Consider the following 72,089-nt stretch of genomic DNA (forward strand, 5'->3'; position numbering starts at 1 on the left):
GTACTCTACCTACAGCTATAACCCTATACAATCTACATGAATCTAACCTCCATCCTTCCAGATCTCATATTCCTGCTTTATTAACATACATCACCAATACAACTTTACACTTTTCCCTTGCTTACACAATTGCCTTTCCCCAACACTAATACTTTCCTCTAAAGTGAACTTAACCAACAACAAGTAACTAGAATAAGAAGAAAAAAGTGACAAAGAGAAGATATAACACCTGTGCAAAAATAACAACTAATTAACCTCCAAGAGCAGACAAAGAAGCTAAGGAACTGATTAAATTCGTCAAAATAAAGAGATGACCAGAAAGCAACAAAAATCTACGAACCAAACCAATAATCAGGAAAACATGGCTGAATCCAATCAACAAACCAATAATCACGAAGGGGAGCAAAACTTGGCACAAGCAATGAAAGATCTCAGAACATTTATCACCGACAAATTTGATGCAGTAATGAAAGAGGTTAACAACATGAAGACATCACTTGGAGGGGAAATTGCAGACATACGCAAAAACATAACAGATATGATGGGAATGAACACCACAGTTCAAGAAATCAAAAATACACTTGCAGCAAATATCAGCAGACTAGAAGAGACAGAGCAGAGAATTAGTGATGTGGAAGACAGTACATCAGAAATCAAACAGATAGTAGAAGGGGTCAATAAGAAGATAGAAAAAATCCAATTAGGATTTAGGGACCTGAATGACAATGCAAAACACTCAAACATACGTATTATAGGCATTCCAGAAGGTGAAGAGAAGGGAAAGGGGTCAGAAAGAGTGTTGCAGGAAATAATGGCTGAAAACTTCCCAAATCTACTGAAAGAGACAGATGTACATATCCAAGAAGCACAGCGCACTCCACAAGTCATAAACCCCAACAGGCCCACCCCAAGACATATACTTGTCAAATTATCCAATGCTCAAGACAAAGAGAAAATCCTAAAAGCAGCAAGAGAAAAGAAAACCATCACATACAAGGGAAGCTCAATTAGATTAAGTGCTGATTTCTCTTCTGAAACCATGGAGGCAAGAAGACAGTGGTATGATATAGTCAAGGTACTAAAGGAAAAAAATTTCCAACCAAGAATACTCTATCCAGCTAAACTAGCATTCAAACATGATGGAGAGTTCAAAATATTCGCAGACAAACAGAAACTGAAAGAGTATACCAACAAGAAACCTCCCCTTCAAGAAATTCTAAAGGGAGTTCTGCAGGAAGAAAGGAAAAAACAGGAAAGGCAAAGTTGGAGGAGAGTATAAGACCAACAACAACAACAAAAAAGACAAAAAAAAATATACAAACAAAATATGACAAACACAAATCCAATCAAAATATGGCTAACACAAATAAATCCTTGATAGTAATAACACTGAATGTCAATGGATTAAACTCACCTATCAAAAGATTCAGACTGGGACACTGGATAAGGAAATATGACCCATCCATATGCTGTCTACAAGAGACACATCTTAGACCCAGAGACGCATGGAGATTGAAAGTGAAAGGCTGGAAAACAATCATACAAGCTAACAATAACCAAAAAAAGGCAGGAGTAGCTATATTTATATCAGACAAAATAGACTTTAAATGTGAAACAATTGTGAGAGACAAAGAAGGATACTACATTTTAGTCAAAGGGAAAATCTGTCAAGAAGATCGAACAATCATAAATATCTATGCCCCTAACAAGGGTGCCTCTAAATACGTCAGGCAAACACTGGAAAAACTAAGTGAAAGAATAGATACATCTACAATTATAGTGGGGGATTTTAATACACCACTATCAATTCTGGACAGAACATCTCAAAAGAGAATCACCAAAGACACAAAACATCTGAATAGTATATTAGAGGAGCTCGATCTAATAGACATATATAGATCGCTACACCCAAACACAGCAGGATATACATTTTTCTCAAGCGCACATGGATCATTCTCCAAGATAGATCATATGCTAGGCCACAAAGAAAGGCTGAACGAATTCAGAAAGATTGAAATCATACAAAACATTATCTCTGATCACAGTGGAGTCAAGCTGGAGATTTGCAAGGGAAAGAAGCCCAGATTTCACACCACGATTTGGAAATTAAACAACACACTCTTAGAAAAACAGTGGGTCAAAGAGGAAATCTCAAAAGAAATCAATGACTACCTTGAAACAAATGATAATGATAACACAACATACCAAAATTTATGGGATGCAGCAAAAGCAGTACTGAGAGGGAAGTTTATAGCCATAAATTCATATATCAAAAAAGAAGAAAGAGCAAAAATTGAAGAACTAACTGCACATTTGAAGGAATTAGAAAAACAACAACAAAGTAACCCAACAGGAAGAAGAAGGAAGGAAATAACAAAGATAAGAGCAGAACTAAATGAAATAGAAAATAAGAAAGCACTTGAACAGATAAACAAGACCAAGAGCTGGTTTTTTGAGAAGATTAACAAAATTGACAAACCTTTAGCAACACTAACAAAGAAAAAAAGAGAGAAGATGCAAATACACAAAATAAGAAATGAGAAAGGCGATATCACCACTGACCCCACAGAAATAAAGACTATCATAAGAGGATATTTTGAAAAACTATATTCCAACAAAAATGACAATCTAGAGGAAATGGACAAATTCCTAGAAACACATAAACAGCCCATATTGACAAAAGAAGAAATTGATGATCTTAACAAATCAATCACAAGCAGAGAGATAGAATCAGTTATTAAAAATCTCCCAACTAAGAAGAGCCCAGGGCCAGATGGCTTCACAGGTGAATTCTATAAAACATTCCGTAAAGAACTGACACCAATCCTGCTGAAACTATTCCAAACCATCAAAACAGAAAGAACATTACCCAACTCCTTCTATGATGCCAACATTACCCTAGTACCAAAGCCAAACAAAGACATCACAAGAAAGGAAAATTACAGACCAATTTCTCTAATGAACCTAGACGCAAAAATACTTAACAAAATACTTGCTAATCGTATTCAACAACACATTAAACGAATTATACACCACGACCAAGTGGGATTCATCCCAGGTATGCAAGGATGGTTCAACATAAGAAAATCAATCAACGTAATACACCATATAAACAGATTGAAGGAAAAAAATCACATGATTATATCTATGATGCAGAAAAAGCATTTGACAAAATACAGCACCCTTTCTTGATAAAAACACTCCAAATGATTGGAATACAAGGAAATTTTTTGAACATGATAAAGAGTATATATGAAAAACCTAAAGCCAATATTGTTTACAATGGAGAAATCCTAGACTCCTTCCCTCTAAACTCAGGAACAAGACAAGGATGCCCACTGTCGCCGCTCCTATTTAACATTGTCTTAGAAGTACTTGCTCGAGCACTGAGGCAAGAACCAGAAATAAAAGGCATTCAAATTGGAAAGGAAGAAGTCAAAATTTCATTATTTGCAGATGACATGATCCTATACATAGAAAACCCTGAGAGATCTACAACGAAGATTCTAGAACTCATAAATGAGTTTAGTAAAGTCGCAGGTTATAAGATCAATGCGCAAAAATCAGTAGCATTTCTGTACACCAATAATGAGCAAGATCAGGAGGAAATCAAGAAACAAATACCATTCACAATAGTAAATAAAAAAATCAAATACTTAGGAATAAATTTAACTAAAGAGGTAAAGAACTTATACACTGAGAACTATACAAGATTGTTCAAGGAAATCAAAGAAGACCTAAATAAATGGAAGACTATTCCTTGTTCATGGATAGGAAGACTGAACATTATTAAGATGTCTATCCTACCAAAATTGATCTACACATTCAATGCAATCCCAATAAAAATCAATGCAGCCATCTTTAAGGAACTAGAAAAACTAACTATGAAATTTATTTGGAAAGGAAAGAGACCCCGAATAGCCAAAGACATACTGAAAAAGAAAAACGAAATTGGAGGAATCACACTACCTGACTTCAAAACATACTATAAAGCTACGGTGGTGAAAACAGCATGGTATTGGCATAAGGAGAGACATATAGACCAATAGAATCGAATTGAAAGCTCTGATATAGAACCTCACATATACAACCACATAATATTCGATAAAGCCACCAAACCCTCTCAACTGGGAGAGAGTGGCCTATTCAACAAATGGTGTCTGGAGAACTGGATAGCCATATGTAGAAGAATGAAAGAGGATTACCATCTCACACCTTATACAAAGATCAACTCAAGATGGATCAAAGACCTAAATATAAAAGCCAAGACCATAAAAACCTTAGAAAGCAGTGTAGGGAAACATCTACAGGACCTTGTAATAGGTAATGGATTTATGAATATCTCACCAAAAGCACGAGCAGCAAAAGAACTAATAGATAAATGGGACTTCCTCAAAATTAAAGCCTTCTGCACCTCAAAGGAGTTTGTCAAGAAAGTAAAAAGGGAGCCCACACAGTGGGAGAAAATATTTGGCAATCATATATCTGATAAGAAACTTATAACTTGCATATATAAAGAACTCCTACATCTTGAAAATAAAAAGATAAACAATCCATTTAAAAAATGGGAAAAAGACTTAAACAGACACTTCTCCGAAGAAGAAATACAAATGGCAAGAAAGCACATGAAAAAATGTTCCAAATCTCTAGCTATCAGGGAAATGCAAATCAAAACCACAATGAGATACCATCTTACACCCATAAGATTGGCAGCTATGAAAAAAACAGAAGAATACAAGTGCTGGAGAGGATGTGAAGGAAGGGGAACACTCATACACTGCTGGTGGGAATGCAGAAGGATCCAACCATTCTGGAGAACAGTATGGCGGTTTCTCAAAAAACTAGCCATAGATTTGCCATATGACCCAGCAATACCACTGCTGGGAATATACCCAGCAGAACTGAAAACAAGAACACAAACCAATATATGTACACCAATGTTCATAGCAGCATTGTTCACTATTGCCAAAAGTTGGAATCAACCCAAATGCCCATCAACAGACGAGTGGATCAATAAAATGTGGTATATACACACAATGGAATACTACTCGGCTGTAAGAACAAACACTCTACAAACACATGTGATAACATGGATGAATCTTGAGAACCTTATGTTGAGTGAAGCAACCCAGACATTGAAGGACAAATACTACATGACCTCAATGATATGAAGTAAACAAGCTGCCCTAGATAGCAAGAGACTGAACGATAGGCTTGCAGGAAATCGGAGGGTGGAGGAAGGATATGAGCCGATGTCTGCAGGGGTGGAATTTAAGACGAGATGGTGGTAAGTATGAACACAAAGAAGAGATAAAAGGGGGGCAAAGGGTTGCCTTTGCTTGGGGCTTTGCGGGTTTGAGGGTGGCTGGGGAGGGACGGGTGGGTAACGTTGCCCAAAAGTGGGGGGAGGGAGGGGTAGCATACGAACCAGGAGAGGGTCAGGTGTTGGTGGAGAGTAAAATGCCGAGAAAATCATATCAAAATATAATAAAGAGGGTTACCTGTTTAGAATGCTCGGAGGGGAGGGTCTGATGCAGGACGGGCTCCTGGGGAATGTCTAAATGCTCATTCTGCCAGAGTGGGTGACACCATGGGGTAGAAACCCAAGTAGTGAGAGTGGGGGTGGACCCACATCCTGGGGAGGACTAATGCCATCCAATAGAGGGAACTGTATCCCTCGAGAGAAAGGGTGGCTCCCAGGGCATTGGGGCAGTTGAGCAAGTTAGGCCCTGAACACTATTCCATCTATCTCTGGAAGTGGCTCCTCAGGAAACGGAGGTTGGCTATCACTGAGGGCACCAAGGTGGAAGGGAAAAAGGACGTTAAATGTGTGGAACCAAAGTAAATGGGGGGTAAGAGAGGAGTTTCTTGAGAGTACACAAGGATGGATATAAAACATGTAATATTACACCATAACATATAGGAGATGACAGACTGATAATATAAACCATAATGTAAAACATAGGATAACTAAAAATGTAAAGAACTGTGTATCCTAAAGTATGCACCATAATGTAAACACAGATGTCACCTTGTTAGAAAGCTAATGTCTCAGACTCTGTACATCACTTTAAGTAAATATGATATGAATAGGGCGTAAGAGTATCACTGTGGAAGGGAAAAGGTTTTCTGGTGGATGTGTGGGAGTGCTGTATATTATATATATACATTGCTGTGGTCTAGGACTCCTGTGAAGAAAAGCTGAATAATTAGGGGGGGGGAAAAAAAAAAAAAGAAAAAAATAGGATGTGGAATTTTTTCAAGTCAACATTCTTTATCTAAGTTCTTTATCTAACTTTATCCAAGTTCTTTATCTATCCTTTAAACTCATCGCTATATGCCATTCCCTAGTAAGGGACCATGACATTATATTGGGCTTCAAATTTCGGGGAGTTCTGGATCACAGAGTGTTTCAACAATGGCAATGGAGGGATACTGGTATGGGATACCAATGACAGATGATATATGACTGACAGGGAGCTGTACAGAACATATGTCCAGGGTGCATGGTAATGTTTGGATATACTCATAGTGGCAACAATTAAAAACCACAGTAGGGGGGGTACTGGGTTCCTGGCCAGTGGTGCTCCGTCGTGGTCCCTAGGGGAGCAGCGACAGTCTCCCAGGTACAGTGGTGGGGACCGGGAGGGAGTGAGGGTTCAACAGTGAGCCCCTGATACTAATGACTATGCTTGTGAGCTGATAAACCCAAAATAATAACAAGGCCTAGAGCAACTTTGTGCCTGGGAATTTCCTTCTGTCAGCCTTCATGTTACTCAAATGTGGCCAGTCTCGAAGCCAAACTCAGCATGTAAATGCAATGCCTTCCCCCCAGCGTGGGACATGACACCCGGGGATGAGCCTCCCTGGCAACGAGGGACCACTATCAACTACCAACTGATGATGCAACTGGAAAATGACCTTATACGGAAGGTTCAATGCGGATCAGCAGAATATCCATGTCTACATAAAATACCATGACTTTAAAATGCTGTTTGACCTAAAGTAAGGGGGAAATGGAAAGGAGAAATGAGTTTATATGGCTACGAGTTTCTAAAAAAGAGTCTGGAGGCTGGCAGAAGGTTTGCCCTCATGCACAACTGAGCAGAGTCAGAGAGACAGATAAAGCAGATACAACCCCCAGATATTGGTTCCTTTGAGGGCTAAAGAGACCCATGGGAGTTATGGTCATGGCCGATGGGGTTAACTACCAGGGCAGATGGCCCCTCTTTGGAAATGGTGTTTATGTGTGATGAATCTGGACTCAGATGGGATCTCCCTTCATAAGACTTTCATGCTAATGTGCTGGAGGTGCAGTTAATGTTGGGGTTTAAGATATATTTAGGGGATTTGAATCTGTGGACTGACAATGTGATAGCTAGATCCTGAGCCTCAACAGACTCCAGCACCTACAATCTGATTTATTGGACTTACCACACTCAGCTAAGATGGAGGTGAAGAAGGACAACCACCACACCATGGAGCCTAGAGTGATTACAACTGAAAATGGGAGGATTGCATCCAGCATCCAGGTGGAATCTGAGCCTCCTCTTGACATAAAGGTGCAATGGACACAACCAATCCAGTGTCCACATAGAAGAGGTGGCATTGGATTGGGAAAAGTGGATATAATGGACAAAGGGTATGGGGAAAGGCAGGAAGAGACGAGAGGTGGAGGCGTCTTCGGGACATGGAGCTGCCCTGGATGGTGCTTCAGAGGTAATCACCGGACATTGTAAATCCTCACAGGGCCTACATGATGGAATAGAGGAGAGTGTGGGCCATGATGTGAACCAATGTATATGGGGTGCAGAGGTGCCCAGGGATGTACTTGCCAGGTCCAGTGGATGTGTCATGATGATGGGAACGAGTGTTGTTGGGGGGGGGAGAGGGGGGGTGGGGGGGTGGGGTTGAATGGGACCTCACATATATATTTTTAATGTAATATTATTACAAAGTCAATAAAAAATAAAAAAATTAAAAAAAAATAAAATAAAAAAAATAAACAGTCTCGGTATGATCACAGATTTTCCACTTTCTAGCTGTGTGATTTAAGTTATTAGTTACTATGCCTTCTGTTTCAATTTTAAAATTGGGGAAACTAGAGTTTAAGATAAACTGAGTTTAATATTTATAAATAGCAGTGCAAAAATAAAAATCCTAGAGAACTCGTTATACAAGCACAAAAAGAAGCAATGACAAGCTATCTATTGCCATATTGCTTGTAGCAAAGGACAATTGGAAATGACTTACATATCCTATGAAAGTTAAGTGGTGTAGAAACCTATGATGTGTGCAAAGGATACTCAATTATAATACAGTCAAAAAGAAATGACTAGATGTGTACAAAATAACAAGGTTGTAAACTAATTTGCAAACAGATGTATAGCATAATGTACTTCTAATGTAATTTCTAAGTCTTCACTACGTATTATTTAGAGATACATATAAATGCAGTGACAATATAAAAAAAAATGGGAAGAGTCTATGTAAATTTCATATGACAACAGATCACCACTGTGGATGAAGGCAAGTGAGAAGCATTGAACAAATTCTCTTTTGTTTTCTTTCAGTTAAAGAACTAAAGTAAATCTCATCTTTCAAAAAATTCTGAGTGGTAGGTATTTGTCCCTCTTTAAAAATAATTGCTGCAGGAGTGTACTTCTTTTAAACATTTTTATAAGTTAAAAACATGAAATGCTTTTTACTGAAATTTCATCCTATTCTCCTTGAATTCTAGGACATTCCGTTACAAAGTAAAATATTTTCACATAAGTCAATTCTTATGAAAAAGGGTACCAAAAAAGTTCAAGTTGTATAAAAATAAATGATAATAAATTCATCTTGTCTATCGCTCCTCTGGATAGCACATCTATAAAAGGTGTCTGCATAACTGGTACTTTAGAAAACTCTGAGTGCAGAACTACCTAAACGCACATCACACCTGCAGTCAAAATTGGGCACTCATTACTTTTTATTGAACTGTAAAACTAAAATGAGGTTTTAAGTAGGACTGGAAATGTAGGCACAAAGGCTAAATGTAAACATCCAAAGAGACGTAGGGTTGTAGGACAATTAATTTAAATTGTTGCATGCCTATGAATAGGTGATACATGCTGTAAAATTTACACATGCACATATCACGCACATGAACATGCTGGGGACTGAATCACATCCCCCACAAAAGGCAAGTTCAGGTCCCAACCCCTGGTCCTGAGGGTGTAAACCCATTTGTAAATAGGACCTTGGAAGATGCCCCCACTGAATGAGGGGGATCCTTCATCCAATATGGTGGAAGTTCTTAACCAGTAAAGGAAATTGGACTGGGGAGAGAGAGCCACTGGGAGAAGCCAACGGAAACCAGGAGAGAATGGAGAAGGTATCACCCTGTGCTGGGGAAGCTGAGAGGCCAGCGCCAAAGCATAATCATCGGGGAGAAAGCATTGCCTTGCTGGCACCTCGATTTTGGAGTTTGCCTAGCCTCAAAAGTGAGAGCCAATAAACTCCTACTGTTTAATCCATCCCATTGCATGGAATTTAGCAGCTGGGTAACTAAGACAGTGATTTATACATACCCACATGCATACATGTATAAATATATTATTTTTAATTTTAATTATTTTAATATATTTCTATTTCATCAAATTGATTGTTACAGCATCTCTACACTGACAAAATCATGCCAAGAATTCAAAAAGAAGTATGGTGTGAAGCATCCATCGTACAGTATATTAAAAGTGAATCGGCGTGCACTTTGACAAGCTTAGATTCTTTTTTAGAAGTTACAGCAAGTGCTGGAATTCTTATTCTGATGCAGGGTGTTTATTTTCTGAACCAGTCTCTATGAAGCGAGCTTCCGCGTTCTCTTCTCACCTTATTTCTCATGAGCTTAACCTGAACTGGACTCTGCTGGCAGAGATGCAAAATGATTCAATACTATTAATGGTGCCGCACAGAAGAGATTGTAGAGACATGTTCAGTTACGCTAGAAACTTCCTTTGGGAACTAAAAACCTTTAGGAAAGCAGTAATTGGCAGGTACTGTGACAAGAAATGCGCTGCGATCCCGCGGGAAGTCAGATCATCATCTCTGCATTGACACTTTCATCAAGCCTATACTCCTAAAGGAAAAAAATAATCCAGAAGTTGGTGCCCCACATGGATAGAATTTCATACAACCATATGTTTTACTCTTGCCTTTGGCATGAATGCAACTGTGCAATTGTTGAACAGATTTATTAGCCTAGATTCCAGCCTCTACTTCAAATATTCGTACAAGACGGCCATATTTCTATTGGACCAAAGTGACAGAAGCAGAAAATGTCCAGCTTCTCAAGGTAGAGGACATGAAGCATTCATGCCAGTCACAATAATTATGGGTAGTTGCACAAGTTTCCTTTAAAGATTACAATTTTTGAATAGCAAACCTATCGCCATTAGAAATAAGACATTTTATGTATTTAGTCCCTCCCTTGCCCAATGACCATCAAGAAGACATACTTAGTGGAACATATTGAAGCTAGCTGAGTGAACTGATTTCTCTCTTCTAAAACCTGAAAATGTTAGCACAAGTGTGGGAATGTATTGTCAAGTATTATGCAAATGTTTAATGTTCAAGAAACCTGGAGAGATCTTTTAAAAAGCATCACTGGGTGCTAGAAGAGCATCTGTGTGTTTGAGCTAATGAGGAAAAGTCAGTGGGCCCTTTTCCCCTAGCACGGGAGGTAGCAAACTGTCCAAACCCAACCTGCAACCTGTTTTTATAAATTAAGTTTCATTGAAACACAGCTGCACCCATTGTTTACGGATGACCTAAGGCCTCTTTGGTGTGACAATGGCAGAATTAAGTAATTGCAATGGAATCTGTATGACTCACAAAGCTGAAAATATTCACCATTTGGCCCCTTAAAGGAAAAATTTGCAAACTTCTGCAGTGCTGTTAACAGAACTAACCTACAAATTTTTCCCATTCTTCCACAATCTCCATTCTCACATGGCTATTTTTTTTATTTGCTATTTAACGTTGTCCTGAGTAAAGGAAACTTGAAATATTTAGTTCACATGCTTTTTACTATTGGTCATTTTATTGTGCCATGCCAGTTTTAAATTCAAATATCAGAGCAATTGATTTGTATGCAGAATCTTGGAAATTGCACAATCTGGATTTTGTATTGTGGGCATGCACACGTATTTCAGTCTTATCAGGACAGTAGAAGCACTACACAAAACTAACTCAACGGATCTTAATTTCTTGAGAAGCCCATATGCTAACAACACTTTCTACCTTTCGTTTGTGGATAAGAAAAGGAGAGAAATGAAAATGAACTAGGGTTTTAGCTTTTCTAGCTGTTGAAGTAAACCCATACAATGGATGGGCATAAACAGTGAGAACTTACTGGCTTATAGTTTTAAGTGTCGGACAAGTCCAAAGTCAAGGTGTTGTGTCAAAGCAATGCTTTCTCCCAGAAGACTAGCATTCTGGGTCTGGTTGCAGGTGATCTTTGACCTGAGCTTTAGGTCACACGGCAATGCATATGGCGGCCTCTACTGGCAACTCCTTTCTCTCCCAGTTTCCACTGTCAGCTACTGGCTATTCCCCTCTCTATGGTCTTCATTAAAAAGATTAAGACCCATTCTGATTCAGCTAGGTCATACCCTAACTGACGTGGCCTCACCAAAAGGTTCTATTTATAAGGGTTCACACCCTTATTAATTTTAAGATTAATTTTAAGAACATGGTTTTCTGGGGTATGTGGCTCCAAGCCACCATGCCTTCTCCTTCCCTTTCTTTCTTCATCATTTTCAGCACAAAGAGATGCCTGGTAGAAGTTTCTGGAATGAGGAGGATATGATGGGGTTCTTTGGCTGCTCATGCTTCTTAGAATGCACTGCCCTCATCCTGTGTTTGCAGCAAGTCTGATTTGAAACGAAGAACCTTTTGGAGTTTTTTTTAGCCCTCCTACCTATTCGCCTATAGGTAAAACATGCTTACCAGGTACTTATGTTCTCTCTGAATTCCCTGGCTTCATGAGACCAGTGGAATTCTGAGCTCTAGGGGCGTTACTAAGTGAGATGCTAATGGTACAAAGGAACAACAGTAGCCACGCATAAGCCACGTATTCCTGCTTATGGGCAGGCTTCATCATCCCGCTGGACTTCTCTTACAAGACACAAATTCAAAAATAACCTACAGGGGAGTGGAAATGGCTCAACTGATAGAGCATCCACCTACCAATATGGAGGATCCAGAGTTTTGATCCCCAGGGCCTCCTGACCCATGTGGTGAGCTGGCCCACATGCAGTGCTGATGCACGCAAGGAGTGCCATGCCACGCAGGGACGCCCCCATGTAGAGGAGCCCCGTGCTCAAGGTGTGCGCCCTGTAAGGAGAGCTGCCCCATGGGAAAAAAGTGCAGCCCATCCAGGAGTGGTGCCACATACATGAAGAACTAATGCAGCAAGATGACGCAACAAAAAAGAGACACAGTTTCCCAGGGCCGCCTGACGATGCAAGTGGACGCAGAACACACAGCGAATGGACACAGAGAGCAGACAATGGGAGGGGGAAAGGGAGAGAAAGATATAAAATAAATCTTAAAAAGAAAAAAATAACCTACGACTTCTCTAGTAAAAGCAAATTAAACACACTGATGGTGGAATATACATGTAAAATTGCTTATGAAATGTAAGTCGATTTTTAAGCATAATAATACACATGATGTAGCCACCTCAAACTTTAGACACAGCACATTACTCAAATTAGAAGATACTCCTCTTTTCAGCAAAATCACTTTTGTTCCTGCTCAGAGGTGATTGCTATTTTGAATTGAGAGCCAATATTTCTGGTCTCAAATCAGAAAATGTTGCATTTTGCCAGATTTGAACTTATGCACACATATATGTGAATCATGCTACATATGCATTCTGGTTTCCCCTTGAACATTATGTTTTCAGAGATTTATTCAGGTTCATTTATGTACATTAAACTTCATTGCTATACAGTATGCAACTGTCAAAGTATAGCACAGGTGATTTGTCTATTCTACTATTGATAAATGTTTATGTTGCTCTGATTTGGGTTGTTACAAAAAGAAGGTTCTTTATGGTACCTCATAGCCTAAGCATGCATAAAATCTCCACGATGTATGCATTTAAGTAGAATTGCAGGTTCACAGCCCATACTTATATTAGAATTTGTGCAGCAAGGTCAGATGATTATGAAGATGTGGGATCAATTTATTCTATAACCTGGCGTGGAGATTCACAGCCTCACCATCACTCACTAATTTCCAAATATATTGTTTTGGCTAAGCTCATGGATAAGATGTGGCACCTTATTGTTAATTAAATGTATTCTTTTATTTATGAAATTGAAGAGTTTGCATTTATGAATTCTATGTGATTCTTCTGTGAAGTATATGATTTTGTGCCTTTTCATATGGAGTGGTATGAGTGTGGATGTATGTATTTATAAATTAATTTATGAGTGAAATATTATTGAAAACATAATCCAAATATGAAACTTTCCTTACCACTCTCCTTATTCTTATCACTGGGTGAACAGACTAAATTCAACATAAATTAATTACACTAGTTTTGGTTTTAGTTTTTGTGTTTTTGTTTTTTTTTTTAAATAATGAGGCTCTCACTTTTAACCTTTCTTTTTTTTTAAAGATTTATTTATTTATTTAATTTCCCCCCCTCCCCTGGTTGTCTGTTCTTGGTGTCTATTTGCTGCGTCTTGTTTCTTTGTCGCTTCTGTTGTCGTCAGCGGCATGGGAAGTGTGGGCGGCGCCATTCCTGGGCAGGCTGCTCTTTCTTTTCACGCTGGGCGGCTCTCCTCACAGGCGCACTCCTTGCGCGTGGGGCTCGCCCACGCGGGGGACACCCTTGCGTGGCACGGCACTCCTTGCGCGCATCAGCACTGTGCATGGCCAGCTGCACACGGGTCAAGGAGGCCCGGGGTTTGAACCGCGGACCTCCCATATGGTAGACGGACGCCCTAACCACTGGGCCAAAGTCCGTTTCCCAGTTTTTGTGTTTTTCATAACCCTACATTAAATTTATTTTTGAATTTCATTTTCTAAAATTTAAGAATTTTGATATAAAATTTTGATATATATTAAGAATTTTGATATAAAAAATAAAATTATTTTTAACATGGTATATACATAAAGGTAGGGATACAATTTCATTTTTACCACATTGTCAATTGCACAATCACCATTTACTGAAAAGTTTAGTTTTGCACTGTATTATAAATTATGTTTTCACATGGATCTATTTGGGTGCACTCTTTGCTTTCCATTAAGCTATGTACATGCCTGAGTGCTATCACATTTTTAAAAATCAATTTTATGTATATTAATAAAGCATGCAATCCAAAGTGTACAATCAGTAATATTCGGTATAATCACAGTTGTGCATTCATCACTTCAACCATTATAAGAATATTTTCATTATCCTGATAATAAATCAGACAAACCAACTATCCCTTAATAATCACCTCTCAATCTTTATCCTTCATCTGCCATACATAGCTACTATCACCGCATTTTAAATTTATTTAGGTTTGTACTTAGGAAATGAAATCTCATAGACTGTACACCATACTTTCATTTCTTTAAAGGATTTCCTGGCTTATCTCACGGCATTATTTCCCACATAAATTTTAGAATCAGCTTATCAATTCCCACAGAATATCCTTTCAGCTTTCAAATTTTTATTAGAATTTTATTGATCCAATAGGAGAGAGATTTGTTAGGATGAAACTGAAATCTTTAGGTATTGAGCATTGTTTATATTATTCCAAGGAAAATTTTTGCCACTATTTTGAATCATATGCTTATGTGATGACATTTTCTTAATGATTATTCCACTGTAGGAAAGGAAACTGCCTTTTCTAAGATTTTTTTTTAATCCTGCGAGTTGGCTAAATTCTCCAATTGATTTGAACAATTTTCTGCAGAGTTTTATGGGTTTTCTCTGGGTATTATACCATTCATATATAATGACAATTTCCTATTAGATTTATAAAATGATTCTATTTTTCTCCAGTTGTAATTCTAAAAATATTTAGTACAATATAGAATTGAGGTGGTGATATAAAGACACCATTTTTCCTTTCTTTCTGATATTAGCTATCCTGAGAGTATATTCTGTTGAATGTACGTCCTTCGTGATCTTTTCCTGGTTAAGGAAGTTCCTTTGAATTTCAGTTCCCCGAAAGTTTTGTTCATGCAAGTTTGTAGAAATGTATTGAATTTTTATCCATCTACTTGTAAGTATCTCCTAAGCTGACCAAATGTTTTTATTTATTTATGTTGGCAAAGTACATTTTTTTTTTAAAGAAATTCTAGCACTCTGGAGAACAGGCATTCCTAAAAGGAACCACAATTGATCTGAATGCATATTTTATGTAAACCATTTTCTTGTGTTTATGTGGGATGTGGGGAACAGGGTGATGCACGGAAGATAGTTTTTTTTGTTTTTGTTTTTTTCTTTTTTAGGTACCAGGGCCAGGGAGCGAACACAGGACCTCATATGTGGGAAGCCAGCACTCAACCGCTGAGCCACATAAGCTTTCCTGAGTTGGTGTTTCATTTTTTGCTTTTGTTTTTTCAATAGGAACCAGGAACCGAACCCAGGACCTCCCCCATATGGGAGGTAGGTTCTCAAAAAGTTGAGCCACATCCGCTCCCTAATTTTACGTCTATGGTGATGAGAGAGGCTATAGTAAAACAAACCACTCTAGATCTCCTCGTTGGTCTTCAAGTCAGCGTTCTGAAGTCCCACAACAAATGCAATGGCTATTCTACAAACTGGTCTTAGAACAAATAATTTCTAAGCTTTCTCCTAATCTCAGACTTCTGCTTTTCTGTTTTTAAACCCAAATAGAGGTGGTTATTTTTCTGACTATCGAGATCGTGTATTCATTTTAGAAAACGATTCACTTTTAAGCAATACCTTCAGCAGTGCGTGTTGGTTGACTTTATACTTCAAGCAACATTTTGACTTGTCGAAAGAAGTAACACCTAGAGGGGCTTTTGATACAGGTTCAGCTGAATGGAACTCAAGATTTTCTATAAAATAAAACAATTTATTGGTACTTGTATTTACCCCAGCTTCAGGGATGTGTTGATATGCTTCATCTTTGAGTGGTTTGGGCAGTTTTAGACACTAAATATGATCTCCATAAAATCTTTTGGAACCGAAGTGAACAGAAGGTATGTGTTTGTGTGCATATATATTTAATTTGATACAGAGCTCTAGGTCTTCCTGAATTATGGACACGCCATGATTGAATGCAATCAATTATGTGTCTGTTTAATACTGTATCTTGTATGCATCAGCCAGGAGATATAAAAAGAGGAATACATTACTTGCTCAAGATTTTCCTGGAGAGAAAACTGGCATTTATTAAACTTAAGAAAACACTCTGTCCTTTGACACTCCCCAAATTCTCCTGTTTTCCTTTTTGGCACGAGCATGTGGCTCATGGACACACATTCAGGTTTTGGGTAACTAATATTAATTTTTAGGACCCACTATTCACCTAGAGTAAATCATGACAAAGGCATTGGGGTACAGAGAAAGATATTTCAAAATATAGCACTGACTTAATTAGCCAACTATAGAAAATTGAGCATCAATGTAATGATAGAAGTAGGCACACAAATCCATCACACTCAGCTTATTTTGGGTGGAGTCAATCAGGAAATTTTACATTAAGTTTTCATTAACTGGGTGTGAGAAGCACGTGATGTGTGTGTAAATATATATATGGCTTTTTACTCATACTTTGGATTCATTTTTAGAGTCACAAGAGCAATTTGTTTCCTTATTTCAGGTTGTTTAAATGGTCAAAAACTTACTTCCAATCGCCTAGCAATTTTAAGATGGTAAGAGTAAAAATATGTGAAATATTAGCCTAATGACAATTATCGTAATTGGAAATCATGTAATACAATGTCAAGACCCTAATTACATGTCACTCCCCAAAATTTTAAGCCTAGTGAAAACACATAGCACATCTGGGTCTTTGTTTCCTCAATCAAACGGCTAAAGTTACCATTTTTACTTTATCCATGCGATTACATAGGGTTGTTTTTAGAATTATCAAAATAAAAGTATAAGTGTTCTTTATAAACTGATAAGCATTTTGATTTAACATTGCGTAGCTATCAAATGGTTTAATTTTTAATCAACATACACATTAGTTGAATAATTAAAAATGACCAAAGTGTCTCCATCAGCAGTGAAAATCGATTTGACTCTCTAAAAACGTAAAATGGAATCAATTTGTTTCTACCAGAATGATGATAGTAGTATTTAATTTAGACCCAAATGTGAGCAGCTCTCTTAGGTGGTGAGAGATTTATTTTGCTCTCTCAAATTCACTTGCCTATAGGTGTTATTCTAAATCAGAAAAGGGAAGACAAGCCATGATGTACAAGGGAACTTGGAATACATATCTCAAGTTTGCACACCTGGCATTGATGTATTAAACCTACAGTGAACTGTCTTTGTCTACATAGAATTTATAATTTTACTGAGCGAGTAAGGGTGCAAAGTCATCTACAAAAAAGTTTCCTGATTAAAAGGACCAATATCCATTCAAATAAAATGGAATTAAAAGGAGGAAAAAATAATTCTCACTCTGGCATATCCAGTTAAATTTCTGAAAACTAAAAATGTATAAACTCTTGGAAGTTTCATCAAAAAATGAAAATGTGATTACAAGAGAAAGAGTATCAGACTGGCATCATAATTATCTATGCAAAGCACTTGAAAGTGTGACAGTGAGTTAAGTTGACATCCAACTGAGATGGAGGAATTGTGACTCAAATGCATAAAGAAATTACCAATGGAAGTAAATGGCTAACAGTCTAATTTTTCCTTGAGGGTGAAAGAAAATACTTTTTTGTATCCCGGCACCCCAAAAGTCTATGGGGTCAATTAACCTTGCTGATCAAATCCTTTGAAGATAAACAGCAACAAAACCTAAGTCAAAATGATGACATGTAAGGGAAGATGAGAGATTCAAAAAGCAATAATGAAGAATAAGTCTTAAAATATCAAATGCTACCAGTAAATGTATGAGGACAAAATAAACTGGAAATTTGATAAAGGCATAAAGAGGTAAAAAAATAAGAGAGAATGAAGAAGTAAAATATTTAATGAGAAGTGGTATGCACATAATACAACTTCCAAATGAAGATTGAGATCAATGAATATTAAAAAGATATAAATGATGTTATAATGAACACAACAGAAAAATTTATATTCAAAATATCTCTAGGACAGAGATTCAGATTGCATTATAATTTAATCTTATTTCTCCTTGGCCCTCCAAGAAAATCCCTTTTGAGAGTAGTGACTATCATCACTCTAAGAGATAAGTGGAAATATTTGAGAAAGTTCTTTTGGGCAGAGAGGTCATCCGTCCTGCTGGTATACCATCCAGCCAAACCCATGCCATGCTACATTCTTCCATTGAAGAAGAGGCCAGGCTTGCCAAAGGATGACTCTCAAAAGAGTTAATGGTATGTCCTGAAATAATACTAGGAAACTACCTGAAAAAATGCATTGGGGATTTAAAAGCAAAAATTCAACTATACGCTGTTGACAAAAGAAATCCAAAAACAAATATGTTATTTTTTTCTCATGGGAGACTCTGCTTCCCCTGGGATTTGGCAAGATGCTGCTGCTTCTTTCTTTCATTATCTAGCAGCTGGTGGCAAAGTTTCTGATCCCGGTGTAAGGAAAAGTGGAACTACACGGGGAAGTTCATGGGTGCTGTGATGGTTAGGTTATTGTGTCAACTTGGTCATGTAATTGTGCACAGTTGTTTGGTCAAGCAAGCACTGGGCTAACTGTAATACAAGGGCACTTATGGACTTTAGTCACCATTGACCTTACTGCAGTGGTAAGTCATAGATAGCTGGTTATAATTACATCAATCAGGGAGATTGCTATCAGCAATGAGGGACCCTTAACCTAACCAGTTGAATGTCTTAAAAGTGTACGTGATTCCAGCATTGAGAGAGAACTTCCGAGCTTATATTTGGACAGTCAACATCTCCCAGAACTTGTCAAGAACCTTCATTGGACTTTCATTGGAGCTCCTGCAGCCTGACTGCAAAACTTGGACCTGTGCATCCCCACGGCTGCGTGAGAGACTCATAGAATCGCATACCATTGATAGATATCTCTTGTTGAGTCTGTTTCCCTAGAGAACCCTGACTAATATAGGTATATTTATCTGAAGCACCGAGAGAAGGACACTTTGCTACCAGTCTCCCTATGCAGTACGAGTCTCAATTTGAAGATAGTTATACTGCTGGAAAAACACCTCTGAAGAAAGGGTGAAAGTTAAACACTAGAATGTTACAGAATGTAAGGAAGAGCAATGTAAAAATGTTTCAAATGTATGCAGTCTTTAACCCAAAAGAGTTCAATAAAAAAGGAAGAAATTGCATAGATGTGTGTATAGGTATTTATGTGTGCTTATAGGCATATACATCTATGTAGAGATGTATAGATAAATATATAAAATTTATAGAATTGTCTATACCAATCTTAGTTGGCATTATATATATATGATTTCTAACTGATCATTTGATATCTTACCCATCTCTCCATCTTTCTCTCATTTTACCTCTATGCCTATCTACTGACCTATCATCTGTCATCTTATCTATCTACAAACATACACAGGAGTAGTAAAATATCTGTTGAACTTCCAGGTATAGGGGAATTCCATGAAAAACAGAAGGGGAAAGAATAAAAGCTCAGAGCCTTTTTCTGGGGGTCCCCAGTTACTGCATCTACACCTCTTTAAACAGAACTGAATTCCTGGGTCTTAAGTATTAGAGAAGTTGAGTGTTTCCTCTGCAGAGAAAGTCAAGGAAAAACAGGGTAGGGAATTGATTTTGGAGAGCCATTCCGCTGTGCCTGCCAAAGATACTAACTGAAATTAGGTGATTTTATTTGCATGGTCCCATCCACTGTATCTATTCCTAAATAATATTATTGTGATATTTTGTACTGTTTCATTTTTCAAATAATGATGTACCTAAGTGCACAGCTTTACAACTTTGTAAACTCGGACATATTTACTCTTCTATGGAATTTATACAGGAGAGACAATCTACTTTCAGCATAAGTTGAGGCTACCGATTGCTGGGCAAGTTTTGGTAATTTTAGTCATTTCCTCAAAGAAGCATATAGCAAACTACCTTGCATTTATATCCATTATTTCATTTTATATTGATCTTTTTCTTTAAAGGTTAAAGTTATAATTCTGAGATATGATAAAAAAAACTAAGACAAAACCTCTTCGATAAGCACACAAAAAATCAAAACACATATCCTAAAGCATGCATTTTTCTAAAGTAATTTGATGCTATAGATCGGTGAAATAATGCTGACATGTTGATACCTAGATTGATTAAAGCTGGAAGTATATACTGTGAATTTTATAATACACTGTCTTACAAAGCCCATGCTTCAAAGAATTATGTCTTAGTCGTATTTCTTGTTCCTAATTTTCTTTTTTTAATACTGAAAGGCCCCCTTACATACTTTGCAGTCAGTCCAGCAACGCTGTTTGTAAGAACTAATTTGATCTCTGGCTTAATCTACTTTTACATTTTCAACATTTGCCATCCATAGTGCTTAACTGCCAAGATTTGACTTGCGTGTTGAAGAGGAATTTAGAGCCACAGAAACAATCACGCCCATGTATTTAAATGAGATCCCTCCATTTTCGAAGAATTGTTTGGACAAAAAAACAAAGAATCGCACAGAAAAAATAAAGCACATTATGGCACCATTTACACATTGCAAGAGGTAATCAGTTAATTCACCTTTTGTGTCAGGCCTGCTTACTTTGAAATCTGCTGGGAACGTCAATCACTTTTTTTTTGACTTGTTTTGGAAAGAACACGCAATACCAAGACAACTACAATTATGTGGTTATTTCAAAGATTTTGGCCCAATATTCCTAAAGCACCTGTTGTAGAAACAAACCTGGAAATCTACTGATTGTAAATAGACTTATACTGTCACCAGCTGCAAGCAAGGTTTTTGAAATTCCGTTAAGATGACTTCCTAGTTCAGTTGCCGACAAGCTCAGATAATAGAAGGAACATTAGAATAGGAGAGTAGCCTTCTATGAAAGGTTGTGCTTGTGTGTTTAATGGGATAAAAAAAAAAAGTTTACCGAGTATTATACTGGACAAGAATATGAAATCTTCACTGGAATGTTTGACACATCAAGACACTGTATTAAAGTGCTTTAGAACTTATATTAGAAACTGACAGTGTCGAATTGTACCTAAGCCCTGTGCTTCTGGAAAGCAGTAAATTTTAAGAAATCACCACCACTCTTCCCAAGACAGAAGTGAGAACTCTGGGATACCCCTTTCTGTACCCAAAAACAGGACAAGTCTGGACCCTTCAAATTCCCATTCTTTCATCTCATTCATCATTAGCTGCAAGGTCTGTCCCCACTGACCAAGTGGAATAAAATGCTTGATTGATTAAGCTTCTCTCTTCTGTCCTCCTGAGCTAGCAGCAGCCGTCCCTCAAGGCACCTCCTGGCAATTTGTTGGCAAAGGTAGAACCTTCTGCACTTCCTGACCATGCTACCTCCACTTAGCCATCCAGCTCACCCTCCTCCCCCAAATTTTGTCTAGCCTTGTTCACTCCGCCTTATAACAGAAAACTCTTTTCTACCTGAGACACTTGCGGATCTCACTGCAACATTCCATCTATCCCTCTTGTAATAGTCCTTCAGAAAAAAAGTGTCTCCTTACCTAAGACTGGATTTTTCATTTGATAGCATTCTAGTCAAGAGAATCATGATAGAGTAATCACATTAGGTATTAAATAAGATAATATTTTCAGTCATTGAACATATTTTTATTGAGGGAACCTTTTTTAATGGGCTTTGAAGACAGACTGCCCAATTTGCGTCATTGTTCATATTTAATCAGTTAGATGGTATCGATCGCAGGCTATTTGTACTCCATAAGCCTCTTGTTTATCTGACGGTAAAATATTTTCAAATGGGAGTAATTCCTAATACCGTCTAAAGTTAGTTTTTGTACGTGCACCCAGGATAAATTTCGGCTGTACACAACAGTATATCGGCAGAAAGGGCAGTTTTCCTATCTGTCCTCATGCCATGACCACTACAAAGTTTCTCACTTCTTACAAGTGCTTCTTCTATTCTTCAGAGTAAAATTGTACCTCAACTTCTTTATTGGCAATATTATAGATGTATTAGTCCCTACATATGAATGATCAATTACATTCTTTTCTTGACATCTTGACAACCATTGTAAGTCTACATTTTTTAAAGGATGACACCTTCAAATATTTTAACATTCTTGTATCACTTGTAACATCAACGAGTGCCAACAATGGGAGGATATATGGGAATGTTGTATTTGTATTCTTAGAAAAATGTTACATGTCACAGAAACAGCCACACGTGTTTGTCAGTTACAGTGTGTTGCTCAGTCGCCTCTCAAAGGGCATGCAGCCAGCTACAGGTCAAAACATCATCTTCTGAAAAAACAAAGTTTCCACAAGAAGCAAGGTGAGTGTAAAAAGGAAGTTCTACCTGTCAATTAGCATAACCCTGGTAAGAAGGTAAAGGTGGGACAAGGTGAGGCTTCTTGACAGGAAGGGCCTTTGAACATCTTAAAATTTATATAGTTACATATCTCTATGGGATATAAATGCATACTTGTTGTCATAGGCATTTTTCTGGAAAGATTGAGGCTCTTTTCCTTGTTGCAAGGCTACTTGCCTCACAGCATGCAAATATCGGTTCCAGTCTCAGTTTTGAATTCTTTGGAGTTTATATCTAGAAGGTCCAATGGAAATTCTACACTTCACTTTCTGAGGAACCACAAACTTTTCCACAATGGCTGCAACATTTTAAAAATGAATGAGTGTCCTTATTTGTCTACACCTTTTCCAGCACTTATCTTCTGATTTTTTAAAATAGTAACCATTCTAGCAGATGTGAAATAGTATCTCCTCATAGTTTTGATTTGCGTTTCCATAGCGGCTAATAGCATTGGTTGAACATCTTTTTACGTGTTTATTGGCCACTTGTGTACCTTTTTTCAGAGAAGTTTCTATTCCCCCTTTTTGAAAAGATTTATTTATTTTTGTTTCTTCTTCATTTAATCCCCCCTCACCCAGGTGCTTGTCTGGTTGTCTGCTCATTGTTTGCTCGCCTTCCCAAAAGGCATCAGGACTCAAACCCAGGACCTCCCATGTGGTAGGTGAGCGCCCAACTGGTTGAGCCACATCCACTTCCCAACCCTTTTTAAGTGAGTTATTTTTGTTGTTTTTGAGTTGTAGGATTTCTTTAAAGATTCTGGATATTTAATCCTTATCAGATACATGGTTTCCAGATATTTTCTTTCGTTCTGTAGGTTGCCTTTCTACATTTACGATAAAATCCTGTTCAATTTTCATTAAGTCCCATCAATCAATGTTTCTTGTGTTTCCTGGTAAGCATTTATTTAAAAATGTACACATGTATGTATATATGTAATTTGCTAATGAGAAAAGAAGTACCTTACTTCAGATTTCACCACTACCACAATTGCTAAGAAAATGGAGTGCTGCAATTTCTATAGCTCCAACAATTTGGTACACTGGTAGTTCCCACAATAGACATTATCAAATATAAGAACTCTGGTCCTAGAGTGGCCAATAGTTCTTCAAAAATCAACAGGCTATAGGGTCATATACGGGAATCCTGTGCATGACTGTTCTGTAAACCCACAATTTCTCTAATAAAGGGGGAAAAAAATCAACTAGTCAAAAAAATAGACAAATATCAAAATAAATAATTTGGAGAATGGGGATGGAGGATGGGGAAAGACCTTTAACTATTGATAGAAATAGCAAAATAACTAAAGATTGCTGAAAATAAGTTAATAAAAGACTGGAATTGGACATTGAATCCATTTAAATAAATTTTTCAAAGTTCTTTTCCAAGGCTGAGAACACAAATAATACAATTACTTAGGGAAACAGGAATTTTATAGTTGCTAATTAAAATGCTTTTCTTAGCTGGTTTACAATAGACTCTGAAAATGAAAAGTTGACAAAAAGAATTTAATGATAAAGTAATCTGTAGAAGAGTATTATGTAGACATCACCATGTATCAAAAGCACATGAGGGTCTGATGATAAATCATCATCTGTAACAAAGGTTTCACAATCGTGTGGTGTGTTGGTGAAGGGGTGATGTATGGGAATTCTACACATGTGCGGGACTGTTTTGTAAGTTCACAAACTCTGTCATAAAAATCTATTTTTAAAAAGCACATGAGGCTATTTTGAAAGCTGCAGGAGGCTGAACAGGACTTCTTTTGCGTATTTTGGAGGGGAGAAGGGGGGATCTTGGGATTATCACCATTCTTCAAGCTGTGATGCCAAGGGCACCATACTCTTGCAGAAACTTTGACCACTGTGAGAACTGTGTATCTCAACAAGACATTTTTTAAGGTAGAGAGTTCACAAATTGTCAAGCAACCCTGTGTTTATGTGTGTATAACATTTCCTTAGAGTCGTTTTTTATAAGGAAAAAGGCATTCTTTCTCTCCCTTTCTCCATGTGTACCTGTGAATGTGCTCCACATTGGCGACACCTCCCCATGGCAAGCGCTCTAATTTCTGCCAGTGGCAGAATCCCTTGTCGGAGAAGCTGCCCCCCAGGTCCCACTCTCCCATGGCACCTGTAGGTTTTTCTCCCCTCACCACACTCTGTAGCCTCCTGTGTCGCACTCCTTACCTCTCCTAGTAGCACCAACCAGGCAGGGCACCTGCCCCAACTGGGCATCTTCAGCTCTTTTGGCACTTTCAGCATTCTGGAAGAGAATCTACTGTCCACTTCTGGCTCCTCTCCCCCACCTGGCAAGGGTGGTCAGTTTCCAGCATCCATTTCTGTTGGCCCAGGACTGGCTTGCCTAAAGGAAGTTGTTGGCTCAGGTAGAGCAACCCCTGGTGGGACCTCAACCCACGGCCTTTTCCTAGCCTCCTCCCTCATCTCCCTTGATTTTTTTTTTTTTTTTTTTTGGCCATTCCTCCTGACTCAGTGTTCCCATGGCTGGTCTTAGAAAACAACAGTGAGGTTGCTTCAGTATGACAGAGCTGCTTGTTACCAGTGGAACAAGACCTGCTCTTATTACCCACATGGTTTTTACAAGAGGGTACCTACAAGAATCACTTAGTTATTAAAGTTCCAAATGTTCTATCATTTTCCAAAGAAAATGTATCCAGCTATGGAAAAACCATCAAGCTCTTTATTTTTTTTTTTTAATTTAAAGGTACTGGGGACCAGGGATTATACCCAGGTCCTCATATATGGGAAGCGGGCACTCAACCACTGAGCCATGTCAGCTCCCCCAAGTTGTTTTTTTCACTTGTTTATTTTGTTTTAAGGAGGCTCCAGGAACTGAACCTGGGACCTCCCATATGGGAGGTGGGCACTCAACTGATTGATCCACATCCAATCCTTCATTAGTTTTTGACCTTTTTTCAATTGCCATACTCTTGTGAATATGGGAATACATCTTTTTCAATTAAGAAAAGCACATGAGATACTTATGGAATACAGATTCCCAGGCCCTGCCCTCTGGATCTGATGATAGTGCTTTCTGTGGAGTCAGTGGAGTCACAGAAATCACAAGATGCGGTTTTCATAGATGTGGCCCTTTGATTCATTTTGAGCAATACTGAGACAGATGAAGACCTTGCTGTCAAACTTTCACTGCAAAAAAAAAAAACAATATGCACCACCAATTCCACTCTTGTACCAAAGCATGTCAAGAATTGTGCTCACCCCTCGGGCTGAAGTGTGGTTTGCTGGCCTGGCGGGGGAGCAGCCGTGGCAGGCCAAGCCGCTGCCCCCATAATAGGGTGGCTGGTCGGACTCACTGCCACCCCTGAAGGAAGCTCGGCATGGGCGCAGAGTGCCCTCGGGTCTCCCCTTCTCGGCAGCCATGCTTCCGCGGCCGCCCCTCCTCCCGGATGGCGCCACATGATGCCTGTGGGGCAGCACCCTTCTTCCTTCTCCCTGCGCAGGCGCAGGGCGGAAAATTCCAGTCTGCCCTTTTCCCTTCCCCCAGCAACAGCAACAGCCAATCCCTAATCACCACCCCTCCCCCCGTCCAGTACTGCCCACTGACCTTTCTCCGGCAACCAATCAGAACAGGGCGTGGCTTCGACCAATCAGCCTTCCCCAGCCCCTATAAAACTGTTGCCTCTCCCTCAATAAAGTTGGACTTGCGAGTTTACCTTGTCTCCGCGGTAGTTCTTCTGCCGTGCGCCCTCCAGTCCTGAGAGCCCCCGACAAGGGCCTGGCCTCCCTTGTCCCCAGTTCGTCGCCTGCTTCTCCGGGCGACCCCGTCAGCTGAACCGCGCAACCCCTGTGAGACCAACCCCTCGTCTGCTGCCGGACCGACCCCTCGTCCCAAGTGGGACCGACCCCTCGTCCCAAGCGGGACTGACCCCTCGTCCAAAGCTGGACCGACCCCTCGTCCGCAGCCAGACCCCACCTCTACCGACCGAGCAAGCTGCCGCAAAGAATTTTAGGAAAATAAAGTATTGAAAATAACTAAGTACCATACATTAAAGGCATTGTGATAAAATGAGATTATAAGGTTGAATGCAAGTCAAGGCTGCTTTACAGCTTACCCATACCAATAAATGACATTTAAACTCTCATTGACTCAATAGGTACAACCTGAAGAGTTAGTAATTACAGAAAGATCAATGACTTTATGAAAATATATATATACAAAAAGAACAACCATCACTGGATTAGGTGCAAACTTGAGTCCAACCAAAAAAAATAACTAAAAGAAAATTGTAGAGTGAAAATCTGAATGCAACAAATGGCTTTTTTACTAAATAGAACATGACTATATAACGCAAAATGCCCAAGTGAATGAATTATGGTTCATCCATTCAATTAATATGCTATATCCCTATTTCAAGAAAACAAACTGAATCTCAGTGGCAGAGTAATTTGCTGAGCTATTTCTTCCTGTTTTTTATGTTCTATTTTGTTACAAGATTTTTCATAAACTTTATGCTCCATCATCCAAGAGAAACTGTGTGTTACATGGTTAAAAGCAACTTCAACTCTTGCGTGAAAAAATTTATGTTTCACTGTTGTGAAGCTGCAAATCCTTGGCATGGTTATGCTTAGGATGGTACAAGAAGCAGCAGCAGAATCTTAGTTTGCCTGAGCTACTATCACAAATACCACACAATGGGCTGGCTTAAAGAAAGGGAATTCATTGAGTGGTGGGTTCAGAAGCTCGGAGTCCAAAGTCAGTGTGTCAATGAGACCATGCCTTCCCCGTAACTGTGGTATATTGGTGCTGGCTTCTAGGATCCTTGGGACTCCATGGCTTAGCTGTTACATAGTGATGACCTCTCTTTCCCATCCAAATTCTAGCAGACTTCAGGCTTTCTCTGACTCTGATCTCTAGTAATCTGGACTAAGGCCAGGATCCTTTGTTTGTGAGCTGCCACCCAAATTCAATTGCCACATCTTAACCAGAAGAGCATCTTCAAGAGGTTCTATCTACAATGAGTTTCCAACTATAGGAATGTGGATCAAGACCAAGAACATGTTGAAATTGGGTTGTATAATTCAACCTACCACAGCCAGTAGCTCCTTTTCAAGCAGGTGGGCTTCGAAAGAACGTGGCAGTCAGATTGGAGACAAGCTAGTCATCTCCAGGTGGTGGTCTCCTCACCCAAGATCTGAGAAGATGGAACTAGGAGAAAATACATTAAGGTACAAGCCGGCCCTGGGGTCCTCTGGCTCAGCAAAGATTCCTCTTCTCCAAGCTTGGCTTAGAAGTCTAGAATCAGGAGAGTCTTGGTGGCCTGGATAAGTCATTATGGCACGGTGCTAAAACCCTAGATGATTCCTGGAGGCATTCAAGAAAAAAAGAAAAATAGTAGTTGTTAAAATTACCTTTCTTTGGAAAATGGGACAGCAAGGTTGGGAGAAGGAGTTCTTTGCTCACTTGATACCTCACTAAACCTGTGATGGTTAATTTCCTGTGTCAAATGGGCTAGACTCTGGTTTACCAGTTGTTTGGTCAAACAATGGTCCAGATGTTACCATGAAGGTATTTGTAGATAGGATGATCATCCACAAATAAGCTGAATTTAAGTATAGGAGATGACCCTCCAAAACATGGTGAGCCCATCCAATCGGTTGAAGGCCTTCAGAAAATAAATTGAGGTTTCCTGGACAAGAAGCAATTATGCATCAAGTGAGGAAGGTTAGTATAATGAAAGGGGGATGGTGGCTGTCCACGTGGCCAAGGGACCCAGCCTGGAAGCCTCCTGAGAAGAAGGCTGCTGGAAAGACTCTGCAAGACCCTGGCCACAAGATTCCATGTGACCCATGTCATCCCCTTGGGTCAAGGGAAAGCCCCAGATACCCCTGAGAACTGACAGGTGGGGTAGCCAATCAGAACGACAAACAGCTGGGGCTCCTCCCCAGCATCATGAATGGGGAGGAGGAAGGACTTTAAAAAGCCTTGACCTGGGCACCATTTGTGCATCTCACTCTGCAGCATACCTGCAGGCATGCCGCAGACCGTGTACTTTTCTTGTTTTCTTATTTCTTAATGAACTCTCCACTCCCTTGCCTATCTATGGTGTGTCCTTAAATTCTTTGATGCGATATAAGCCAAGAACCTAGGAGCCCAGAAACCAGAGCCTTCCAATAACACTGATTCCAACATCCATTCCTGCCTGAGTGTTGTAAACCTCAAGCATTGCATGACCCACTTCCTTAAAATCTTTCATTTTTGAACTCACACACACACACACACCATAAACACTTTTACATTATTATGTGCATATGTGTGTATATATAAAATCTCTGTCCTTTTGATTGTTTTTCTGGACAACCCTGAATGATATAGCACCATTAAAAATATCATTATTATATGCTATTATTATTATTCTATGTCAATGAATACATACATGTCAGTTTATTATTTACATAGAAGGTACAATGAAATTGTTGGAAATACAGCCTTTTCGAAGTTTTGAGTTGCCCAGTGCCAACTGTGTCATGCAATATTCAACTTTTCTTTTTTAACCAAAGCAGCGATCCTCAAAGTAACTCATGCTGAACAAGATAATATTGTTGCTCAACACAGGCCAAGGTTGTGAACAGTTCTAAAGAAAAGGAAATGTTTGGCCAGGTGCCAATCTCCAAGGGACCAAAGCTAAAATTTCTACATTTTTTAGAGTGTGCTCCTCAAATGGCACAGACTATATTTTTTCTTTTTTATAGGGCATCATGGAATCTGTGACCTGGCACAGAAATGCTGGTTAAGAATATGACATGGGAAGCAGATGTGGTTCAACTGATAGAGCATCCGCCTACCACACAGGAGGTCCAGGGTTCAAATCCAGGGCTTCCTGGCCCATGTGGTGAGCTGGCCCATACGCCGTGCTGATGGGTGCAAGGAGTGCCCTGCCATGCAGGGGTGTCCCCCACGTAGGGGAGCCCCATGTGCAAGGAGGCACCTCTCAAGGAAAGCCGCCCCGCATAAAAAAAGCACAGCCTGCCCAGGTGTGGCACTGCACCTATGAAAAAATGGAGCAACAATAAATAGACACAGATTCTCGGTGCCACTGACAACAATGCAGGTGGACACAGAACACACAGCGAATGCACACAGAGAACAGACAGTGAGGGTGGGGAGGAAGGGGGAGAAATAAATAAAAAATAAAATCTTAAAAAAAAAAAAACCAAGACCTTGCTACTCACCAAGTGAAGGGGAGACTGCCTTTTGCAGATTATATTTGCTAAACCAGAATTCCCCATGCACCTGAAGGCATTTGATACAACTTAACTCATTTTGTGTTCTTTGGCGTGGAAGAAAATGGAGGCTTATAAATCTTATGAAAACTTGCCCAGAATTTACAAATCGCAGGCTAATTAATTCTCCCATCTAAGAAACCCAAGTCCTAATCCCCTGGAACCTGTGAATATATCATGGTACCAGGCAAAAGGGACTTTGCAGATGTGACTGAGGAGAGAATCTCGAGATGGGAAGACTATCTTGGATCATCCAGCTGGAATGAATGTAATTGAGAAGTGGAAGACAGAAGAGTCAGAACCGGAGAGAACATCAGGAGAAAGACTCAAACAGCCATTGCTGGTGTGGAAGATGGAAGAGGGACATGAGCCAAGAAACGTGGATGGTTTCCAGAGGGAGGAAAAGACCAGAAAGTGGATTCTTTTCCAGAGCCTCTGGTTGGAAAACAGTGGTCCCAACATAGTGCTCTTCAGCCCTTGTGGGATCCCATTTGGTGGTCTGATCTCAGAACAGCAGGATAATACATTGGTGTCATTTTAAACCACTGGGTTTCTGATGAGTTGTTAGAGCAGTATCTCAGTTTTCCAAGGCCGACAAGGCAAATGCCTCATGCTGGCTGTCTAAAGCACTGAGAATGTATTGTCTCAGTGTTGGAGGTAAAAGGGTCAACATCAAGGTCTTCACAGGCTGTTTTCTCCTTCTGGTCCCTTCTGGTAACCTTCTGGTTCTGGTTTGCCACAACCCTTGGGGTTTCTTGCTTACCTCACTGCCTCCATCACACGGCCATCTGCGTCATTCTCTGGCTTTTCTCTGTCCTTCAGCTTCTACAGTCCATCTGTGTGTCTGTTTAGATGTCCTCTCCTTGTGAGGACTTTAACCATGTGGGCTAAGATCAACCTTGATTCAATCTGGACTCATGTAAACAGGATCTTCAAAGCTCCTATTCACAAGTGAGTCCACACCTTAACTAGTCATAACATCTTCAAAGTGCTATTGACAAATGGGTTCACACCCACACGAATATGGACTAGGACTGGAACACATCTTTAGCGGGGGACAGGGTTCAATCTCCAACAAGAGGCACTAGGAAACTCACTCTGCCTTATAACGAGATCCGCATCCCACATCAAAGAGTCAGTCCGAACACGGGTCTTACTCCAGTCTCCAATAGACTTTGTTAGAAGATGGTGGCCATCCGTGGAATTAAGCTTGTCTGAGGAGCCACGTGTCCCTGGTCAGACACACAATTCACAACCTACAAATGGTCAGATCCAACAGCCTTGTAATCTCGAAAAGAGTAGTGACTCCCATCAAATCTCAGAACTCATGGGAAAAAATGCCTGGAGTCCAGCTTCTTCTCCACCTTGGGGAATTCTAGAGGCAAGGCTGGGGTAGAGCAGGGAAGTGTCTCTTGTTAAGAACAGAGTCATTGCAGGAGACTAGTGTCCATGCCACTGGAAAATTAGGTGGGTTTTTCCTGTTTAGTGAGGTAAAGAAGGCACAGTGAAGCCATTTACTTAAGCAGTAATCACACAGCTTTGCAATTCAAAACCAGTTAAAGAGTAATTGGCATAGGAATTCTGTTGCAGGTGATTGAAATTTTTGGTAATGGATGGTGATGAGGGTAGCATAATATAGTGAATATAATTTGCATTGATGAATTATATATTTGGAGGTGGGTGAAGGCTGAAATTTTAGGTTTGGTTACTAAAATAAAAATTAAAAACCCATGCAACTGTACAACGCAGTGAACTCTAAATGAAAACCATGGGCTATAATTAGTAGTATGATGATAAAAATATTCTTTCATTAACTGTAACAAATTCACCATACTAATGCAGAATGTTAATAGGGGGCACATAAGGGAATGACATTTTCTACACAATTTTTTCTGCAAACCTGTAACTTCACTAAAAATAAAATGTACCTTAAAATCCTGGACAGTTTGTTTTGCCTTGATTTTTTGTGTGTGTCTCTCCCCTTCCCCGCTCCAGCTGTCTGCTCTCTGTGTCCATTCACTGTGTGTTCTTCTGTGTCCACTTGTATTCTTGTCAGCGGCACTGGGAATCTGTGTCTTTTTGTTGTGTCATCTTGCTGCGTCAGCTCTCCATGTGTGTGGCACCACTCCTGGGCAGGCTGCACGTTCTCCCTACGGGGCGCACTCCTTGCATGTGGGTCTCCCCTCCATGGGAAACACCCCTGTGTGGCATGGCACTCCTGGCGTGCATCAGCACTATTGCATGGGCCAGATCATCACATGGGTCAGGAGGCCCTGGGTTTGAACCTTGGACTTCCCATATGGTAGCCTTGGACTTCCCATATGGTAGGCGGACACCTTATCCTTTGGGCCAAATCCACTTCTCTTGACTGATTTTTTAAAATTTTCCTTTTTTGTGAAACATAAGCCCTAATACCTTTCTATTACAAAGGATTAGCCTATAAAGTTATTTTAAAAACACTATTTTCTTGAAGCAACTTGTGGAGTTCACAAATAAATTAGTGTTAGAGCTGGACTAGGACTGTGTTTGCCAACCTAAAATGTGGTCTATCCCAACCAGGTCTTTTGATCCTTTGAGGTAAGACATAAAGAAAGTCAATCAAGATTCAGGCAGTGGACTTGGCCCAGTGGTTAGGGCGTCCGTCTACCACATGGGAAATCCGTGGTTCAAACCCCGGGCCTCATTGACCTGTGTGGACCTGGCCCATATGCAGTGCTGATGCGCACAAGGAGTGCCCTGCCATGCAGGGGTGTCTCCCGCATAGGGGAGCCCCATGTGCAAGGAGTGCGCCCCGTAAGGAGAACTGCCCAGCGCGAAAGAAAGTGCAGCCTGCCCAGGAATGGTGCTGCGCACACGGAGAGCTGACACAAGATGACACAACAAAAAGAAACACAGATTCCCGTGCCGCTGACAACAACAGAAGCAGACAAAGACGACACAGCAAATAGACACAGAGAACAGACAACCGGGGTGGGGATGGGGGAGAGAGAAATAAATAAATCTTTAAAAAAAAAAAAAGTCAGTCAATAACAAAACCAAAAAACATATCTGGTTGTTTGCTGAACCAAGTTGTATAAGTAACAAAGTAAAGCAGAATTGTCTATTTCATAGGAAAAGTGTTTATATTTCCTCAATCTGTTTATCTTTAGTAGATTCATCTCCTCACCCATTATACATGAAAAATACCCAAATAGAGATCTAAACTAAAAATCAAAACCAACAACAACAACAACAAAAATCAAAATATACATAACCTAACACACACCAGTAATTCATACCCTAGGGTGATGGTTTGAAGCTGTATTTCCCCAGAAAAATATGCCCTTAAGCCAAATTCAGTCTTGTAGGGTGAACCCATGGTAAGGAGGAGTTTTGACAAGGTTCCTTCAGCTAAGGTGTGGTCCACCTCAATCAGGATGGGTCTTTATCCTATTATGGGAGTCCTTTAGGAGAGAAGGACATTCAGACAAAGATCCAAAGAGGGAGTAGCCAGAAGCTGATCAACGGAACCTGCAAGAGAAGGAAGAGACCAGGAGATGCCCCTGCATACACTGCCTTGTGGCAAACCAAGGACTAACGGTAACCAGCAGTGAATTCCAGAATGACTCATTCTTTGGGGAGAAAGCATCGCCTTGATGGTACCTTGAGTTAGACTTTTTTTTTTTTTTGCCTTTAAACTGTGAGCTGAATAAATTCCCATTGTTGAAGTCAACCTATTTCATGGTTCCAGGAAATTAAAGCACCTAGGATAAAAGCTCTCTATCTCCTCCCCATTCCTTTCTCTCTCTATCCATCCACCTGCCTATCTACCTGTGTATATTCTTCAGCCAAATTTTCTATATTATGTACCATCAGGAAAACATCCTTTTGTCAACTCAATAAAAGTTACTGCAGTCTGTTTCCGAAGAAATATGCAAACTCCCTAATCATGAGTTTATAAACTTTATAGAGCACATACTAGGTATTCTTAGAAGCAAGTTCTTCATGAGAGGAATTTGGAATCATGATTTTGCCTCTGGAGCCCATTTTGTTTTCACCAGTGGCCAGCCATGAGATTCTGGGCTCAAGACAAACTCTCTGGCTCCATAATCATTATTAAAAAAAATTGTCTGCATGTGTGTCCACATGTTTGAGGATCCTATGTTGACATTCATACTTGGAACAAAATGGCTGTTACATTAGAAGCACAAAATAACATGTTGGGAATCAAAAACATCCTGGGATAATGTCTAAATAAATGGTTGAATTAAGAGATTTCATAGTCGAGTGCCATATTGGATTTCATGTCACAATGACACACTATATGGATGGCAGAAATGCTTATTGTTATGCTTCTTCATACTGTCCTCAGGGTTTTAGGGCTATATGGATATTTTTAATAAAAACGAGTGTGTGTGATTATCGAACAATACACTACCACATTTCTGGTTATTGTCCCAGAAAGAGCAGGGGATAAAACAGACATAAACTGAGGGATAGTGATTCATTTATTCAAGAAGCTTTCAGGCATCAAGTGAAGCACAAAGGCATCAAGTGATGTTCAACTTACTGTAGACACTGATGGCTTACTACAGAAATATTGAGTTATGTGTATATCCTTGGGTTAGTTCTCATGCATATTTTTCCTTAATTTTTCTGCTGAGAGGGCTAGAAGCAATACCACTCTGGAAACAACAAACACAGTCAGCTGCCAGGTCTTGATTTTTAATTATAATTAAAGGAGCCAGGGATCCTTGGAGAAAGGGCTTATTCTAGGACTGGGGTGGGAAAAATACAAGATTAACCTGGAACAATTTGCCTTGCTAGAATGGAAGTTTACCAAAGCACACACGCACAGTGATAGTCACTTTAAAGTTAGGATCACAGCTCAGGAAAGCAACTCAAAAATTCAAGTCAAGTCAAACACATATAGACACTCTGATCCAGAAGTTCCACCTCTTAGGGGTAATCACCAAGAAAACTCACACCACCCTTGAAGAGAAAATCTAAGGGTTAACGATATTATGTTTCTACGAGCAAATAATGTGGGAAAAAAAATCAAAATTCCTTTTAATGAAGGCCTGGGCAAATTACTCCTATTAGTATAATAGAGTTGAAAAAAGTAGAAAAGCCAATCTAAAAATTTACTGTCACAAGCAAACAAAAAGATGCATGAGGTTAATCAACATTATTTGCATGTACGTACTTAGGGCAATATTATTTTTGCTTCTTTGTCAAGACCATCATTAATTACTTCAGACTTCTATCATCCATGAGGTCCTTGTACAGAACTGTTTTTTTTTTGTAAACAGTACTTGCAAAGCCATCTGTGTTCACATATCCTTTATTTAAGTCCTTTTCCTGTGTGCCCTGAATTAAGAATTGGCCACACTAATTATCTGTAGCAACGATATTTATCTGCAGATGCACATATTTCAGTGGTAGTTAAAAAGAGCTCTTTTCATAAATGCAGATGGGTTGGACCTGGAGACTGTATTTAATTTACAGCGGAATTAAGATGTAGAAGAGCCATCTTTAGAGAATTCGAAACCTAGAAGAGACATGTGAAATTTTAAAATTGTCTGTACCTCTTGTAACATTAATAACCTTTTCAGCTCTTGAGGCAAACACCAGTGTCCCCCTTGGTCACAGATCCTAGCACAGCACGGTTGCCAATTAAGTGGTGTTTTCATTAGAAACCCTTTGGAGAAGCCCAAATGAATAGAGCACATTTGCATAGAAGAGGGTCTCAGGACAAGTCTTTCATTTAAAAGTATTTCTAGAGCACCTAGTATGCACCATCCATGGCCCCTGTTGTGGAAAGAGTGGTGTTTGGTCTCCAGGAACTTGGCATAACGCTTATCTTGCTGTGACAACACTGAGAAAGACAAAGGAAGGTAGAAGTTGGTAGGAATTTTAAGGGCGGTTGCTACTCTTACAGGGAACTCAGGGAGGGCGTCCAGACTATCGTGATACTGGAGCTGGTTATCGCATCCACATTTTGATGAAGCTGCCCTAAGCCCATAGTAAGTACCCTGAGGGTGGTTTACCAAGTAGGATGAACTGCGTGGAGGGAGAAGTCCACTGGGGCAGTTGCAAGGAGAAGCCACCAAAGAAAGCTAGGATATGCTAGAAGAAGGCAGGCTTGGTTCCTGACATTTTCTAGATCCCACATCAATAATGTGCATTTCAGACATCAATATAAGGAGATTAGGAAGAGGACTTGGCCCAGTGGTTAGGGCATCCGTCTACCACATGGGAGGTCCGCAGTTCAAACCTTGGGCCTCCTTGACCCATGTGGAGCTGGCCAATGCTCAGTGCTGGTGTGCACAAGGAGTGCCTGTGCCACACAGGGGTGTCCCCGTGTAGGGGAGCCCCACACGCAAGGAGTGTGCCCCGTAAGGAGAGCCGCCCAGAGCGAAAGAAAGTGCAGCCTGCCCAGGCATGGCACCACACACACAGAGAGCTGACACAACAAAATGATGCAACAAAAAAAGAAACACAGATTCCCGTGCCGCTGACAACAACAGAAGTGGACAAAGAAGATGATGCAGCAAATAGGCACAGAGAACAGACAACAGGGGTGGGGAGAGAAATAAATAAATAAATCTTAAAAAATATATATATATATATTTATATATATATATGGAGATTTTTTAATATATTAAAATATATATATATGGAGGTTATACCTACACGGAAATCAGGAAGAGCTTTTAGATGGCGTGTGCTCCGTCTTTTTAAGTATTGATTATTGACTCTTCAATTATGCAGAAGACTGTATGGGGGCAATCTAGGATTCTGCATTCAGCTGGAATCAATCATTTCATGCAAACACATTATTCCGTGTTATTTATAAAGTTTCGCAGGAGGCCTTCCGGACAGGGAGGTCTTGTTTTAAATAATGAAAGCATAACCTCCTTATAGGAGACCAGAGGGCATGAGTTTTGTCATTTCAACAGCAGTGTGGGCGCTGCCAGTTCTATTAGAGCAGCACAGTTAGGAAGCAAGAAATTCTAATAAAAGGCAAAAATAAAAGTCACCCAAGTTCTGACCTTGTATACACCTAACAAAATAGCAAATATATACACCCATATAGTGCCAAAATGAAAGAGATTAACTGCCAAATCCAAAATCAGTATTCGATTTCAATGCGTATTTCTCAGAAATGACTTTAGTGGGCAGAAAATAATTTCGAAATTATATGATGATAAAGTAAAACATCAAAGTGCATACTGACTTTTAATGCCATTTAGTGGAACTCTGCATTCAGAGAACAATCACAAATATGTTAGAAGCATCAGTAATCAAAATACATACCAATAAATTAATAGGATATAAACAAGTTATCTGCTAACACTAGCAGAGGTATACATTGATAAAGAGGCAACGAAAAAGAGCACATTTTCGGCTAAGGCACACAAATCGGCTGTACCAAGTTCAAGTTGCTGAGAAACTGAAGGGCTGCTGTTTGAAAGACAAAATGAAGAAAGTCTTTTCAAGTGGATAAGGTGTCTTTGCGTGTGAGATGAAGGACAGATACAGAATGGTTTTGCTTTCTTCCTCCTTCATTTTGGTGACAGGAGTGAATTGTATCTGCAGGAACCTATATCTGAGAATGTTATAACTCTGCCCTATACTGGCACAAGAGAATTTCCATTATTTACCGTAATTCCTTTATCAGCCAGTCTCAATCTGAAACTTAACAGAATTAATACCAAAAGAACAAGTGAGTCCATTAAATTCACAATCTTAATTCACATACTTCACAAAGATGCAGCTCGGATTAGTTGTTTTAAGTGGATTGCTTTGTTTATAATTAGATTAGGATTTTTAAAATTCCATTCTTTGGGTTATTCCGAAGATTATGCTTTTACAGTGTACTTTCAGAAGTTCCTGATGAGGTATATATATGGCCATGGTAGGCTTAATTCTGGCTATGGTTTATCTCTGCACTTAGTAAAATAAATGCACAACTATAATAAACTGTGACGTTACCTTCATTTTGTTGATATGCTAAAAAGCACCTGATTTTTTTCAAGACTTATTTTTGTTTAGGGGTTTTGTATGATCAGTGGATTCCCAGGGATAGAGAGCTGAGTACAAAGGGGTATGAGGAAATTAGGGAGGGTATGTAAATATCAGTACATACTTAAAAGGGTAAATTTTACTGTATGATGTCAAGTATGACTTAAAAATTTTTAAAAAAGAAGCTATACTTTTGGATTGCAAAATCCCACATACTTCTACTTGATGAATTCAAAAGGAAAACCATCTATACATTGAGAAAGATTTAGAATTGAAAGATGACATTATCACAAAGCAAGCTATATGAAATATGACAATAGTAGTACATCAAGGTAGTATTATAAAATAACAGAAAAACCTTAAATATGATATAATAGAAAGTAGGAAGGATACGTAAATATAGAGCAGGAAATCATTGGGTTGTTAACAGTGGTCTGGTGAGAAAATCAATATGGCAAATAAAAGTTAAAGCAATGGCTATTGAAAACAGTTCTATTACAGGAATGCATGCTCAGTATTGGTCAAGGAAGAAGGAAAGAAGGATAAACAAGGAATAGTGTACACGAAAAATGAGGTAGCAGTTCAGAGACTGACGAAAAATCGTAACAGAATGAAATTTATTTTATTTCAAATAAAGTATGTCTTTAGTAATGTAACATTCCAACACAGATGAAAAGACATTTTAATCCTCAATTCATAATATTAGTCTCAATTCTTTTAATTAATAACTGTCAATAATTAACTAAAGTTTACAGCATTATAGGGGGTGGTGATGGTAGATGAGATAGAGTTGCAACAAGACTTGCGCTAAGAAATGGTAATTGAATGGCTACATGGGAGGTTTTGTTTCTTTGTACTTATTTTTATTTTTTCAGGAGGTACCAGGAATTGAACCCAGGACCTCATACATGGGAAGCAGGTACTCAGCTACTGAGCTACATCTGCTCCTCAATGAGAGCTGCTTTTTTCAGGGGCCCCGGGGATTGAACCAAGGACCTCGTACATACGAAGCAGGCGCTCAACCCCTGAGCAACATCTGCTACCCTATGCGAGTTCATTCTACCATTTTCTCTACCTTTGTAAATGCTTGGAACTTTTCAAAAAATAATGGCCAGATTCTAAAGATTTCATAAAAACACTTTACAAAGAAGCTTCATTTATTTCATTAAAGGTACCTGCTACACACAGTGCAAGAAACAAAATCAATTAGAAAGAAGATAAGAATTCAACACTCCTGGTGTCTATTCAATGTCACATCAGGACCCAGCCACATCAAGGCAGGGAAAAACATTGTAAAGACCTGAAAGTAAGAAAAATTATTTCTTCAAAGGTGATTCACTTCTAACAAGACACACAAAAATCGATGAAATTTATCAGTTATTAAAAGTCAATGAGAAAGTTTTGCCAGACACAATATCATTCCTGTGAATACATTAGGAACACTAGTTATTGGGGAGGCTAGTTGCTAACAAGTATTAGTTTCCTACTAGTAACTGAGGATGCACGTTGCTAGCAAGTGCTCGTTACCTACTAGAAACTAGGGATGCTAATAGCTAGCAAGTACTAGTGAAAAGATTGAAGCACAGTTTCAAACATCACCAAGGACAAACCTTAAAAGAAAGGCTCAGTAAAAGAAGCAGCTACCACACCAGAGAGCCAAGAGAGCCGACAACTGCAAGCAGGAGAATTGCATCCAGCATCCATGTGGAATCTAAGCTCCCTCTCGATGTAGAGGTGGAGTGGACATCACCATCCCAGGGTCCACAGGATGGAGGAATAGAGTATGGATTAGAGTGGACTTACTGATATTCTACTGTGGAACTATTGTGATTAGTAATGGAAGAAACTGTAGCATAGATGTGGAGAAAGTGGCCACGGTAGCTGCTGATGGTAGGGAGAGGGAAGAAGAGATGTGATGTGGGGGCATTTTCAGGGCTTGGAGTTGTCCTGGGTGGTACTGCAGGGACAGATGCTGGACATTTTATGTCCCACCATAACCCACTGAATGGACTGGAGGAGAGTGTAAACTACAACGTAAACTCTAATTCGTGTGGTGCAGCAGTGCTCCAAGATGTATTCACCAAATGCAATGAATGTCCCACGATGATGAAAGAGGTTGTTGAAGTGGGAGGAGTGGGGTGAGGGGGGCGGGGGGTATATGGGGACTCATATTTTTTGAACGTGACATTTTAAAAAAAATAGAGAAAAAAAGAAGCCAGACACAATGCAAAGCCAACGACAAGATTCCAGTTTCTAAGGTCCCCAAATAGGCCGAGTAAACTGAAGGAGTTTACCTCAGAGCAGAATGGAACGAGTAATCACACTGAACGCGTGGCGTGTTAGAATGATTTATTGACGTGCATGGTTATTAAATGGTACTTTCTTTTTGCTAATTCATGCAATTGAATAAGATTTGTATACTTTTTACAACACTGCTTATATGTCAGTATAATGCAAGTATGTAACCAAGTGGTAAGTATATGAAAGTCAAATATTGGCTTTCTTTTTTTTTTTTTAAGTAAATGAACATTGGACAAATTTAACAATAGTTACTGCAAAGGGATAAAAGCTGTAATTGCAAACAGGACAGTGCTTTTGTTCCTCTGGTGGTAATAATTGGATTTTCAAATATGAGAAGAATAGGGATGGAGTACATTGAATGATAAGTTCAGCTCACAAGTTGACCACCATAATGGAAGGCAAAGTCAATGAATTACTGGCGTGGTTAATGTTGAAATAGAATTCCATGTCTTGAATTGTGTCTCTGTGGCATAAGCACATTCCAATAAGGCACTGATAGCACAACGAATTCTGCAAGTTATTAGCAAGAATCATCAGTTTCTATCTTCAGCAAAGGGATTTCTTGATTATAATATTTTTAAAAAGCTTGGCAACAGCTTAAAATCACTTATGTACTCAGTTTACATGCAATAGCCAGATTTTAAGAGGAAGAATATATATAAACATTATCACAGGGTCATGTGGTTTTCCAGAGAGCTATCCCTTGGAAAATGAAAATAAAACAATTTATAAGACAAAATTCTCTAAGAACTAACAAGATCTCACATCTCTACTTTTGGAAAACTTCCGTATTAATGATTTAACTGTGGTTTAAACACAGAAAAGGTGATATATGAATAAGATAAACCTCTACCAGAACTATGAGATTCTACGCCATTCTTCTTAGCTAAAATTTAGAAACTTCTAGAATTAACAGCACATGATTCTGAAATTGCACCGAGCTGTTCCTAGAGCATGCAGATAGTGTTGTGTCTACTCCTTTGCTGATATATTAAAATTTCACTGTCTTTGCCGTTTACACATTGATAAGCTAAATGCTACTGGCATTCTCAGAATGGAGCCTTAGATGCCATCTTTTTCAACAGTAGAAGCCGTACTCCAATTCTGTGACTTGAGAGAATTGCTCAAAAGATTTTTGCTAGCTTAGTGAGGCATCATTGCAAAGCCCCGCTGTCCCTGTGTGTAAATACATATATATATATATATATATATATATATATATATACACACACAAATCTTAGAACAAAAAGTTGACTGGCACCTCCTATTTAGCTCCAAGTATACGGTTTTCTAGCTCAGGCTTCACTCATGTAGGAGTGTAATTGTAGACATCAGTCATAGAAATCTCACACTTTCCTTCTGTTCACATTCTAGACACATATCTCCACCACACAGCTCTGTGAACAAGTTATAGTGTCCTTTCTCTTCTCAGATGTGGTCACTTTTCTCTTCGAAACTGCTTCCCCTTTTCTTGTTTCTTTCCCACGACTCCCAACCCTCACTTGTTCTTTCCATTCCTTAAAAGTAAACTCAAGTGCCTGCATCAAAAATTAAAGGAAAGAGCAAAAGTTAACTTTAATATTTCAACATATGATTTAGGGCATGGACCTCAGGTCTGATGAAGAGATTACATTAAATTCCTGAAGATTCCTAATATTTGCCGTGCATACTGTATTATGTTTTGAGCTATATTTAAACTAGATTCCAAAAACGGCGGTTCAATTTCCTTGGTTAGATCTGCCAAAGTATGAAATATTTTCATGACCATGATTATTTCATAGGTATTAAGAATAAGTTATATTTTCCCTATTCATGAATGTTTGAAAAAAAGCAAATGAATTGTGCAGACAGCTATTGCATTTGACATGTGGGAACACAAGAGTGGTAAGCTTGTTAAGTTTATGCAATTGTAGAAGATGTTCTGCATTCTAGACTGACAGGTTTTATTTCATGAATGGACTGACTTCTTGTTTTGCATCTTCTAGCTGATATATATATAAGATTTTAGAAGATGCAATACATAATCATCCTGAGAAACACCAGCATCTAGTAATCCTATTCGACTCCAAATAATTTTTTAACCAAAGTTTAGTTTGATTGCTGTATGTTCGCTTTTTCTCTCTAGAGGATTCATTCACAAAGTCATGAACAGGTTTGATTTTAAAATATTGTTACATTTTAGATTCAGCAAGTGTCTTTTCCAAATTAGTAAATTTTATTTCGACATCAAAAAATAGCAGACAAAAGGCAGCTTAACAAATTAAAGAAGCAAAAATGTCCAGGCACATTTTTCTCATTTAATCCTAAAAAAAACTCAATTGTTCCTCCAGTGTTTTGAAATTTAAATAAATGAGCAGGTTGGTTAAATGATCTAACCAAGGTCTCCTTGTTAATGAAGAAAATTTACAAAATGCTTGGTCATATTCACATCTCATAAAACTAAATTCTCCATTTTTTCACCCTTAACATTGATATAGTGTCTTCTTTGCCTTTGCTGTAAAAATATTACTGTTGTCTCTAAGCTACATTAATTGCATGTGTCACCATATTCTTAAGGATTAACCATGATCCACATCTACCACTGAAATCAATATATTACATATTCCCTAGATTATCCTCTAGGATACTTTAACATTAACATGCCTAGACTACCCCCTTTCAACCACAATTACATTTCTAAATCAGCAGTGTTAGTTATACTCATTATAAAGTATCTTTTTTTTATTGCAACTATAATGTCCCAGACACGATAAACACTCAATGCATGGTTGTATCAATTATTTAATATTGATCAATAAAAGGAAAAAAATAAGGCATAGAAATATTGACTTTCTTTTCAAATTGTAATAGTCCATGTGCTTTGATGGAATTGCATTTTAGCCCACTGCACTGGTTTTTTTATATTTGAATACACTGAACCCAATCTTTTTTTAAAATTATATTTCCTCTACTACCAGCAACACACACATACACATAAACACTTAGCAAATCAGAAGTTTATACGTGCAATATTTAATTTTCAAAATTATCTGAAAGGCTACCCAAATAATAACGGTTACTCACTTGAAACAATTATGAAAAAAAATACTAAAACATCGAAAGTAAATAAGTATAAAATCCGGTGAAATTTTGCCTTGTAGGAGATGGGTAAAACACACCTAAAGTAATCAGATAGTAGTAATATAGAATTTCACTCATAACACTTAAAAATATAATTGTCATCATGAATGGCTAAGTTAAATTGATATAATAATATAAGCATAAAATTAATTAGATCATTTATGCTACTAGAAGCTTAATGATCAAAAAGGTAAAATTGTTAGATTCACCTTCAAGTGCAACAAACTGGATTGAAAAATGCTGTGTCAGTCAGTGGTTTCTCTGCCGTTATTTCATTTCATTAAGTTCCTAAATACTTGGTCTCCAGTCCTGACTCTGTACCAGGAAAACAAATTGAAGTTGTTGAAACATAACCATTAACCCATGCCTGAACCAGCGCCAGTGGGTGTGGAGTCTTCATTTCTATCCGTTTGGCCTTAGACCACAATGGTATCTCTTCCATGCTCTGCTTTGCTGCTGCTTTACTAATCCAAATCCTTCCCTTTTCCTCTCAAATCCCTCTACCCCTTCCTCCTGAAGATCCTCAGCATTGCTAGCCTTCCCCAAATGCTCAATTACACAAACAACCCCTCCACCACCTTCTCACCCCATCCTTTAACCTGAGACCACCAGCTCCCCTGCAGACTTTTAAAGTCAAGGCACACCTTCATCTCATTTGCCATAAGCCCCTGTAGCCGTTTGATATTATTTATGAATTCCAAAAAAAAAAAAAGTTATTTGTTTATGTTTGTAAAGTGGTCTGTTCCTCTGGGTGTGATACCCTTTGATGGAATTAGATTCAGCTGAGATGCCTTTGATGACATTGTGATAAGATTAGGGCTTTGATTCAACCATGTCATTAGGGTGACTCGGTTTGAGTCCCCACCGCCTTGGTGACTACATAAATGGACACTCAGTAGAGGAGATGCACAGGAGTAGATACAGAGAGAAGATACACAGAGAAAGAGAGACAGCTCCAAGGACTTGGCAAAGGCTCAGGAAGAGAGATGAGCCATTCGCCTGATAGTTTACAGCTGTCCTTGTGGAGAGCACAGCTGAGCCCAGAAAGAAACAAATCCTGGGAAGAGAGGCCAGCCCTATGCCAGCCTACAGCTGAGATTAGAAGAAGCTAGATCCAGAGAGCCTTAAGAGAAAGAGGAAGGCTGAACTCTCACAGATATCCCCCGCCATCTTGCTGTGCCTCAACATGTGGCAACAGAGATTGGTAAGGAAGAAATTTACTCATTAGGGCCTTGCACCTGTAAGCTTCTACCCCAAATAAATACCCTTTATAAAAGCCAACAGAGTTCTGGTACATTGCATCAGCACCCCTTTGGCTAATACAGCCTCTTTCATAGAATTTCTGGTCCCCTGTTGTGTCTTCCAAACCACTACTCACCCTCTTTCTTGAGAGTACAAGGGAAGCCCCAAGCACAGATATCAAGCAATAAATAAACCCCATGACTTTCAGGTGCACACAAGCATAGCTTTCACGGAGACCTTTAGCTCCTCAGCTACTTGTCATTGCTCAAGGTGACAAAGGGCAAATGTCCAACATCTCCGTAATGATACCTTCTCAACTTGACTCCATTGACCCTTTCCTCTCATTGCTGTCTTGGTTTGCCAGGCTGCTATGACAAATACCACACAACGGGTTGGTTTCACCACTGGGAATTCATTGATTCACAGTTTTTCAGACAAGAAGCCCAAAACTGAGGCATCAGCAAGGTGGTACTTTCTCCCCAAGGTCTCATTCTCTGGTGCTTTCCCATCCGTGGCTCTGTCCCCTTTTTCTGTTAGGTTCTGTGGACTTCCAGCTCCTTCCAGCTGCTTTCTCTAGGTCTGAATTTCTTTTGTTTAGGAAGGACTCCTATAATCTGGATTAAGGTCCACCGCCATTCAGTTGAGATATACCTTAACTAAAAATAACACCTTCAAGAGGTCCTGTTTGCATCAGGTTGCTATCCCAGGAATGTGGATGGAGATTGAGTGTGTCTAAGCTGGGGTACCTCATTCAACCTACCAAAATTGCAAAGGCAGCCTCCTTGAGACACTTATAATTATATATTTTGTGTTTTCTCCTCCTTCCATATGCTCTGGTTTCTCTGACTTTTGTTATTCTTTTATTTTCCTTTTTATTCCCTTTTTCTAACCTGTTATATAAGAAGTTACACTACAGTATTCTTTTTGGCACATATGCATGAATTAAAGCCTAAATTTAAATACTGTTATCTTATCTGAACATTCCTAGGACCTTATAAGAATCAAATATTAATACTACCACTTCTTTTTAAGTTATAAGCTGTTACCATTATATATGTCATTCTAAGTTAAATATTAGAATATATTCCACGTTTAGATTCAGCTACATATATACCATTTTCAATATTTGTTTTCCCTTGTGTCTCAGATCTTTGTGTTGAGATTCTCTATCTTCATCTTGAGATTTTGCCTGCAACATTAACATGCTTTCAAATTTTCCTCTGAGACTTTGCCACTTACTAAAATACATTTCAAGGAGAGTGAGTGTAGTTCAGTGGTTTGAGCACCTGCTTCCCAAGCATAAGGTCCCAGGTTCAATCCCTGGTACTGCCTTTAAAATAAAAAGAAAGAAAAAACATTCTAAGAGTATATATGTGACTTTAAATGCCTTTATTCTCTCCTTGTTCTGGAAAGATATCTTTCCTGGATTTAGAATGCCAAGCAAACAGAAAGATGCATGAGGTTAATCAACACTTTTGTATATATGTACTTCGTGCAATGAAGTTTCATTTCTTTGTCTAGATCATCACTAATTACTTCAGGCTACTATTATTTGTTTGTGAGGGACTTGTCTAGAACTGTTTTTATATAAACCTTATTTTCAAAGCCATCTGCATTCACATAAGTCCTTTACTTAAGTCCTTTTACATAAGTCCTTTACTTAAGTCCTTTTCCTGTGTGCCCTGAATTAAGAAATGGCTATGCTAATTATCTGTAGTAATCATATTTATCTGCAGATCCACATATTTCAGGGGCAGTTATAAAGAACTCTTTTCATAAACACAGATGGGTTAGACCTGGTGATTGTATTTAATTTACAGTGGAATTAAGATGTAGAAGAGCAATCTTTAGAGAATTCGAAACATAGAACAGCTGTGTGAGATTTTAAAATTGTCTGTACCTCTTGTAACACTAATAACCTTTTAAGCTCTGTCCTCTGTTTGCTTGTTGTTTGTGCTAGTTGTCTGCCTTTTTTTTTTTTCTGGCCCATTTTCTTGAGGCGATACTGGGAACCAAACCCAGGACCTTCCATGTGGGAGGCAGGCACTTAACTGCTTGAACACTTCTGCTCCCTGTTCATTTTGGTATTGTTTTTTTCCTGCTTGTTGCCTGCTCGTTGTTTGTCTTCTTTAGGAGGCATGGGAACTGAACCTGGGACCTCCCATGTGGGAAGCAGGCACCCAACTGCTTGAGCCACATCCACTCCCTCCTGCAAATTCTCTCTCCACCCTGCCCAGTTTCCATTTGTCTCACCATGCTGGGTGATCACTTCCTCAAAGATTCCGTCCTCAGTAATCTCATTGTTTCTTCGCTCCACATTCTGCTTCATTTCTTTCAGTACATTGAGCATTTTATATTTTGTATCTAGTCATGTGTACACTTCATCTTTGCTGGTATGCTTTTCTCACTTCAGTCAACTGGCCATCATGTTCACCCTCTGATGAATTGAACAGGGGCTCATATTCCTTGGAAATTTCTCTATGTAAATGTCTTGCAGCTGTGATAAAGGTGTCTTGGGAAGTGGACTTGGCCCAGCAGCTAGGGCGTCCGCCTACCACATGGGAGGTCCGCGGTTCAAACCCGGACCTCCTTGACCCGTGTGGAGCTGGCCCATGCGCAGTGCTGATGTGTGCAAGGAGCGCCCTGCCATGCAGGGGTGTCCCCTGTGTAGGGGAACCCCACGGGTAAGGAGTGCACCCCATAAGGAGAGCCGCCCAGCGCGAAAGAAAGTACAGCCTGGCCAAGAATGGTGCTGCACACACGGAGAGCTGGCACAGCAAGATGACGCAACAGAAAGAAACACAGATTCCCGTGCCACTGACAACAACAGAAGCGGACAAAGAAGACAACGCAGCAAATAGACACAGAGAACTGACAACCGGGGGAGGGGGGAGGGGAGGGGAGAGAAATAAATAAAAATAAATCTTAAAAAAAAAAAAGGTGTATCTTAACTAGACTTGAGCATTTACTACTTCCAGGGACTGCAGACTTGCTGTTTTCCCCTAAATGCCTGCACAAACTTGAGCCACCTAGAGAGAGAGAATTGGGGCTACCCACCTGTTACACATTCTCTGATTTGTATTTCATTGATTTATATTTCAATGTACCAAGAAGGAATTCTTCCTGGACTCACTGGGAGTTGTCATTGGTGAGGAGGTTATTTCTGGTTCACCCTTTTATTAACAGTTCAGGAATGGCCATTGGTAGCCCTAACTGGACGTGGCGGTTGGTTCTTCTGTGTACCCGTTTTGTGGGGGCTCTCAGTTTTGTCTATTTGTGTGGCATGGTTCCTAAAGCACCAGAAAACCAGGATGTGGCCAAGCTTCCCCAAGAAACAACTTCAGAGCTGTCACTTTCCTGCATTGTATCTACCTTGCCTTTTGCTTTAAGGGCTGGATGCTTTCATCGTGAAACCTTTCAAATGATGCCTAATAAAATAGTTTATCCAGGATTTTTAGTTTTTCCAGTGGTAATTTAGGTCATCGGATTGGAAAGAGCAACTGCCCCCATTTCTTTTCTGTTCTGTTATCAGATTTTATCACCATCCCCTCTCTCTTGCAACATATCCTTTTCCTTTTGTTGAACTCACACTCCCCTGGTTTCCCTGCTATGGTGGTAGATGTTCCCTTTTACCTGTGTGGCCAGTTCTTTTTTCTTGGCTTCTGCTTAAGATGTTTTAGTGTTATAGGATCAGGAACCTGCTCTCGCTGAGCAATTTCTTCGACTCCCATGGCTTTGGATAACATTGATGTGCTGGTAACCTCCAAAGCTCAACTCCCAGCCCTGAAACCTCTGAGAAATCCACACCTATAGATTTAGCTGCTTCTGTGATGGCTCTGCATGATTGTTTAATAGTCAGCCTTAGTAGATTCTTGAAAGGCCCAAGTCAAGGCACCACTCTTCCTCAGCTGAGTTTAATAATCCCAGAGAGCTAGAGCTTCATCACCAAACAGCCTAGTGGAGAATGTGGAATGAGGTTTGCAGGTGAGCTTGCCCAGGTAAAAGCATCCACTGATGGCAGGAGACCCAGGCAGTAGGTCCCACTAAGAAGAGTGGGAGCAGTGCAGAGGTGCATGCACTCTTTTTCCAAACTCTCAATCAGGTAGGGGCTTCTCCCACAGAGAAGGAATGAATTAGACAATCCACAAGAAGATAGGAATCGGGGATATTGAAACAGCTGTCTTAAATTTCCCAAGGATAGACAAGTCACATACCTTCTCCTCACGTGTTCTTCCTGCAAACTTCTGAATGGCAATAAAGGAAACTATTATCTGCTTAACTGCACCTTCTAAGACCTCAGGAGATATCTGTTTCTTCTAACCCCTCCATCCACATTTCCAATCACTTGGTACCATTAATCTTGAGCTATGTTCTCTCGCTTGGACCACTGTAACAGCTTCTGTAGAACCACTCACCTTCCGTCTTGTTTCCCTAGCACTCATCATTCATTCTCCACACAGTGGGGGAAAAAACACAAAACAATAAAGAATCGCATCAAGCAGTCTGAAGCTTAATGAGAACCATTGACTGCCATGTGTAATCTACAATACAATTCCCTTCTGTTGGTTTGCAACAGGAAACAGTGACAGTCCTTCTCTCCTTATCACCCCGTCACCATCTACATCATATCTTAATTCTCAGGACAGCACTGTTCGCCCATGGATTTTTTTCGTACATATCTGCTTACTGTTAAGCACTTGTCATCTGCAATTATGCTAACATAGCCAATGTGCCATGTACCCTTGCTCAGGATCAGTGCCGGCAAACCGTCGGCACTCTGCAAATATTTGTGCAAGAATGAGTGTTGGTGGGAGATCAAAAGGAAAGTCTGCTGGCTTTTTCTATTTCCTCCCTGTGCCACAAGGACTGAGTAATTTCTGGAGATTCGTTCTGGCTCTATGTTAGAGAAAAGGGAGTCATTTGGCTTCTATTAGGAACAGAGAGTTCTTTCCCAAATGACTTTGGATTTACAGTCTGTCCACGGTGGCTCTGTTTATATTGACTCTAGGTGAAAGTGAATAAAGACAGACAAGTTGGCAGAGAGAGAAGGATGCATTTTCAGATAAGAGGCATTGCAAAGGGTCAAGTTTGTTTCTATTAGGCAGCCAATTATTGCGAGCAGGCTGCGTTTATCTGGGACTCTGAGCTGTGTGCTCTATACAGGACAGCTGATACTTAGAGGCCAAATTACCCTCACAAGTTTTCCATCTTTCTCAAGGTTCTTAACAGAAGTATCACAATTTTAAACAGCACATCAGTAATAAAGGACTCCTATATGAATTCCCTCTTGTCACACATGGGGCTTTAAACCTGGATCCTATACATGAATTTGTTTTAAGGTGTTGAATAAAATCTTACAGCAGATGTGAATTCACATTCGGTGTAAGTTGCCATGGTCTACCTTTATAAATTGCACGGCGTATCATTTTCCAAGGGTGTCTCTGCCTTCATACAGTTACGTTTAATGCAGATAAACAAATCCAAAGCACTGAAAATTAAATTTGCCAAGAAGCAATGTTTTTTTGTATATATTCAAAAAGAATGGATGATGTGTGTATATATATGCATAGGTAAACAAATTTCTTCAGTGTGTATATAGCATATGCCTACATATACATTCACGCAGAGCTGATACTTCTATATCACAGTTGTGTGTGTATATACACTCAGTTTTACAAATAGAATCTCTCTGAGCAAGAGAGAAAATCAAGAGGTAAACAAATCTTTCCTAGTCTCCAGAAATAAACCAACACACTAGAAAAATCATTGGCTTCCTTCTACAAACAGAAAATAAATAAGTTCTCTACAGGGAAATTCTGTAATCTGGTAGGAAATGAGGTTCATGCCAAAACAAGCAGTCCCATAATTAGATTCAGAATATCTGCATCTTGAGTATTTTTGCTCTAATTTTGCTCTAATAAAATTAGAACTATGTAAAAATACTTAATTCATAAATCCAGCGTGATATTGTGTATACTTAGAACTAAGTGCTTAAACATGATCAGATTCATAACAAACATAATTTTCAAAGGTAAAATAAGCTGTGTCTCTATTTCAAAAGGAAACTACGGTCAAATCTGGGTGTTTCATTAGCATTTGGCACCTCTGTAAACCTTATTTGGAGTAACGCCTTCTGATATTTGGCAATTTTTCTAATTATTTACCATAAAGTGGGCATTTTAATTTTATAGTTTCTAGTTGTAATGAGAAAATGTCATTTTAGGCTGGATGATGGGCATTTGTTAGCCCTTGGCATGCTCAAAAAAAGGCTTCTAGGAAAACTGATTCATGAGACATAGGATCCTCACCCAACATTTGTTTTCCCTTTATCAGCATTTCTGAATTCTCCCTGAAGGCATGCCACCAAATCTCTCCTAAAGGTGGTTACTGATGACTCTTTGATTTAGAAGCCTAGAGAGTAATTTTCAATTCTTTTCTTTGCTGTTTCTATAGCATATCCCTTCGTTGACCACTTCCTGTTTCTTGAAATTTCTCTTCTCTTATCGCTTCCATTTTAGTATTCTCCACACGTACCTTCTTTCCTCTTCCTCTTTTGTACATGTTGGTGTATATCAGGATTCAGTCTTCCAATATTCGATCTTCTGTACCAGCTACACATTTTCTTTTTGAGAAGTTTGATAGGCATTTCCATGTGAAAGACATCCATACTGGGTCTCCGATCAAGTTCTTAAAATTTGGACCTGTCTATCTACTTGACCAACTCTGCCTGCATAAACCAAAGCCAACCCAAATCCACCTGTCCACAATTTAATTTTCTTCTTCTATGTGAAATTTGTCATGATTCCTAAGTTCTCTACCGACTGAACAGCACTGTTATCCATGGAGCTGATGAAGTGAAGAAAAAAGGGTGTCTTTAATGTATGTCCTGCCATGGCCCACTGGGTGGACTGGGGGAGAGTGTAAACTACAATGTAAACCACTATCCATGTGGTGCAGCAGTGCTCCAAAATGTATTCACCAAATGCAATGAATGTCCCAAGATAATGAAAGAGGTTGTTGATGTGGGAGGAGTGGGGTGAGGGGGGTGGAGGATATATAGGAACCTCTTACATTTTTTTAATGTAACATTTTAAAGAAATAAAATAAAGAGAAAAAAAAAAGGTGTCTTTAACCCTCCATAAGTCAATTTCTCTTGCCAGCTTTCCTTAAAATATCTGCAGGGTCCACCATTCATTTCCATTGCTGGATTCAAGGCAATACCTTCATACTTGTGGTCTCCTTAAACCATCTTATAATTATTATTCTCTAACTCCTGCCTCATCCAAACACATACCACAACAAGTAAACATGGGTTCCCCTGCTCAAAATCCTTCTGTGTTGTTCCAACCCCCCGGGAAACCACTTTTTAAAATATCCGTATCCTTTTCCTCTTACCATTTCCCACTCTAGAGCACTAGTTTCCTAGAGCTATTTTTTTTAAGGAGATATTGGGATTGAACCCAGGACGTTTGTACACAGAAAAAAAGTGCTCAACCACTGAGCTACACCCACGCCCCAGTGAGAGTTGTTTTTTTGTCTGTTTTTAGGAAATGCCAGGAATTAAATCCAGGGACCTCATACATAGGAAGCAGGCACTCAACCACTTGGGCTACTTCCACTCCCCAGTGAGAGCTAGTTTTGTTGCTTGTTTGGGGGAGATACCAGGGATCAAACCCAGGACCTCGTACATGGGAAGCAGGGTCAGTCTGGTAGCTCAACCACTTGAGCTGCATCCATTCCCCTGAGGGTCAGTCTGGTTTTGTCATTTGTTCATGGGAGGTACCAGGGATCGAGCTCGGGACCTCATACATAGGAAGCAGGCACTCAACCACTTGAGCTACATCCACTCTCTGATGGCTGTTCCCATAGCTCTGCAGTTTAGACATCCACAGTGGGTCTCACTGGGCTGAACTTGAGATGCTGGCAGGACTGCAATCCCTTCTGGAGGCTTTCGGGAAGAATCCATCCCCTTCTCCAACTGCCTTGCCTGGTGACCCCTTTCTCCCTCTTCAAAGCCAGCAAGAGCTGGTCAAGTCTCCCCAGCATCGCATCTGGCTTACCCTTCTGCCTCAAGCTTCCACTGTGATGACAATCCTGCCTTGAGTTCACTGTGATCACAGCTTCCTGGTGATGGCCACGGTCCACCCCGGCAATCCGTTATAATCTCCCCACCTCAAGCTCAACTAATGAGCTCCCTTGGTTGCATCTACAACCTTGTTTCTCCTTTGCCTGTAATAGAACTTCACAGGTCTGGGGATTGGATGAGGATATTTTGAGGGGAAGGGGCATTTTTCTCTTACCACATCTTATGATCTTCATTGAAGCTAAAGAGTGTCCCACTCTTTCTCTCAGAAACGTTCACATCTTGTTTCAGTTTCGCCCATCCCCAATAGCTTGCAAGTCTTTTCTGCAGAGTTCTCTGTTCATTCTACAGATCCCAGGAGAAAAGACGCATGTTGGAATTACCCTTGTGGAATCATGTCACTTGCCATATGTAAGAGCTCCTGCTGCATCTCATCTACTAGGGGGAATCTTATGGAAGTTTCTCACTAGTGGTCCTGAAAGCACCATCTGAGGCATGTTCATTTTTGTTGGAACTAGTAAGCTTAGTAGACTATGGCTATTTTTCTCAAGCTGAGGTCTGAGTTCCTTTCCAGTGATAAGCTTTTTATGTGAAGGGACATATATGGACAGACCTACTGAGGCAGACTAGTTAGGGATTAAAGAGATGGATCTGGAACCTGGCAGAAAAACTGCCGCCATTAAATACGTGTCCTTTGGTACCGGCGAGATGGCTGCTGGAAGACCCTTGCCAGATTTCCCCATTTGGAATGAGATTTCCTCTGGAAGCCAGGAAAAGCCCCAGATATTCTCCAGGGGCCTTATCTTTGGACATTCTTGGTGGGTTGATGGGTGGGGTAATCAACCAAAACAGCAAACAGCTGGGATTCCTCCCCTGTCTTTAGCAAAGGGGCAGAATAATTAATAGTTTAGAAGGCAAGTGGGAAATAAAAATGCCCCCTGCTCTTGCCTTCTCTCCCCCATTCTTGCCTTCTTCTGCCCCACACACTTTCCTTCTTCTCCCCCCCGCCCACCTGCGACAGCACACAAATAAAACCTGGGGATTTCTAATCTGTAATGGGGAATTGTAGTGCGTAAATCAGCCCTCTTTATCACTCTTCAGTCCCTTCCTCTCTACCTGGGACCCAGGATCTGTTATTTTCTCCCATTTCTCTTCCCTTCCTTCCTTAATAAATTACCGGCCTCACTAAACTGACTTGCTCGTGAAATTCATTTCCTGTGGCTTAGCCAAGAACCTAGAGGGAATCCAGCGACACTACCACGGAATGCACGCTTGCATGTGTTTGCACTTCTGCTTCAGGTTGATCCAATATGCTCCTCCGTGTTCCGAAGGAGGAAAACTGTCTATTGTTGAATGCCTCCATCGACACACGCAGGCTGCTGGGAGGACAGTGGCGGAATGGGGAAGAGCACCTCTTTCTCTTGTGACACTAACTTTGTTGACACCCATGAAGAACAACTACCGTGTACCTGGGACCCAGAATGATCTGAACCTTTAAAAAGCACCATCTTCAGGCACAGAAGGGGGAAGTGCCAGCCTCTCATGGAGACAGGCAACACAGGTCAGAGAGTAATGGGCATGCTGTGTCCACCGGATGCTACTGAAAATGAAAGCGCATCTGAGAGAACTGGTGAAGCCACTATTTTCAAAGGCAGATCATAAGTCACAGAGGACTGAATGGTTATTTCCCAAACTTTCTCCTGATTTTTTGATCGAAGGTCTGTAGCCGTTTGATATTATTGATGAACTCGAGAAAGAAATACTGGATTATGTTTATAAACTGAACTTTTCCTCTAGGCATATTAGATTATATTGGATTCATAGGTTTACTTGATTAAGTAATTATGTAAAGCTCTTGGGCCAGTAGGGTGTTGAGTCCCCATCCTTTGGTGGGTGGGGACTCATGGATAAAAGGCATGCCAAAGGACAGAGTTGAGGATTTTGGATGTTGGAGTTTTGATGTTGGAGTTTGATGCTGAAGCCTTTAGCTGGAGGCCTGAAAAGTAAGCTCACAGAAGAGAAGCCAGCCCCAGGAAGAGAGGGACCCTGAGCCCAGGAAGAAGCAGGTCCTGGGAAGAGAGGAACCCTGAGCCCAGAAAGAAGCAAGACCTTGGAAGGGAGGAACCCAGGAGGCCTGAACCCTGCAGACGTCGGCAGCCATCTTGCTCCAACACGTGGAAATAGACTTTGCTGAGGGAAGTAACTTATGCTTTATGGCCTGGGATCTGTGAGCCACTACCCGAAATAAATATCCTTTATAAACACCAACCAATTTCTGGTATTTTGCATCAGCACCCCCTTGCTGACTAATACAAGGTCCTAGGCTGAATTTCGGAATTTGTTGGATTCCCAGAACTTCAGGAAGGGAAGGGGAGAGGAAGGAAAGAAGAAGAAATGCACACATTTTTCAGAATAATGAGCAAGAAAATCCCACCCAGCAGTATTCTTTCCGCTATAGAAAATGGATTTGTAAACCATGCTATTTTAAAACACAGAGGTGATATTAATGAAGTGGCTCTCAAATGGGGCCAAGTTTACCCCTCAGGAGGAATCTGGCAATGTTTGGAGTAATTTTTAATTGTCAGGATGGAGGGAGGTATACTTATATTTCTTGGGTAGAGAGGCCAAGGATTCAGTTCAACTTCCCATAATGCATAGCCTCAACCATAGAGAATTTTCTGGCTCAAAGTATCAATAGTGCCAGGCTGAAAAATCCTGGATTTAAGGACAACTTTTTTTGAAACCTGAAAATTTTCTTCGGGTGGATTGAAATTTAACATGTAATTTATGGTATCGTCTTGGCCATCAGATTTTACCCAAAGGCTGTGAGCTGATTTGTTGCTATTGATGTCACTATTATTTTTGCAAAAAATATCAGACATGATGTTTAGTCACAAGGAATAAATGCACCATTTGGCCAGTTTCCTTCTGTTGTGGTTTCGTCTTCGCAAAATACCAGAGAGATGTAATAGTTGTCAGGAATAATTGAATACTTAGTTTCCAATAAATGTGCTAAGTGTTTCACAGATAATAGACATGTGAAAACTTATTATTTTGTAAGATTGATTTTAACAATATATCTGACTGTCCTTCTACCCAGGCCAATAAATCTCAATCTAAAAAGGAAATGTAATGTATTAGGAGCTTGCCAACGTCAGAGGCAATGAGCCCTCTTGGAAAGAAGCAGCTTTGCCAGCGCTACAATTAGCAGGTAGGGCGTACCTGTCAGGAGGCAGCCTGTTAGCAGTGCTTCACGCATCCATCAATTCTTCTCTGGCTTCTCTCTAGCTTCAGCTGTCATTCTTTCTACTGTGCCCCCATTACCACACTGCTTTCCATGCTGGGATTGTGAGGCGGTTGTTTTTCTTCCTGTTTCCAAGCAAAATTAAGCCTCCCAACTTTTGTGGAGGTGGCGGTTTCAGTCTTGCCTGCTCTTCGCTTTGTTTTAATCATCTTTGCTCGGCAGAGGTGAATGACAGTGGTCATCTCCTCCAATCCCAACGCCTTCCCGCATCACCCAGACGGAGGAGAATCGGGTTGCTTTGATCTGTTATTTGCAGCAATACCAAAGAGCACGCGGCCCGAGAGCTTGGCAAGCAATTGTTGTGACAGGATGATTACTTTTTTCTGATAAAATATGTTCTTAGATCTTGATGTAGCTTCCTTGAGAACAATAATTAGTCATCTTTTAATTGCTTAATTTAATTCTTTTTCCTTTAAGAGAAAACAAACATATTTAATTATAAACCTAACTTCACGGTATGCTGTGTTTCAAAGTCTGCGATGAGAAATTCAACCAAAATTCTTCACAAACACGGGTTTTGGCTTGAATGGATGAGAGCTGCTATTATTTTGCTGTTTGGATATATTTGGAACGTAAGGCACTTTTTTCTTGCATTCTTTGTGGTTTTGGTTGTTTGTTAAGGAATATATCAAAAATAATAATAAACCCTACCTCAGCATGTAATTAAATTTGGGACAATGGTGACAAAGTGTGTATTTCTGGATAAACATTATATTCATTAGATCACTGGAAAGAATAATAATAATAAAAATCTATTCAGATTACAAATGACTAAAAACAGGCTATAGGGAACATCACATATAGTAGGGAAATCATTAACATGATTTGGGGAGGATCATGTTAATTAAGTTTTTGTAGTAAGTTCGACACATGTTAGGAGAAAGTTGTCCTGTTTTCTTTTGAATCTATGTGCCACTCCCAACCTGCTTGTATGTTACAGAAAATGACAGTTCATTTGGAAAGCGTCGTAACACTGTCAGTCAGCACACACTGAGTGTTGGGGTTAAAGGAAGAAATGGGAAATGACTAAGATAAAGAATGCTCTGATGTCGAAGATTATCAAGTGTTGAGTAGCGTGTCCACTCCAAGAACGATCACCACTTGTTTACTGTTTCCCAAACGTTTCCACTCTGCTACCTGTTTGGGAGAAGGAGTTGCTTGCCTCAGGGGCTTGGAAAGGGACACTTTAGGAAGTGAAATATAGGGTAGATCACAAAGGACAAGGCGAAATTCACTTTATCATCGAGAGGAGAAAAAGTATTTCCAGAAATGGGAATACTTTGTACAGAGGGTTATTTTGTGAAATCAGCTTGTATAATCAGGGAATGATAAGAAGTGCATTTGCAAGCCTACATTCACTCATACGTTAAAGATATTTGCAAATATCAACTCTTAAAGGTTTCTCTAATATAGATAAACCCCTAAGCATCTTCTTAGTGTCCATGTAAGCAAATTGGAGGAAAACAAATTCAATGGAGTTCAGTATTGCTTTTATAAATTTATATCCTCAGGCATCAATGAGTTTTGGAGAATGCAGTCCGTTCATTTACCCAGATAGCAAACAAAGTAATTCCATACAGGAAAATCCTAGAATAAAAATGACAACATCTATGCCTATTTACCCTTATTTTTCTTCATTATTCTTCCTTTTTTGGAACCTCTTTTTGTGGTGTTCTGTACTTCTAGGCCATGCGAGCAGAACACACAAAAATGAAGACATTGTCTTCTGTATTTTTCATTCATCAAAACAAAAGCAGTGAAAATGAAACCAAGAATCAATAGCGAACTCAATCCAGGAAGTTCAGAAAATTAGAAACGTGAATACGAAACGTTATTGCTCCTTCAACTCCCTGTGGAAGAAAGTTGGCACCTGCCAATGAGATGATTTCAGATCTCACTAGTAATAATCCACAGACGAGTGTGAAAGGAACTTTGATTTACAGTGACTATGTTTTTTTTTATTACTTTATTTTTTTTTATTAGAAGGTACCAGAGAATGAACCCAGGATCTCCTATAAGTAGAAGTAGGTGCTCAACCCCTGCGCTACACCTGCTCAAATTCCTTTTACCGAAGTTAAAAGGTTGGATATATGCTGGGTTCTGTATTTGTTCATTCACACATACTCGTGTGTGCAATCACTTGCATGTTTCTTAATAAAAGTAGCGATCATGAGGGTTATCTAGATATAAGCACACCGGAGCTTATCAGTGTGTTATTCCTTCCGTGAGTTTCAATGGAAACCAAATATACCACAGCACCGCCCCACCCGTCCCAGAATTAACACGCTTCATTTGGGTGATTTTTTTTGTTTTGTTTTTTTAAAGATTTATTTATTTATTTATCCCCACCCCCCGCATTGCGGCTTGTTCCTTTTCTTTTGCTGTCTCTTCTCTGTGTCCATTTGCTCGTGTTTTTTCTGTATCTGCTTGTCTCCCTTTTGTTGCGTCATCTTGCTGCGCCAGCCCTCCACTGCACATGGGCCAGCTTTGCCTTCACAAGGAGGCCCTGGGACACGAACCCAGGGCTTCCCATATGGTAGATGGGAGCTCAACTGATTGAGGCACAGCCGCTTCCCTGTTTTTGTTTTTTTAGGAGGTACTGGGATGGAACCCAAGACCTCATACATGTGAAGCAGGCACTCAACCACTGAGATACACCTGCTCCCTGGCTGTGTGACTTTTTATTATCTGGTGTGTGACAGACGCCACTTCACACAACTCCCACTGGCCTATGTGATGACATTTTTTAAGGAAAACATGGCTATTTGCAGGCCCTGGAGTAATAAACACAGTATTTAGGATAGGGTCGATGGTCAAGGTTTTGCTATGATTATAGCTAAAATTTATAAAACATATCAAAACTCTAACATACCCATATTGTATTAGAACTGCATTTGCTCGTGGTTTAACCATCCCAGATCCCAAGACTGAAATCAAAATGTTGCAATTCAGATGGTCATTTCAATGCTATACACGAGTCTATATAATGTGTGAAATTTGAAATCTTTGCTTTAAAGCAGGGTGCTCAATACAAAAAAGACTCAATCAAAACAGAACAAGTGTGACATTTTTGGTATGGCATTTAACACAAAATTATGTGTAAAAATAACATTGAATGGGAAATACAATTACATTTGATCATATTCTTCTAATTTATAACATTACTGAACCACCAGATTTATTGATCACTGAATATTTTCTCCTCAGACCTTACAGATTCAGGTTTTGAATTATTTGATCAGAAAGCTATTTCCTGCTTTATATTTATATGAAATTCTGTACTTCATTCTAAATCCAAATGGATTTGATGTCAATTGTTGGAAGATAAACTAGACTGTAATAAACAAAACATGAAGAACTATGCATTAATACATGGCTGTGCATTATCCCAAATTAACTTTTACAAAATAGTCAATTGCAGAATATTTAATCTATCTACCCACTGCCAAGTCAAGTTTATCCATCAGCTCCTTAAAATAATCGGGTTATATTACAAGGAGTAGAAGGATATTACAAATTAGGATAAGGGAATCAGTCCATGAATTTCTAAGACTGAGGGATTAAATATTTATTTCACCATGGGATACCAAGTATTAGTATACATTAAACTCTTAGGAACACTCATTATACAGAAGGCAAGCTATCAGAGCCCGGCTGAGCCATACTTACAGGATCTAATAACACTGGAAAAGAGTCAAATTCTTCTTTACATTATTTCTTTGTGATTCAGACTTGAAGTCAAGTCAAAAAGGCAGTTCTTAAAAAAATCAACTCCATTTTCACTTGGTCTCTGAAGTGCCTGAGTTACAAAGCTGCTTGGTTAATAGAGCCTCTCAACTTCCACATTTCTTCATTTTCGTGCTTTAAGATGGAACTGGCCCAAATAACAGATAGAAATTATCCAGTGCCATTGCATTGATTGATTGCCATTCAAGCGAAAGGCATTTTTCTCCTGCACCAAACCTTTACGTCCCTTCCTTGGCCAAGAGCTCCGAAAAAGAATTTATTAAACTCCCATTGCTGTCCTGATTGGAGCTATAAATAAGATAGAACACGCCATGAGAAGTATTCAAAATGAACCCCAGGTATTTGCATTCTGCTGGCCTGACCTTGTGCTGAGGCTTTGAAAGTCAAAACCATGCTATTCCCTCCATGATTTGCGGGAGGGAGAAGATGCTGGTGAAGTCAGCACCAGATAGAAACTAGAGAGCAGTTCCTCCCTGAAGAGAGGGCATGACGAATTTTCCTTCAGGTCTACATCCAAAGTTCCAGGATGATACCCATCACCCTCATTCTGGTTGCCTTTATCACCATGCCATGTTTAGGGAGAAGACAGATAAAGACTTTTATTTCCCCCCTTACTTTGACCCAATACTACAATTTTACACCACTCTGATGACTTATTACATTCAGAACCGAAATTTTCCACTAGATTAGGGACTTCATTGGTTTAAGTTTTATTGATGTTATTACTGTTGATAAGTTGGGGAGAGGGTGAGATTATCTAAGTCGTTTTGTAGCCCTGATTTAAATAGTGCAGGGGATAAAGATTGTAACAGAAGTGAACGGCATTCTCTGCTTGTTCTTAACATCATGTGCAGAAGTTGATTTCAAGCAGTGTTCTGGCCAGGACTCTGAATATTTCCTCCCTATTGGCATAATTTTGTTCTGTTTTGGTTTGTTTTTTCTATTTTTTAAAATGTTACATTAAAAAAATATGAGGTCCCCATATACCCCTACCCCCCTCGCCCCACTCCTCCCACATCAACAACCTCTTCCATCATTGTGGCACATTCATTGCATTTGGTGAATACATTTTGGAGCACTGCTGCACAGCATGGATAGTGGTTTGCATTGTAGTCTACACTCTCCGCCAGTCCACCCAGTGGACCATGGCAGGACATAAAATGTCCAGCATCTGTCCCTGCAGTACCACCCAGGACAACTCCAAGTCCTAAATGCCCCCACATCGTATCTCTTCTTCCCTCTTCCTACCCTCAGCAGCTACCGTGGCCACTTTCTCCACATCTATGCTACAATTTCTTCCATTACTAATCACAATAGTTCCATAGTACAATTTCAATAAGTCCACTCTAATCCATACTCTATCCCTCCATCCTGTGGACCTGGAGATGGTTATGTCCACTCCACCTCTATATTGAGAGGGGGCTTTGATTCCACATGGATGATGGATGCAATTCTCCTGCTTTCAATTGTAGGCACTCTTGGCTCCCTGGTGTGGTAGTTGACCTTCTTCACCTCCCTGTTAGCTGGCCAGGGTAAGTCCAATAAACCAGACAGTAGGAATTGCAAGTGTGCTGAGACTCAGGGCCTGACTGTCACATGGACAGTCCAGAAATAAAGGTCTCCTGAGTGTATCTTTAGTACCTTATGTCCAAACCAGTCTCAGTGGGATCATCATTCTTGTTGTCTAAGCTCAAGGAACTTAGACACATTTTTCAGAACCCGTCAAGGTGGTGAGTTCTATTTAAGGTCTGCACCCCTCATCCGTTTATATCAGTCACACGTTGAATCACTCGTACTTCTTGGAAATTTACTTTCAGACTCTGCACGCAAGTTCTCACAAAGTTCCTAAAAGGAAAGCCATGATGCCTCCAGCTCTTGCTACAAGAACCCTTGTTCTCTCTGGAAACTGAACCAGCTGTTCGCCCAACTCTGTGCCTGTTTCCATAAGAATGAATTTAGTTTTCTAATAAGAGCAGCTACTTCATACCTTGCCGTGAGGATGAGATGAGATTGCACAAGGTCCTTAGAGTGTGGGGAAGGTAGTCAATACAGAGGAGTTGTTGGCAGTGATGCTGCAACTGTCCTCAAGCTCTGATAGGCTTGAATTCCTTACGCCATCCCATCTTTCTCAGATAATCACTGTATGGTAAAAACCATGTGCATGGAAAATATTTCAGAATATATATTACAACCCAGCTCCCATGGGGAACAAGTTGGTGCAAAATTGAGATCAAAGTATACAACTGGCATTTAGTCAGGCATAAGTTTTATTGGGACTTTGGGACAGGAGAGAATCTTTGATGGCAGCCAGTCAAAGAATGAAATGAATGTTCCACAAAGAGATGAGAAAATGAGGGGTGATGTATAAGGGGTTTCAGAACAAGGTCATTCCATAGGTTATAAGGATAGAGTTCCTGCTAGGGTCACGTGAAGCATACACATAGTCTGGTGATGTTTTCACTATGCTCTTAGGAAGGATGTTTATCAAGGACCTTTACTGCTTTGGGAAGATCATTGTTTACCACCTATGCGTTCTCTCCCCTCCAGGGAGGGTTGTTAACCTTGAATTTATGTCTAGGTCATGCAGGCGATTAAGTACTAAGGACTTGGGGAGGGGGAGGGGGTGAAGGGGAGCTGGGTCCCCACAACTTACGAAGCAGTTTGGGATTCAAAAAGTACATTCTTCAATACCCAAAACATCTCCTGTGCTGTATTTTATTGACGTTTCAGGTACTTTTCTTCATGGGTGGTGGAATGGCGGATGAAGGGACGCCAAGAGAGACACCTTTGTGAGGTTTTTGTTAGCCTCACAAACAAGTTCTGAGTACTCCATGCCCGATTTTCCTTTCTAAGCCCTTTTCTTTGTCTTTCAGTTACTGGAGAAATGGGGAGCAATCAACCTTAATAAAAGCAAATTCCCCTTAAGAGAAGAAAATCTCTGGTTTCTTGTCCTTTAGGATGTACATGAGTGTCCCATTGGGACCCTCTGTCTCGTAGGGTTTATTCCCCATGCAAAAGAGTTCAGTCTTTAGAAGATAAGTCTTGCAAGGTAAGTCTTTGGGGGTCATCCAGGAACCCCCATATTTCAGCAGCTTTCCACCATTCAGAGCTGAGTAGAGCGGATCCCTGAGCCTCACCTGTTAGCAGACATGTGGTAGGCATCACCTGCTCTCCTAGGAGTCCAGAATTTTGGTAGCTGCTACCCAAGTGGCCAGCTCCCTAATAAATCTCGGGCACTTAGTGAGCTTGCGGGTAGGCACCGTGTCATAGGTATCGTCACAGCACGGGGGAGAAAATGCATATGACCTCAGTGAATCCCCTGGGAGACATCTCTTAGAAGCTTATGCCTGCAGACGCGTCCCAGGAGCCTCAGCCGAGGCTGGTTTTGTTTTGAATCCTTGGGCCACAGCAAAGCACAGATGTGTAAACCACTGTACGCCGAATGCTGAATCGTGCAAGTCCTGCTGAGTCATCAGCTCTGCCTTCCATTCCCCAGTATCCCCTTTGTTATATTAACACACACCTGTAGGCAGGTATCTCTATATTCAGTCACCTTTTAACTTCCAAAGCCCATCCCTTCAAACCAAAGGTTCGGAACCTATTTTGTACCCTGGACCCTTTGCCAGGCAGGTGGAAACTATGGAATACTACTGTAATTTATTGCATACATTCATAAGGGAAGGAAATGCTAGATTTCAGTTGGAGGTCAGAGAAAATAAAGATAGGAAGTTGATTTTTTTCAACTCAAGTTCACAGACACCCTGAACCCTTTGGGTCTGTGGACGCCTCGTTGAGATCCCCTGCTGTAAATCAAGTCCAAGCATAGTTTTTTCCAGAAAGCTCTAATCACAGACACACACTTGTTCTACAGTCCTACAGTCCAACATTTATTTGGTGTGATTGAAATAATGTGAAGTTTCTCACTAATGGGTATGTGTTTGTATGTATGCCATTAGGTCACGTGCATTTTCTGTTTAGAAGTTTTAACGTTGTGACTTTTTAAAATGAGTGATCTAAAAAAGACTAAAGAGGTGTGCTAAAATCTATAAATACAACCGGGGATTTTCCTATTTTTTCCATATTAATTTCTCCACCTAACTGTTTTGTAAGAGAGGTGCATACTGATCTAGAGTTGTCATTTCTATTTAATTCTTCTTGTATGTGATGTCTATCACGAATGCATTGCGCTCTTCAAAATTGGTGTTTTGTGTTAGTAGGTTTGCTAACTTTTCCTTTCTATTTTTCTGGCATAATATCTTTTGTTTGATTTTCTAGCTTCCTGTGCCACTCTCGCTTTAAGTGCACCTTATAGTAACTGGCTGGCAGTTGTTGAAATATTCCCCTAGAACTCGGTTGTGCTTTTATCTACCAGTCTTCCTTCAGTGCTTCCATGCTCTATCTCTTTTGGATGAGTTTCTTAGCTTGGCACTACCTAACCCAAATGGGTAGCTCAAACACTAACTCCAAGAAGCACGGGGGCAATGCTTCAATTACTTGAGAGGCAAAACAAATTTGGGTTCTAACGATAGGCACTTGAGCACATTGCTCAGTATCTCCAGCTCATCTCATCTACAATGTGGGTGACAATGACACCCACGGAATGGGCTGCTTGTGATAGCTACATGACCCATCAGGGCACATCCTTGACGTATTATGCCTTGTATTTATTAGAGTTATAATATCCCATGGCCAGGAATGGGTCCCCCATTCACTGAGCCTCTGTTCCAAGGTCTCAGGTATCAAACCAAGGCATCAGCTGGGGTTTTGGAGTCTCTATGGGGGGCAAGATTTGCTTCCATGCACCCTCAGGTAGCTGGCAGGATTCATTTCTTTGAGGTTACAGGGTTGCCCTTTTTTGCTGTGTGTGGGGCAAGAAGCAGCCCTCACCTCCCAGAGGCTGCCCCACAGATCCTGACCCCAAGGGTTTCTTCTCACAGGTCACTTGATTCATGGACAGACATTGGTGTCTTCGGAACTAGCAAGCGACCCGAAGGCTCCAGCCAAAGGAAGCGCTGCAGCGTTACATAAAATCAACCCGAGCAAATTTATAAGTCAATGAGTTGACAACGGGTTGTCTTTAAGTTTCTGATTTTTTAAATACATTTTGAACAAATTGTTTCAAATGGACAATAGATTGGGATGAAAAAAGTTGAGAGCTGATACTTGCATTAATATTTACAATATTGCCTACTGTTTCCTAGTTTCCATATTTGTACAGCACTGACTTAGTTCCTGTCTGTGCAAGAGAAAAGCATAATAAAATGGATAAATGCAAACCAAAAAATAAAATAAAATAAAATCAATCACAAAATCACGCACTCGTCAGCAAGTATCACCCATCAGCTTTGCACCTGCTTTCATGTTAGCAGCAAGGCAGTAGCTCACACCTACTCTGAATTGAAGGAGACTACACAAGGGCATGAGACGCGTTTTATTCGGGGAGTCTTGGTGGATGGGAGGGGTTCTCTCTTTTTTGACTGCCTCAAGTGCATCATTGACATAGCTTTAAATTACATGGAGATTTGTTTTAACATGAAAGCCTTTGTTTATGTAGGAGAGGTAGCCAAAAAACAGGTGATAAACGAATGCTGAATTATGTGATGACCAACTGTTAAGATTTAACTTCACCTCCTTCACTATTTTGCCACAGAACAGGCCAACTTTAGACTGTACCTTTAGTCACAGCTAAAAACATATGTGTGTGGGACTATATAACATGGGGAAACCTCATGTAAAACATGAACATGGGTGTTATTGCATATATAAGTCTGTTTTTACAAAATGTAAATACCGATATACTAGAGAGAAGGAAACAGAATAGCAGCTGTGTATGGCAGGGGAAACAGAGACTGACAGGTGATGAGGTTTCATTATTACTGGAATAATGAAAATGCTCTAAAAATGACTGAAATGACACAACACAACTACATGATTATACCAAATACTATTGACTGTACATTTTGGATGGATTTATGCTTTATTAATATTTATCAATAAAATTGATTTGTTAAAATATATATATATATATATATACACACAAATGACTATCTTTTGCAATTATCCTGTTGCTTTTTTCCCCAACAATGTTAATGTTTATTAACTATTCACATCTAAAAAGTCAATCCACATTTCGTAAGTTCTACACTTGGAAAGATCCTCCACATTTCAGATTCTCAGTATTTAAATATACATCATGGTATTATTTATGCTGTGTGAATTTTTAAAAAATTATATATATATATATATACACACACACACACATACTTATATATATACACACCATATTGCTTCAAAATAGAAGAAAAAAGAACTCTGTGAAATACTGATTCCAGCATAGAGCAAATCTAAAATAGGGTTTAATGAGTCAAAAAATTCAGACAACATATCTGAAAGTTAATTACGGTGCCAAAAGCTTCCTTCAGGCCCCTTTTATTAAAAGTATATTTTGCTTTACAGTGGAAAAATAAAGGGCCCTTGAGGTTTTCTTTGTAAAGTAATTATTTCTAAAGGGGAAAACTTCAACAGATTTCAGTGGCATGATTTGTGTATCATATGCATACTTTCACCCTGCTTTTCTTTTCCTTTGACATTTTCATAATATAATATGAAAGATATATGGATTTATCAGAAGAGTGGAAATCATCAGACCCAGATTTGCAAAAAAATTATGCTGATGACAGTTCAAGAATCTCAGAAAAGCTGATAAACTCTTCTTCCAAAGAGTCACTGGAATGTTTCTGTAAAAAGTTGCAATTCCTCATCGTGCTATTCCCAAAATTAGTCTGGCCGCAATGCTGATACGGAATGCCTGAGATTTTGTGTCGATAGAAGAAATGGAGGACAGTTATGGTTTGGAGAATTTGGGATTGGATCGTAGTTGAGTGTTTTGCCTTTATCTACACTTATTTCCTAAAAGAGACCCCTGATGGAGAATTTCACGTCCACTTCAAATAACATCTCCTCCCAACTGTTTAAACTATCATGCCAAGTTTTATGATATCCTATAGAGCTTTCACTTGAATATTGCACTGTCATCTGAAAATTAATATTTATAAACCGAATTTTTTCTTCCCTAGTATATAGGAACTGATTCCTAATTTTCCACCTCATCAATGACAGTACAATGGTGATAATTACCATTTATGTCTTTGACCAATTCAGCAATATAAACATAAGATAGATGCCTTGCTAAATCTTCTAGACTTGACAATGTATGCATCATTTTACATTTAAATTTAACTAGACATCCAGTATGCTATCTAGAAATCACATAGTTACTATTATGTTCTGTGCATTTTAAAATAATCCTGATGAACATAACCAGAGAGATATATCTATATTCCTTAATTTGGGATTAGAAAGGCCAGATAATGCTGCTAAATTCACACAGCTGGATCTGAAAAGCTTTCAAGCCCTGGCTGCTTGTACTACCCTAGGTTCCTGCTGCCTTTACTGAAATCCATTCTGCTACCTGGAGTTTGTTCTCTCTTCCCTCTTCCTGTTTAAGTTACAAAATCCTTCCAATTATTTGAGCACATTGCCTCAAATTAGTAACCATCTTTCTTCTCTGTTCAGCATAAGTGTGTTTCTAAAAGTCCCAGCAAGAGAGATTATGAACACATTGTGCCTTCCTGCCTTGGGGAAACTGGCTTATCAGAGCTCCACATTGAGCTCCCTTGGCACGAAGTTTATTTCAGTTTTAGGAGAAAAAGTACAAGGGATTTTGGGATTGCTGACAAAGTATCCAGATGGCAGGATTAAGGTTCTTGAATAATATGAGTAGATTGATTAAATATGATCACCACCACAAAATGGCTTTACGGAATGAACTCATTGGATCTTCACAGCAACTCTGAGGAGTTTTATTATTCTATTGTCAAGCAACACAAAGAGGATGCAGTAAATCTGTCTCAAGAGGGGTAGATCCCCCAGCAAAGGAAGGGTCAATACGCTAAAGTAGGAGAAGATCAAAATTCAGAGAGAGAGTTTTAAGAACCTCTTGTCCTGACAAAAGTATATGTGCAGGGAATTAATTTCATAACTTTAATACCTCTGAGAATGGATCTAGAGCAGGATTCTTAAGCTTTTTTGTGCCATTGACCCCCTTTGCCAGTCAGGTGAAAACCGTGGACCCCTTTTCAGAAAGTAGTGGCAGATAGTTGATGACACTCAACTATCATCGCGTCTAACAACTACCATAATTTTGAAATATGGGTGAGCATAAGTGATTTTTTGAGGTTCGCAACAACTGTAATGTGATATGAAATGAATCCTACTGTAATTTATTGCAGGCATTCATAAGTGAAGGAAATGCTGGATTTCAGTTAGAGGTCAGAGAAAATAAAGATTACAAGTTGACTTTTTTCATTTCAAGCTAACGGACCCCCTGAAATCTTAACCCCTGGTTAAGAACCCCTGATCTAGAGGAAAACACAGTCTTGGCTTTTAGAAAGTAAGAGTTGATATTAACAAGGGACTTTTACTTAGAGGATTGATAGGAGGGAAGGGGCAAGAAATGATATTTCATCACATTATCAAGTAAGAAAGCTAGTAAGAAATAGGAAGTGTGAAGATACAGCAATCACTAAAGACATTTGAGGATAAAGACAAAGTGGATTTTATGATAAATCTAACAAAAGAGTATAACATTCTTTCATTTTATAAAGACCTTGTAAGTACAACTCTTTTATTTCATAAACAAAGTTAAAATTCAGGCATATCAACTCAAGACAGCCCGTTTAAAGTGTGTTGGCAGGAGGGAGATGAAGAAATTCTCTGAACTTCAATATGAGATCTTGGGAGACCCCTGATAGACCCCCTTGGAAAACTGACAATTGTCACAGAAAATGGTAGGAGAACTAAATTGCAGGGTGGAATTCTGTCCAGTTTCTAGAGCATCCTTTGGGCGGAACCCAAAGAAGAACAGGCTGACACTCCAAGGGGTCAAATAATGATATTGTCCCTGGAACCACTACCTACGAACCTCAGCCACCCTCTGCATTAATTCTAAACACTGTGGGTGCCTGTCAAATAAAAGATCGAAGATCCAGAGTCTCTTAACATAAGTAATCTTCAACATGTTGGTAATAGTTACATGTCAACATTGACAATATCAATAAACAGAAAATCTTAATATGAATAAGAAGACAACCAGACACTGCGTTAATTTAGATGTAATGATCTGAATATATATCACCAAAGTCATATATTAGGAGAGAAGCAAGTTTCGAATCATGAGCTCAGCCTTCGCCTTAGAAAACAAGAGAAAGACAACAAGTAGAGGAAAGAAAAATCAGTAGAAGTCAAAGAAATAGAAAGCAGAATCACAATAAAGAAGGTAAGCAAAAGCGGGTTCTCTGAGGTGAATAAAATGGACAAACCAGTAACAGTACTAACCAGGTGGGGAAAAAAAAGACAAAATTGATAATCAGGAATAGAGTGATGAGATCACCACAAAAAATGACAGATTCTCAAAGAATGGGGGGAGAGAGGAATATTGTGAGCTTTATGATATTATCTTAGGGGATCAGTGCCATCTTGAACTATGAAATAGTAAAATAGCAATGGGTTCTTGGACACCCTGTTATTTGAGAAAATTTCCTTCTATTCCTAGTTTGCTTAGTTATTTTTTTAACAGAAATGTTGGATTTTTACCAATTTTTTTTCTTCTAATGAGATGACCTTGATTTTTCTCTGAGCCTGTTAATATGTTGTATCTCATTAATATTTATTCAAATGTTCACCCAAAATTGCATTTCTGGAATAAGCTACATTTATCCATGGATATTGCTATGTTCCATGCATTTGTTATTTATTTCATTGGACTCTGGACTCTACTCTGATCTTTCGTTCTATTCTTCTGCTTACCTTTGGTTCAATCGTTTTTCTATGTCTAGTTTAAGTTAGAAGGTATAGTCATGGGCTTGGGGCATTATTTCCTTTCTAAGTATTGATGGAATATATTTCCCTACAGTTAATGCTTAAGTTGCATGATTTATAGTTTTATTTCCATGATATGTTCTAAATACACACTAATTTATGAGTGATTTCCTTTTTGACAGGTTTTAAGTCTTATTTTGTTACAAATATGTGATTTTCCGATGTCTTTATATCAATTCATAATTTAATTCTGTCATCACCAGAACATGATTTAAATCACTTCAGATTTGACACTTGATATATGACCCAGCATATCATATTTTAATAAATGTCCCATAAACATATATTCTGCTGTGGAATGCTTCTACAAATGTCATTGTTGCTCAAGTGCTTTTATTCTACTGATTTTCTGTCTTCCTACGTTATTAAATATTGAAGATAAGTTATGAAACTGATTATAATTATGGATTTGTTGATTCTTCCTTTCAGATCAATTTTATCTTCACACATTTTGGATTTCTTTTATTAAGTCCATAGTCATTTAGAGTGATCTCTTCTTGATTTCAGCAACATATTGTTGTTAAATTACCCTCCTTCATCAATCTTTTCTCTAAAATTGACTCAGGCTGATAGTAATTATGCCATTCCAGCTCTCTTTAATGTTTCCCTGACATATCTTCTCCCATTTATAGTAACATCTGTAATTTTAAATGTTCCTGCAGCTAACTTATAGTTGGATCCTGCTTTTGTATCCAATCTGATTTTTCATTTGACTATTTTGATCACTAATATTTGATTATTGATAAGGTCAGGTTTAAGTCTTACTATTTGTCTTCTCTTGTCACCTATTCCTTGCTACCTTTTCCTCTTTGCCTTTTTTTCAGAGTTTTGTTATCTTTGTGTCTCTCCTTGACTGATTCTTCTGATGCTTCCTTAGTGTCTACATTATATATATTTAACTTAGCTTGTTCTAATTATGCCATGTCACATAGAAGATATTTATGATGTTATACTGACCCCAGTTTTCCCCCTTCTAGACTTAATGGGAGTCATGTCACACGTTTTACTTGTGTGACTGATCTCATAATATTTTGCTTTTAATTTAGCTTTAAATTTTCACAGATTGTCATTATCAACTGTTTTTCCTTTATCATCACTTACACTGCTGGTCGACTGAGGATCACTTTGTCAGCTTGTCTTACGTCTTTATTTTCGGCTTTGAAAGCTAGTTCACTCATTTTAAAATTCTGAGGTGGCTGGTTTTCTCTGTTATATAAAGGCACTGCACCGACTTCTGGCTTGCATTTTTTCTGATAAGAAAACTGCTGTAGTTATGTTGGTTTACCTACACTTGAATCTGGGACCTCGTGTGTGGGAAGCTGGTACTCAACAACTGAGCTACACTAGAATCTCTGAGTTGGTTTTTCTCATCTGTTTGTTTTGTTTCGTTAGGACATACTGGGGGGAATTCAAACCTGCAACCTCATACATGGGAAGCAGCTGCTCAACCACTTGAGCTACACCTGCTCCCTGGTGACAACTTTTTACATTAGTTCCTTCTAATAATTGCTCTTCACCCCTGGTATCCAGCAGTTGGATTAGATATGATGATTTAATTTTCCTCTCCTTATGTTCACATTCATTGTGTTTTGTTGTTGTTCTTTGGAATTGTGTACATCAAATTGATTTTTGTCATTGTTTCTTTAAACAGTTCTCTCTTCTACTTTTCCTGGAATTCCCTTTACATTTGTATTATTCCACCTGAAGTCCCACAGTTCTGTGTTCTCCACTATTCTTAGACTTTGTTCACTATTGTAGCAGTTTGATATTGTTTATGAATCCCAAAAATAGATATTGGATTGTGTTTGTAAACTGGTCTGTTCCTCCGGTCATATTAGATTATATTGGAGTCGGAGGTTTCACGTATACTTGATTAAATTATGATTAAGGCATTGATTGGGCCATGTCAGTAGGACGTTGGGACCCTGCCCCCTTGGTGGGTGGGGACTCACATTGAAAACACACTGCAGAGAAGGGAGGTTGGAGTTTTGACGCTGGAGCCCAGAAAGTAAACACACAGAGAAGGAGATATGTGAGGAAGGAGAGAAGGTTCCATTAGACACGGCAGAGGCCCCAGGAAGAGAGATGAGTCTTTTACCTGATAGCTTACAGTTGGCCTTGTGGAGAGAGCAGAGCAGCTGAGCTCAGAGAGAAACAAGCCCCAGGAGAGAGACGAGACTTATCCCAGCCTACAAATGATGTTGGAAGAAGCTGGGACCATAGATCCTTAACAGGAAGAGGAAGGCTGAGCTCTTGCAGACATCACCTGCCATCTTGCTCCAACACGTGGCAACAGACTTTGGTGAGGGAAGTAACTTACCCTTCATGGCCTGGTGACTGTCAGCTTCTACCCCAAATAAATACCCTTTAGAAAAGCCAACAGATTTCTGGTATTTTTTGCATCAGCACCCCTTTGACTGAGTAATACAGCTGTTATCAATCATTTT

The sequence above is a fragment of the Dasypus novemcinctus genome, chromosome X, assembly GCF_030445035.2.
Source record: "Dasypus novemcinctus isolate mDasNov1 chromosome X, mDasNov1.1.hap2, whole genome shotgun sequence".
Classification (NCBI taxonomy): Eukaryota; Metazoa; Chordata; class Mammalia; order Cingulata; family Dasypodidae; genus Dasypus; species Dasypus novemcinctus.